The sequence below is a fragment of the Schistocerca cancellata genome, chromosome 5 (genome assembly GCF_023864275.1).
Source record: "Schistocerca cancellata isolate TAMUIC-IGC-003103 chromosome 5, iqSchCanc2.1, whole genome shotgun sequence".
Taxonomy (NCBI): Eukaryota; Metazoa; Arthropoda; class Insecta; order Orthoptera; family Acrididae; genus Schistocerca; species Schistocerca cancellata.
In genome coordinates this window covers 403,637,178-403,709,266 of record NC_064630.1, presented here as the reverse complement: position 1 = coordinate 403,709,266, position 72,089 = coordinate 403,637,178, and positions in this window count along the sequence as shown.

The following is a 72,089-nucleotide window of genomic DNA, read 5'->3' as shown; positions in this document are numbered from 1 at the left end:
CCAGGTTCTTTGACCACAGTCCACATGTTTGTTTGTAAACACAGTGTATTTCACGAGTGAACATCGTAATAGTGAAGCATGCCGCTAAACTTTATAAAACGGAAATATAGACGCGAAAATGATAATAAGTGTGATACTAAGTGGAAAACGGTCACCACAGCGTAACTATAATAAAGACGCTTCAGCTTTATATATTTTCGACAAATGCAGCCTTGCCACTTACACAGTTGTCCCACGTGTATGTGATTAGTCACCAGCAAATAATTTTTTGTATTTATACAGTGAGCTGCAGTATTAAACATGTACATGAATGTATAAATATCTGAAGAAGGGCGCAAGCCCGAAACCGCTCGTGTGACAAATAAATAACCTTTTATTTTGACTGGTAGCGGAAATTTTTCTACACCCTATAAAGGAACAGCCACGGCGGTTCAACAGTATCCACTATGGGTAAAAGTCATTGTAAATTAACTCTTGATAAGACCTGAAACTATTCTTTCTTCTAGAAATGGAATCAGTCTCAACTTCATTTTAAATTTGTTCATTTAGGTTTTATGACACAGTGAGAGAAATAAAAGGACGTCATGGTTCTCATCAGACAGACTCTATGACAGAAACGCTTGTTGAAATCTTAAACTATTTTTTCTTCTAGAAATGGATCCACTCACAACTTTCTTTTAAATTTATACCTTTTCGTTTTTTATACAATAAGAGAAATAAAAGATAGTCATGTTCCTCATCGACCGACTCTATGTCCAAAATGAAACACAGAGGCGCGGCAGTCGGTTTAAAAGTAACGGTACCATAGTAGCTGTGCAGCGCAACAGCTACGTCTCTTCTCACAATGGATCATCACCGACTTGACCTTATATGTGAAGGAGAAAAAGCACACTTGCTGGATACCAGACCCGGCAATCGATCCCACGAGAAAATTTGGTCATCATTCTAGTATTACGCAGTGATCCTCCGACGTATAGTTTTTCAAAATTGAAACTCTCACTGTCCTACTGCAGCCGCCTAATGATCAAGTGAAAAGTGACGTACAGCGGAGTGACAACCAGAGCTTTCCTGTTGTTGAAGGCAACGAAAGAGGAGCGCGAGGTGGACACGTCTGTCATATGTGTTTCGAGATCTGGTTCCAGGACACGTTATTCTACGCGGAAAACAGCTTAAGTAACATTGGTACATAATATGTCCATCTCATGCACATATAAACTGAAAACAGAGACAAACTGGTACACCTGCCTGACATCGTGTGGGGCCCCCATGAGCACGCAGAAGTGCCTCAACACGAGGTGGCATGGACTCGACTAATGTCTGAAGTAGGGCTGTCCATAAATCCGTAAGAGCACGGCGGTGTGGAGATCTCTTTTGAACAGCACGTTGCATGGCATCCCAGATATCCTCAGTTATGTTCATGTCTCGGGAAACTGGGAGCCAGTAGTAGGATTTTAACTAGGAAGTGTGTTCCTGGAGCCACACTGTAGCAGTCCTGGACGTGCGGGGTGCCGCATTGTCTTGTTAGAATTGGCCAAGTCCTTCGAAATGCAGAATGGACATGAATGGATGCAGGTGATCAAACAAGATGCTTACATATGTGTCACCTGTCAAAGTCGCATCAAGACGTATCACTACAACTGCACACCCCCCACACCATTTCATTGCCTCCACCAGCCTGAATAGTCCCCTACTGACATACAGGATCCATGGATTCATGAGGTTGTCTCGCTACAATTTGAAATGAGACTCATCCGAACAGAAGACATGTTTCCAGTCATCAACAGTCCAATGTCGGTCTTGACTGGCCCACGCGTGGCGTAAAGCTCTGTGTCGTGCAGTCATCAAGGGTTCATGAATGGGCCTTTGGCTCCTAAAGCCCATATCGGTGATGTTTCGTTGAATGGCGCGCACGTCGACATTTGTTGATGGCCCAGCTTTCAAATCTGCATCAATTTGCAGAAGGGTTACACTTTTGTCACGTTGACCGATTCGCTTCAGTCGTCGTTGGTTCCGTTCTTGTAGGATCTTTTTCTGGCCGCAGCGATGTCGGATATTTGATGTTTTACTGGATTCCTAATATTCACAGTACACCCGTGAAATGCTCGTACTGGAAAATCCCCATTTCATCGCTACCTCGGAGATGCTGTGTCCCATCGTTCGTGCGACGACTATAATACTACGTTCATACTCACTTAAACCTTGATAACCTACCTTTGTAGCAGCAGTAACCCAACATCTGCGCCAGACTTTGGTTATCTTATATAGGCGTTGCCGACCGCAGTGCCGTATTCTGTCTGAATTGTATATTTGAATACGCATGAGTGTACCAGTTTCTTTGGGGCTTCGGTGTACATTCAGGAACAATTTAATAGCATTCTAAGTCGATATTCTGTAGTCATATGCATACCACGAAATCAGAATCAAGAAACCCAAGATAGAGAATAATTTTTATTGATCTACGTCTAAGTGATTACTCTGCTACTCACAATAAAGTGCCTGGCAGAGGGTTCAATGAACCACATTCATGCTGTCTCTCTACCGGTCCACTGTCGAACGGCACGCGGGAAAAACGAGCACTTAAATTTTTCCGTGCGAGCCCTGATTTCTCTTATTTTATCATGATGACCATTTCTCCCTATGTAGGTGGGTGTCAACAGAATGTTTTCGCAATGGGAGGGGAAAACTGGTGATTGAAATTTCATGAGAAGATCCCGTCGCAACGAAAAACGCCTTTGTTTTAATGATGGCCACTTCAATTCACGTATGATGTCTGTGGAACTATCTCCCCTATTTCGCGATAATACAAAACGAGCTGCCCTTCTTTGTACTTTTTCGATGTCATCCGTCAGTCCCACCTGATGCGGATCCCACAACACACAGCAATACTCCAGAATAGGGCGGACAAAAGAAGTGTAAGCAGTCTCTTTGGTAGACCTGTTGCCCTTCTAAGTGTTCTGCCAATAAATCGCAGTCTTTGGTTTTCTCTGCCCACAATATTATCTATGTGATCGTTCCAGTTTAGGTTATCTGTAATTGTAATCCCAAAGTATTTAGTTGAATTTACAGACCTCAGATTTGTGTGAGTTATCGCGTAATCGAAATTTAGCTGATTTCCTTTAGTACTCATGTGAATAACTTCGCACTTTTCTTTATTCAGGGTCGATTTCCACTTTTCGCACCATACAGATATCTTACCTAAATGACTTTGCAAGTCGTTTTGCCAACTGATGACTTTACAAGACGGTAAATGACAGCATCATCTGAAACAAGCTAAGATTGCTACTCAGATTGTCTCCAATGTTGTTAATATAGATCAGGAAAAAAGAGGGCCTATAACACTTCCTTGGGGAACGTGGGATATTACTTCAGTTTTACTCTATAACTTTCTCTCTATTACTACGAACTGCGACCTTTCTGACAGGAAATCACGAATCTAGTCGCACAACTCAGGCGATACTCCGTAGCTACGCAGTTTGATTAGGAGACGCTTGTGAGGAACGGTGTCAAAAGCCTTCTGGAAATCTAAAAATATGGAATCAATTTGACATCCCCTGTCGATAGCACTTATTACTTCATGAGTATAAAGAGCTAATTGTGTTTCACAAGTATGATATTTTCTGAATCCGTGCTGACTATGTATCAATAAATCGTTTACTTCGAGGTACTTCATAATTTTCGAATACAGTATATGTTCCAAAACCCCTCTGCAAATCGACGTTAGTGATATAGGCCTGTAATTCTGCGGATTACTCCTACTTCCCCTTTTGGGTATTGGTGTGACTTGAGCAATTCTCCAGTCTTTAGGTACGTATCTTTCTGTGAGCGAGTGGTTGTATACAGCTGCTAAATATGGAGCTATTTTATCAGCATACTCTGAGAGGAACCTGACTGGTATACAATCTGGACCAAAGTGATTTAAGCTGCTTTGTTACACCGAGGATATCTACTTCTATGTTTCTCATCTTGGCAGTTGTTCTTGATTGGATTCAGGAATATTTACTTCGTCTTCATTGGTGAAGGAGTTTCGGAGAACCGTGTTTAATAACTCTGATTTAGTGGCACTCTCATCAGTAACTTCATCGTTGTTATCGCACAGTGAAGGTATTGATTGAGTCTTGCCACTGGTGTTCTTTATGCATGACCAGAATCTCCTTGGAGAAATTATTAAAAGCAGCTAGCATTGAAGTACGCACCATATTTCGAACTTCTGTAAGACTTTCCCAATCTTGAGGATTTTGCGTTCTTTTAAATTTGGCATGCTTTTTTCGTTGCTTCTGCAACAATGATCTGACTCGTTTTGTGTACCATGAAGGATCAGTACCATCGCTTATTAATTTATGTGGTATATATCTCTCAATTGCTGTTGATACTCTTTGAAAACATTCCACAACTTTTCTACACTTACATGATTAGATCGGAAGGAGTAAAGACTGTCTCCTAAAAAGGTGATAAGAGCATTTTTATCAGCTTTTTTTAAATAGATATACTTTGCGTTTCTTTTTGATGGTTGTAGGAGTTACGGTATTCAGCCTAGCAGCAACTGCCTTGTGGTCGCTAATCCCTGTATTCGTCACAGTACTCCCTATGTGTCCAGGATTATTTGTTGCTAAAAGGTCAAGTATGCTTTCGCAACCATTTACGCTTCAAGTGGGCTCATGAACTAATTGCTGAAAATAATTTTATGAGAAAGCATTCAGTACAATTTCGGATGATGTTTTATGCCTGCCGCCGGCTTTAAACGTATAACTCTTCCAGCATACCGAGGGTAGATTGAAGTTACCACCGACTATAATTGTATGAGAGGGGTACTTATTTTAAATGATACTCAAGTTTTCTTTGAACTGTTCAGCAACTATGTCTTCTGAGTCGGGGGGTCGGTAAAACGATCCAATTAATAGTTTAGTCCGATTGTCAGGTATACCCTCTACCCATACTGTTTCACATGAACTATCTACTTCAATTTCGCTTCAAGGCAAACTACCTCTGACAGCAATAAATACTCCACCACCAACTGTATTTAATCTATCCTTTCTGAACGCTGTTAGATCGTTAGAGAAAACTTCGGCTGAACTTATTTCCAGCTTTAGCCAGCTCTCTGTACGTACAACTATTTGAGCTTCAGTGCTTTCTATTAGGGCTTGGAGCTCTGGTTCTTTCCCAACACAGCTACGACAATTTACAACTACAATACCAATCGTTTCTACAACTACCTTACTGTGTTTTACCTGCCGACTTTCTGACGGACGTCCCTTCTGTCGTTTCCAGAGACCCTGTAACCTAAAAAACCGCCCAGTCCCTTCCACACAGCCCCTGCTACCCGTGTAGCTGCCTCCTGTGTGTAGTGGACTCCTGACCCATTAATCGGAACCCGGAAACCCACCCCTCGATGGCGCAAGTCAAGGAATCTGCAGCCTACACGGTCACAGAACCGCCTGAGCCTCTGATTCAGGCCCTCCACTCGAGTCTGCATCAAAGGACCACAGTCGGTTCCATCGACGATGCTGCAGATGGTGAGCTCCGCCTTAATCTCGGAAGCAAGCCTGGCAGTCTTTATCATTTCCGCTAGCCGCCCGAAACCAGACAGAATCTGCTCCGATCCAAAGCGACACACATCATTGGTACCGACATGAGGCACCACCTGCAGTTGGCTGCACCCTGTACTCTTCATGGCATCCACAAGCACCCTTTCCACATCCGGAATTACTCTCCCCGGAATGCACACAGAGTGCACACTGGCTTTCCTCCGCTCCTTCGCAGCCATGTTCCTAAGGGGCCCCATTACGCACCTAACGTTGGAGCTCCCAACTACCAGAAAACCCACCCTCTGTGAATTACCAGACCTTGCGGGCCGAGAAGCTTCCTCTGGAACGGGGTGGACGACTGCACCCGGCTCAGAGACATCGTCAGCCACAGATAACGCTTGAAACCTGTTCGTCAAACGAACCGGGGAGGCCCTACGATCGGCCCCACGGAAAGTTTTTTTCTGTCTGCCAGACTTTGGAATGATCTCCCACTCGACCACGGGTGTGGGGTCACCCTCAGTGCAGGCAGTTTCCGGGAAGGTCACAGCAGTGGACCGATCGGAGAACACGTGGGACGTGCTCGACGTCCCTCGTATCCCCGCGTCCGTTCCCCCACAGTGACGCCCCTTGGCAGCAGCCTCAAGCTGAGTGACGGAAGCCAACGCAGCCTGAAGCTGTGAGTGAAGGGTCGCCAGCTCAGCTCGCATCTGTACACAAGCATCACAGTTCCTATCCATTACTGCACTCCTCCTGTTTGAAGCTCGTAAAAATATGTAAGAAGCGAATGGTGTGCTCGCCTTAGTAGTAGCAGGAACTAGTGATGCGTAATCAAGCCAGTCATGTTGAAGAATAGCGCATCTCCTGCAAATGAAGTTCACTTTAACAGTGCTTGCTTTACCATCAAAATAAAATAACGCTCGATAGCGATGTGAATAATTAAACAGCGTTGTGCTACCTTTTTAATGGCGCCTTAATTCCTTCCATTCCTTTAAACTGCATTTGTGAAGGCAACATAAAAATATTCGAAGCAAAGAGATCTCTGGCACTAGCTACAGGTAAAAACCGTGCACTTTGACACAATGAGTCAAGCATTTTAAAATGTCAAAATAGTGTTTCACAAACCTCTTATCCCCACCGCTGTTGTGTAGCTCGCGTTCAGACATTAAGCGGCTGCAGTTCGACGAAGCGAGTGGTAACCGGAGAGCGCGCATGTTTACAAGCTGTAATTTCAGAACGTCATAACTGCGAACAATCAGGACTATGACCAAAATTTTCACTTGAGATCGATTGTTGGGGCTGATATCTAGTAAGTGTATCTTTTCTCCTTAAAATACAACATCACGTTGCTGATGATTCCTTGTCAGTGGCAATGAGTCGTGACGCGCAGTGCGTAGGCTCGTTGCGTTGCTGGGAAACGCTACACAGTGCCGTCGAGTGAAGGCAGACTACCACAACCAGGGTGTATGATGCGCCACTGCTTGCTTCCTAAAGCCTGCCACAAATGCACTTTTGGTCATTCCAGTGGTGGCAGTGTCATCAACCAGAGAGGCTACCGCCGAGGTTCGAAAACTGCGAGCTACTGTGGCCGGCGCAGTTGTCGCACGAGTACCGTCTGCAGCACGTCTATGCGCTAGCTGCGTAATATTTGTAACCCAGGTATCATCACGAGCATTATGCAGATAGCACCAGAAAGCGATGTAGTGATGCAGATTGGCGATCTCCGTAGGGGGTAGATACACTGCTCGCCACCTTTGAAGGTTCGTATTGGCCCCGAGCCTACAGCTGCAGAACCGCAATTTCAAATGTACCTGAAGCAGAAAGGTTCATCCATATCGCAGCACAACCGTTGATACTTCTAGCTGTGATATTGTGGACCTGGTCGTCTTAGTCAAATTGAAATGTCCCCTTTGAACAATTTATACACGACTGTGCTTAACCTGACACACAATAATTTTAGCGCAACGCAATCTGACTATCAAAAAATCCCTGTAAAAGAATGGCCCTGAGTAACATTAAACTATACCTCTCAGAAATCACTTACCTCACAAAAATCTTCGTTACTCGAACTACTGCAATACAGCGAGCGCCACTACTGCCAGCTAAATAAAAGATTCAAACTACGGAAGGCACTAACTACTGATAGGTATAGTTAGCAAATGAAAGATATTAATAGAGAACAAACAATGTATTTACCTTAATATTCGTAATTGACATCCAGTATTACAAATCATCAAAACTCCGCCATCTCTCTCCCCACATCCACCACTGCTGGCGGCTCACCTCCAACTGCCCAACGCTATGCGCTGTTAACATCCAGCTGCTGCTGCGCAACACTACAATGGCAGACAACAATGCAAACTAGCCACAGCACAGCCAGTGATTTTCATATAGAGCGCTACGTAACTTTGCCAATAAGAAAACATAAACAGCAAACTTACATAAAGATAACATAAACAGCCTACTTACATAGCCCCCATGCTCCCCACAAAAAATTTTACAAATGGTGTTGGGCACTGGCCAATACAGATCTGAAAAAATTTTTCACAATTACAGTAAAAAGATATAAAATGCACACACTTATTAATACAATGTTGGTCAAAAGCTAAAATTTTCTCACAGTCCATAAAGATAGTCCTGATCATTCATCATAATAGTAATTACAGTTTTTTTTCACAAAGTCTCATTAGTAAAAAAATTGCACACAGAAGTAGTGGATTTCCATGCAGTCTTGAAGAAGTAGTGGTGTCCTTCCAACGGAAAGACAGTGCTGACTCTTGACATGCTGACAGGTAATGGGCCACAATGGAGCAAACCCACAGCAGAGTCATTCGAAGTTCTGACGAATATTGGTAGGTAGGTCATCACAGAGCAGACCCACTGCAGTCCTGGTAGAGAGTATTGGTGGGCCACCAGAGGTGCAGACCCACTGTAGTCCTTGTAGAGATTGTGGACAGGCCCACTGTAGTCCTGGTAGAGATTGTGGTATTGGTTGGCCATCAAAGATGCAGACCCACTGTAGTCCTTGTAGAGACGGCCAGCAGCCATCTGTTGTGACTGTGCGGGTGCACAATCACCAGTGACAGCCTACTTACAAAATCTGTGCTTGATCTGACGCGAGGTCTTATTGAAAGGCTTAATCAGATGGTCTTCGAGGTCGAGGAAGCAGCAAGGCCACCACTGCTCAGCAGCTGCCACCTTCATTAGTACTCTGTAACACAGAAGTAGACTGATCAGTTTTCTACCAGTGGCTCAGATTTTTCTGCTGCCGTTAGAGATAAGAAAAATTACGAAAGAGCCAGAAAAGACAAAAGAGAGACCATTCTGGCATGCCAAGAAGGGAGACGTAATACTACGAGTGATGGCCCTCCACAAAAACAGTCTCTGCTAAGAAATTGATAACCATGACTCACCACCACAATATGTCGTCCTAAGACCGAGTCACATCCTGCGATTTTAACGCTCTGTCAGGTGACAATGTGTTCACGTTGTATACAATGTCACTGTCATATCACATCACGCTACATTATACTGACCATTGACAGAATGAATATAGTCTAAGCATTAACGAACTACTAACATAGCAAGTAGTTTTTTAGCCAAATATAATGAAGACCGATGCAGGCACGTGGTCGACCAGCGCGGTCGTCATTTGCCTCTGCTGCAAAAGAGAGAGGGTCAATGAACATGCCAACCCTTCACGGAAGTTGCTGAAGATGTCCGATATGATTTCACCTTATGACACAGTTATTTATTCGACATGTATGACCCCACGAATTTCTCTTGGATATGCCTCTTGCACACAGGCTGTCAAGTCGCAGGGAGTGCAGACGTGATGCACTTTCTTTGCGTACCCTTTGCTGTATTGTTACATAGCTTGCCATCATGTTTGCTTGCCTGTGTAGTAGGTCGACACAGCTGTCGGATCACACAGGCTGAGTATTCGTCCTCGAAGAAGCCGGGTTAAGGAAGAACTTCAAGCCGAGTCAAGCTGAGTGCATCTGCAGAAACTGCATACCAATACGTATGAGTCATGGAGGCTATTAGCCTTTTAAGAATGTGTTAACAATGGTTTACCATCTACCTTTCGGGCTTAACTTTTGTACTCGAAATACCTAAAACTTAAAGTTCTACACTGAAGATCCAACGACTCTCGTACACCTGCCTAATATTGAGTACGCTCTGTGAGCACACAAAAGTGAGACAACACGGTGTGGCATGGACTCGACTAATGTCTGTATTAGTGCTGGGGGGAATTGACACGATGAATCCTGCAGGGCTGTCCACAAATCCGTAAGAGTACGAGGGGCAAGGCATCCCACATATGCTCCATAACATTCATATTTCGGGAGATTGGGGGCCAGCGGAACTGTTTAAACTCAGAAGAGTGTTCCTGGAGCTACTCTGTAGCAATTCTGGATGTGTGTGGTGTCGCACGGTTCTTCTGGAATTGGCTATATCCGTCGGAATGCGCAATGGACATGAATGGACGCAGGTGATAAAGACAAGATGTTTACGTACGTGTCACTTGTCAGAGTCGTATCTCGGCGTATCAGGGGTCCCAAATCATTCCAGCTGCACACGCCCCAGATTATTACAGAGCTTACACCAGCTTGAACAGTCACCTGCTGACATGCAGCGTCCATGGATTCATGAGGCTGTCTCCATACCCGTACACGTCCGTCTGATCGACAGAATTTGAAACGCGAGTAGTCTGACCAGGCAACGTTTCCAATCATCAATATTCCCATGGTGTAGACGGACCCAGGCGAGGCTTGAAGCCTTGCGTCGGGTAGTCATCAAGGGTACACGAGTAGGCCTTCGGCTCCGAAAGCCCATATCGATGATGTTTCGTTGAATTGTTCACACGCTGACACTTGGCGCAGCATTGAAACCTGGAGCAATTTGCAGAAGAGTTGCACTTCTGTCACGTTAAACGATTCTCTTCAGTCGTCGTTGGTCACTTTACTGGAGAATCTTTTTCCAGCCTCTGCGATGACGTAGATCTGATGTTTCAGCGGATTCCCGGTATTCACGGCACTACCATGAAATGGAGTTGTGGGAAAAATCCCTACTGCATCGCTACATCGGAGATGCTGTGACCTATCGCTCGTGCATCGATTGTAAAACCACGTCCGGATTCACTTAAATCTTGATAACCTGCCATTGTAGCATGAGTAACCGATATAACAACTGGGCCAGGACATTTGTGGTCTGATATAGGAGTTGCCGGCGGCAGCGCCGTCTGCTGCCTGGTTATATATCTTTGTATTGGAATATGCATGCCTATACCAGTTTCTTTGCTGCTTCAGTGTATAATACTTACAAGTTTCTGGTTAAAATCGTGTGTCCTCATCTTTTGATCTTCTGATCAACAATTCGACAGTTAAGCCCGTACAGCAGAGAGTGGAACAGCCTCCAAGCCTCTTGGTGTCCATTTTCTGTAGCTCCACTCAGCTAAACTCGGCTGTCAGTTACTTTAATCGCCTTCACGAGGGCGAACACTCACCCTGCGTGATGCAGCAGGTGTTTCAACCTACTGTACAGGCAAGCAAACATGATGGCTAGTTATAAAAGGTTTAATAAAATTTGTCATAATTTTGTAAAGTAAAATACGCCGCTATTCTGATGATACTTCCTCGACTATTCATTGTTTTTATTTTATTGTTGTGGTACATGGGTATACCAGCAATTTGAGGTTCAATTTTGTGAAATTAATTAATTTGATTATTAATCTGCGTTCTGAAAGTGACTGCAGGCATAAACAACAAAAGTGCCACGAATAAATTCATTAATTTCGTATACAATAATTGAGGATATAGGATTTGGCATAACTTAGACATAGATGTATGATTGTAATACAGCAAATGTGACCTTTAATTAAATAGATGTGATTCACTTATGTGGAGCATCTGTGGTGGTTACAGCGCAAAAAATATGAACGGGTGGCACATCTGTTGATCATCATAGAATTAAAGACGTACATCTTTAGAATGTTGTCTCTGACACGAACTCCACAAAAAATGGATGCAAATGACAAGATAAAGTGCATTGATTGCACAATACGAATATCCACAGAGAAATTCCTTGAGCTGCATATAATCTAAAGTCTTGAATCGTTCATGTGAATTATGCAAATGAACAATGCACAATCATAGAGAAAGTGCACTGCAAAGGCAAAAAGAAATATAAGCAGCTAGCGTGAAAAGGAACATATTACGTTGACGGTAATATCTTTAGTATGTCGTTCTTAAGCAAAATCAATAAGTATTACAAGAAAGCAAAGTAACTTCTACACATCATAATTACGTAACAATCACTACTGGTGCGTTTTGTATTGAAAGCAAACACTTCTGATGCATAATCTGTCCAATTTTCAGTGTGCTGATGACAGAGAGAAACCAAATAAAACATTGCAATGGCTTCAAAAGATCAGCAATGAAAAATTTTTAGGAACAATGTTCAAAAAAAGAAAATACAATAGTCACAAAGAACATCAAACACATCAGTTCTTACAGAAACAATATAATTAATTTTCTCGTTAGTTATTTATTAAAACATGATGAGATTGCGTTGTTTCATTGAAATCCGATTCTTATAAGTTTTTAGACACTGTGCTTCGAATTTCAAAACTACCAATCAGCTGTCACTACCGGAATCTGATTTCGCCAAATCTCACACCTCTACATTAAATAATAACACTTGTCTTTAAAAGTCACAAACTGCTGCTGAATCTTCACGCCTGCATACAGAAACACAATTTACAATTTTTATAGTCTGATTGTAGTCTGACTGGAACTCGTCCAATCCCCGAAGATCACAAATGCGTCTTGAGAAATCGATATGCTGCCGAAATTAATGTGTATGTGTATGAATGTGTGTGTGTGTGTGTGTGTGTGTGTGTGTGTAACAGTGAGTAAGTGAATAAGCTTATGTGTTAGAGAAGGAAGGAGAATTGGGTTTAACGTCCCGGTGACATCGAGGTCATTATAGATGGGCTTGTATATTTGTGTCTGTGTGAATATGAGAGACAGAGAGATGGAGGAGGCAGGAGAGAGAGAGAGAGAGAGAGAGAGCTGGGAAGAAAGAAGGGAGGGAGATAACAAAGAATATGGAGGAGGCTGTAAAGACAAAATAAAAGATTAAAAAATTTTCGACGTAAACGTAAAATGGAAGTCTATCACATTCCTATTTATGTTAAGAGAGGCAGAAAAGAATATAATGGGTTTATGTTTTTGGAACGAAGAATGGGTTATGAAATATCGAACATAAAATTGAACTATTACATAGAAGGAAAGCGAAAGAGGGATGAGACAAGTACGGAAAGTAATTAAAAGAAAAAGTAAAAGTTGAATGAAATTTTTTTTATTTATTTTGGGAGGATGGAGTAAAAGGGTAAAGGAGCAGAGAGCGTAAGAGAGAGGCAGGGAGAGAGAGAGAGAGAGAGAGAGAGAGAGAGAGAGAGAGAGAGAGAGAGAGAGAGGGTGAGAGGAGAAATTAAAATACTGTTCTTTCTCTTAAGAATGATCCCCAAAAATTATTTTTGTATTTTTTTGTTTTTTGTTTTTACATAAGACACGTCGGTACTTTCTGAAGAAGAAAAAGGTTTAAATTGCAATTGAAACTACCTCTTTAGGACATTGTTTTTTGTTGTTCACAGATAAACAGTTAAACCTGAACGGTAGATCATGAGCCATTATTAAAGTATTATAGTCCTCATGCGTCATACGCGTTGGTACCCAGTTGCTGTCGCCATTTTTCGAACTTTCAGTCAGGTTTATAATCTGTCTCATAGCCTGCAGGAGTTCTGGAATGCCCTCTTCCAGCCAGTCAGGTAAGCCATGGTTCCATATGGAGTGTACGCAGTTATACTTGAGCGTCGGGTAGCCCACATTTCGTTGATCAACGACTTACTTCCCTAGTCTGACGTCACGCGCTAGACTGGTTTTTCTGCTGCTATTGACAAATGATTCGAATTTTCTGCCATTTTGTCTGCAGTGCCCAGATTTTATTTCTTTGGGGTGCCTATTGCACATAGAAGTACAAGTATGTTTTCTTTTCGCTTTCAAGGGAAATGTATCACTTTACGAACCCCCGAGATATTCAACACATGCACAAAGAGCTTCCCTCGCACGTTTGTTAGTTACAAATCCTGTTGCATTAAGAGCGATGAACAAAAAGATGAATTGCTTATGGACATTAGTTACAGGGTTCACCCACTGGTAGAGTCAGTGTCTATTTTCAGTACGAAATAAATGGGAAAATTTGAAATCTTACGCTATTATTATTTGCAGTTCAAAGTTGCGAACTGTAAATTTTAACCCAGAAAGGACAGTGAGGCTATGGGGCCCCTGGTCCCGTAGCCGGGTTATGCTAAAGACACTGGGGTGACAAGAGTCATGGGACTCCTGATATCGTGTCGGACCACCTTTTTCCAGGTGTAGTGCAGCAACTCGATATTACATGGACTCAACAATTCGTTGGAAGACCCCCGGAAATATTGAGACTTGTTACCTCTATAGCCATCCTTAATTGCGAAAGTGTTGCTGGTGCAGGACTTTGTGTACGAACTGACCTCTCGATTACGTCCCATAAATGTTCGATCGGATTCATGCCGGACAATCTGGGTGGTTAAATTAGTCGCTCGAATTGTCCAGAATGCTCTGACAAACGCATTGTCATCCAAAAAAGTCCATCGTTGTTTAGGAACATGAAGTCCGCGAATGGCTGCAAATGGTCTCCAAGTAGCCGAACATAACCATGAGCTGTTCAGTTGGTCCCAGTCAATTTCACGTGAACATAGCGCACACCGTTATGGAGCCACCGCCAGTCTGCCTTATTGACAATCTGCTCCCATGGGTTCGAGGGGTCTGCATCACACTCAAACACTACTACCAGCTCTTACCAACTGAAATCGGGACTCATCTGACCAGACCACAGTTTTCCAGTGGAGAAGGGCCAATTGATTTGGTCACTTGCCCAGGACAACCGCTGCTGGCAATGTGCTGTTAGCAAAGATACGCGCGTCTGTCGTCTGCTCTCATACTTCATTAACGCCAAATTTCTCACGCTCTTCTAACGGATACATTCGACGTACGTCCCACATCGATTTCTGCTGTTATTTCTTGAATTGTTGCTTGTCTGTCAACTCTGATAACTCTGTGCAAACGCCGCTGCTCTCGGTGGTTAAGTGAAGTACCTCGACCACTGTGTTGTCTGTGTGAAAGGCAATGCCTGAAATTTGGTATTCTCATCACACTCTTGACACTGTGGTCCTCGCGATATTGAATTCCCTAACAATTTCCGTAATGGAATGTTCCATGCGTATAGCTCAAACTACCGATACAATTCGGCGTTTAAAGTCGGCTAATTCCCGTCGTGGGGACATGATCATGTCGGAAATTTTTTCACATTAATTACCTGAGCTCCGTCAATGCACTGCCCATTTATACCTTGTGCACACTATACTACCTCCATCCGTTTCTGTGCATATGCTATCCCGTGACTTTTGTCCCCTCGGTGTGTCGTGATGAATGGATAAACAGCCTCTGAGAAACATTGCGTACTTTTGTCAAAACATGGCAGTTTGTAGAAACAAGTTTCACTTCGGCGAGGTAAATTAAAATTCGACACGTATCCTCTGATGAGGCAGCTACGCTAAAAATTACCGTCCATGTGGCCCCGGCTACCGGAGACAACGCGGCCGGTTCGCTCAACCGCAGACGACTTTGTCGCATCAGCGCTTTGTGTGTGCGCCGCGCCGCAGTGGACAGTGCGGCCGCCGTCAGAGACAGCGCCTGCAGCATTTCCAGGAGCTCGCAAAGTTTCCCGGAGGGGCGCACGCACAGCGCCCGCTCAGCAGGCGAGGCACGCCACGCGTTGTCCTCGGCGCTCCCGCCCCCCACCCCCACCCCCGCAGCGCGCTAATTTGTCTTACTTTTCCGAGAAGAGAACCCCTCCGGCCGCCCTCGCTCTTTTTCAGGAGCTCAGACTCGACGGGAATAAAAAGTGGAGCCGGCTGGAGACGGGGCAAAAGGAAAGGACCGGGAGGAAAAGGGGAGGGGCGAGGAGGGGGAGGGGTAGACCTGGGCTGCAGAAGGACGCGCGCGGCGGACGCGCTGTCGCGAATTTGAATTTCACAAGAAAGGCTCATGGTAGTCCTCTCCTCTTCATTAATGACGAGAGCGGAATTACATTGCGCGCCGCGTGTCGCCGTGATTCATAGCCGTAGCCGCTGCCGGAGGAGCTGAGGGGCGTCTAGCAGTCCAGACGCCGTAAATTTGCCGGATTTACCGGCCCGAACGGGATGCGAGGGGCTGTTGCTGTAGGTGGCCATGTGGGAGAGACAGTTTTAGTGCGACTGAAATATTTTTCGCCATAATTAACCATTTCTGAAAGAGATGTCGAGTTGTTAGTTATATCCAAGATGTTTATCTTCTTAGAATGTCGACTTTCAATGCCCGTGTCTACTACAGGTAAAATTTATGAACTGAGATGCCGTGGCCGGGATATAAATCTATTTGACTCGTCCTGAGAAGGTGGCATGGTAAGCCAGGCACGTAGAATTTCAGTTGTTATTTATTACTAGCTGAGTCCCCTACGTTGTCTGAGCACGTGTTTATTCTATTCTTGCATTAGTCTATCTCCACCATCCTCCCACTCTATTCACCTCCGTCATGCTCCCTCTCTGTCCTTCTCCCCCTCGATCTGCCCACCTCCACGTCCCAATACTTCCTGGCCATATGCTCCTGCCTGTCTCTCTGCCATTTTGCTTCTGCCCTCGTTCTGTCCATCTCTTCCTCTCCATTCTCTCTGTCCATCTGCTCCTCCCCTCTCTCCATCTGCTCCTCCTCCATCTGTCCAGCTCACCTCCCACTCTGTTCATCCCCTTCTTATCTTTTGTTATTTATAATCCGTCTCGATTGCAAAAAATTTTTTGCAAACAAGACAGATTATAAATTACATTGTAAAAACAAGTGATTACGGTTATCCCATCAGAAATTTGTTTTTGTAAATGCCCTTCTTATCGCTCTTTGCCCATCTCTTCCTGTCTCTTCTCTCTGTTCATATCCCCCTCCTTTCTTCCTTTCTCTCCCCTTTTGGCAACATCAATGTGTAGCCTTTTTTTATTTAATATAAATAAGGATAAAGTACAGGTAAGAGGAATGGAACTTTATTTCAATTTCTATAATAATGTGTCGCATCACCAACAACTTTAAACTTGTTACAATTCAAAAAATGGTTCAAATGGCTCTGAGCACTATGGGACTTAACATCTATGGTCATCAGTCCCCTAGAACTTAGAACTACTTAAACCTAACTAACCTAAGGACAGCACACAACACCCAGCCATCACGAGGCAGAAAACTTGTTACAATTAAGAGCACCTTTCACACATACTGACACACATTCCAATTCATTTATTTTCCGATCATTCCTGGTGCTAACAACGAACGGCACTGTAGACACATAATAAGATATATCGATGTCTCCGTTGTACACCTCACAAATCTGCAAGGTTCTATGAACAGTAATTTCTCGACTGTTGAAAGACTCAAGCCCTGCTACAGTGTCTATTTTAGGACCACGTACTATGGCTACAGTAACCCAACCATTACCATGTTATGCGGCATCATTGTTCATTAGCAGGGCTTGATTCTTTAAACAGTCGAGAAATTATTGCTCATTTAAAGCGCAGTGCCTGATGCGGTAGTTTTATAGCATGCACAGAGAGTACGTAGTCACAGATAAACTTTTCTCCCTTCATCATTCTGTGATGATTATCAGCGAGAAGAAATTTGGTAAAGGTTTGAAATAATTTATGAAGTTTGTTGGAAGTATCTGAGAGCTCTCATTCTCAAATAGTGGATGACTAACATATGGGTATACTCACGTCGTGGGCTACACTTCTTTATTATCACCACCCTCACCCTTTTCATAGGTAGGAGGTTGTTATTCCCATAGCGGTACAATCCAGACAGTGAGTGATATGTGTACCAAATTTGGTTGAAATCGATCCAGTGGTTTAGGAGGAGATTCACAACAATGTGCACACACACACACACACACACACACACACACATACGTTGTTATAATACGTGTGGATTATTAGGGGAGTGCATTAGGTACTGTCGTTGACTAAATAAATAATGACATTTATTGTCCGGCAACATGCGTTCCACACAAGGAATTAACGATAGCCTATAATATACTAGAAACATAAATTCAGTGCATTTTAGTCATTTGGGGAAAAGGAAACACACTATTGGTAATTGAAATATAGGTGGAGAGGACATCGTATTAACCACAATAACAGAACAAACATTTAAGATGGGGACAGGAAAATGAAAGTAATTGTTATTCGTCTTAGTCAGGTTGAATAGTTTGGAGAAACAACTTTTGTGTGCTACCGAATAATAGTGAAGCATAGAAAGTAGTATATATATTTCACGCACAAGTGATTCGAAACCTGTACTCGTATCCTAATTAAGCCCAAATGAGCTGTGGACACAATGCAATAAAGAAAAGTGGCATAAATTCATTTAATATAAGCGCAGACTGTGCGAAATCAATAAGCAAAGTAACTCCATGGTAATACGAGGAGCGTTCAGTAAGTAATGCAACACATTTTTTTCGGAAAGTGGGTTTAATTCAGGATTCCAATATACCATATTTTCCCTCATTGTTTGGCTACAAAACCATATTTTTGATCATAATCTCCGTTCAATGCGGCTGCCTTACGCCGCCGTAGTGGCTGTGCCTGTATGCCCGATGGTACCATTCTACTAGTCGAAGTCTGAGCCAACGTCTTGCTGCATCAACAAACGACCTATCATCCATATACTGTTTCCTGTAGAGTATATCCTGCACTGGGCCAAAAAGATGGAAGTCTGAAGTTACGATATCGGCGCGGATGACTAAGAGCAGTCCAACGAAATATTGTGAGATCCTCTCGAATGCACATAATTGTGTGTGGCCTTGCTTTGTCACGGAGATGGAGAAGTTCGTTTGCACTTCTGTAGGGACGAACACACTGAAGGTGTTTCTTCAATTTCCGCTTCTTCAGTTTCCTGGCGGTAGCACAATACAAATCATAGCACGCCAGAGAATGGATAGATTTACGAGACGCCTCGCCCATCAACTCCCCGTGCTTTTGTTCCCTGCCAGGTATCCGTAGACACGCTGTAAGCGCCTATAAGTATCTGCGATACACTGGTTTTCCGACAAAAGAAACTCGATGACAGTGTCTGCTTAGAAGGCACGTCCATTACAACCTCCATTTTGAAGGCTACATATAGCGCTGCCACCTGTCGGAAATTCATGGAACTATAGAGGCTGAAGCGAGAATATTCCACGATTTTCCGAAACAAATTCCGCATTTTTTTCAGCCGAAATTGGTCGAGAAAGCAAATGTTACTTTACTTGCTGAGTACCCCTTGTAAATGAAAGCAGTTTAGAAACATTTCCTTGAAGTGACCGACCACGGCCACGTGGTTCGAAGTAAAAAGGAACCGATATTAATTTACGTAATTCAATCAGGGCCAAAGGAGTTGCCGCAGTAGTAACACCGGTTCCCGTCAGATCCCGTCAGATCGCCGCTGTCGGGCTGGTCTAGCACTTGGATGGGTGTATATCTTGAGAATTTCTTCCTCCAGGTTAACGACATCGCTCGACTAGAGTGGTCAGCATGTTCTTCAGACATGAACCCCATCGAACATGCCTGGGATAGATTGAGAAAGTGTTGTTTATGGAAGACGTGACCCACCAACCACTTTGAGGGATCTGTGCCGAATCACCGTTGACGAGTGGGACAATCTGGACCAATAGTGCCTTGATCAACTTGTGGATAGTATGCCACGACGAATACAGGCATGCATCAATGCAAGAGGACTTGCTACTAGGTTTTAGTGGTACCACCACCACCTCTGAAGGTCTCGCTGTATGGTGGTACTACATGCAATGTGCGGTTTTCATTAGCAATAAAAAGGGCGGAAATGATGTTTATGTTGACATCTATTCCAATTTTCTGTACAGGTTCCGGAACTCTCGGAACCTAAGTGACGCAAAACTTTTTTTGATGTGTGCCTGTGTAGGAGACAATTGTGACGGGCCGGGTTCGATTTTCGTGGCTCTATCGGTTCAATCCACCTACCTTGATAGGGTTTCTAATGTCAGTCCCCTTCATTCTAAGTTGCCAAATACTAGCTCAGCCTATGAAAAACGGCGATGTATAAACACCGACTAAATACCCACCAAACAAAGGCCGCGTAACTCAGGCTTGGAGGCAGCATTTCTCAGTTCGTACAGTATCGGTCATTCCTGGTTCTAAGTAATGTGTGTAACAGAATTTAAAGGTGAACTAGTTAGGCTTTATTGGCTCCAGAACAATTGGAAAATGGCTATCAAGACCCTGTTTACTGCTGAAACTATTACTGTTGAAAGCTGATGAGTAATTTTCCTACAAGTTTTGACAGAAAAGGAGCCAGAAATGCGTCAGTCCATCCCGAATAATTTTCACGTTCTATACAGTACTGTACCATCCACCATACTCCCCGTACATGAGTCCTTGTGACTTTGGTTTGATTCCGAAGATGAAGGAACCACTTCGAGGCATTCGCTTCAGAACTGTTCCAGAGATTCGACAGGCAGTAGACCGCTCCATTCGCACCATCAACAGAATAGGCTCTGCTAACAGCATACTACGCCTTCCACATCGCTGAGAGCTGGTTCTAAACAACGCTGGCGACTACTTTGAAGGGCAGTAACAGCTGCAGACACGTAACTCTTTTGTATCGGTTGTGAATAAATAGTTGCCACTAGTTAAGATCCAACCGTCGTAGTACACGGGTGAACGGCCGGATGTCAGTGTCTAATGGGCACACTATTTCGGCAAGTGACCACACTGCCCTCAAGCGCTCAATTAATCGGGTCGTCTGATTATGGCAACATGGTCCCCTGCCGAAATATTGAGTCCGTTGGACAGTGACATCCGGTCGTTCAGCCGTGAACTATTTCCTCATGAAGTACACTGGAGATAATGATCTTTGACTGTTGACGAAGCCGATCACATTTTACCGTTAACTTTTTGTTGCTAACTTCGGCAGAAAAGGCTTCTGTAGATTGGCAAGCTTCTTTGGTCGAAGATTTCTATGTGGAACAACAAAATCGAAGACACCTGCACAATCGGTTTTAATGTGGGCGAGGTGTCTACAACATGGCTCTGAGCACCATGGGACTTAACATCTGAGGTCGTCAGTCCCCTAGAACTTAGAACTACTTAAACCTAACTAACCTAAGGACATCACACACAGCCATGCCCAAGGCCGGATTCGAACCTGCGACCGTAGCAGTCGTGCGGTTCCGGACTGAAGCGCCTAGAACTGCTAGGCCACCGCGGCCGGCAGATGTCTATAGATCACTATATGTTCTACTACTACTAAACTACTATATTCAACTACTATTCAACAGTCAGATTCATATTACAAAAGTAATGAGAAATATGCCTTCAATGTTACTAAACGTTAGTTGTTTCCCCCACTATATGGATCTCATTCGTCTTTTATTGAGAGAAATCTAGTTGTGAGACCTGTTGACACGTACGACTGAGTGGTCAACGGGTGACAATGTCGATTGATGTAAACGCAGTTTCAGGAAGCACGGACTTCAATTCGCAGATATGAAGATAATCGATAATGGAATAGAAAAGCAACAATAATCGATTAGTAGAGGAAAGGCAACAGCACCGGATGAGATACCTATAGGATTCTACAAACATTACGCGAAAGAACTTTCTCCCCTTCCAGCAACAGTTTATAGCAGATTGCTGGAGCAACGAAGGGTGCCTAGCGATTAAAGAAAAACACTGGTCGTCCCCGTATTCAAGGAGGTCAGAAATGAAGATGCGCGTAATTGTAGACGTATATCTTTGACGTCAAAAACTTGTGGAACATGTTTTATCCTGCAGAATCATGACGTTTTTGGAGAATGAAAAACTCTCTACAAAAATGAAAACGAATTCCACAAACAGAGATCCTGTGAAATTCATCTTGCTGTTTCTCCATGAGATCCCTAACGCTGTAGACAACCTCACTAAGGTTGATGCCGTATTCCTTGACCTCAGCAATGCATTTGATGCCGTCCCCCATCTGCCAGTTAGTAAAAAAAAAAAAAAAAGGAAGACGAGGTTATCGGACCAGATTTTCGACTGGATTCTTCCTTGCAGACAGAACTCACCACGTCACTCTTAAAGGAAAAAAATCTACAGATATAAAGGTAATTTTGCGGAGTACCCGGGGAATTGCGATAGGACTGTTGTTGGTGTTGCAACGTGTATAAATGATCTAGCAGAAGGCGTTAGATGCTCTTTGAGACTGTTCGCTGATACGCCAGAACACAGTATCGATTTACAGAATGGCCTGAATAGGACTGATGAACGGTGCAGGCTGTGGCAGTTGATCTTGAACATAAATAAATGTAACACATTGCGCGTACATGGGAAAAGAAAGCCACTGCCGTATAACTACACTGTTGATGAGAAATTGCTGGACACGGTATCTACCGTGAAATATATAGGAATAACTATGAAGAGCGACCGTAAGTAGGACGATCATAAAACAAATGGTAAGGAGGCAGATGTCAGACTGGTTTTCACAGGAAAAATCTTAAGGAAATGTAACTCATCCACGTAGAAAATGTTTTATAAGGCGCTTGTTCGACCTATTCTTGAGTATTGTTTACCATATGGGATCTTTAACAGGTCGGAGTGATAGAAGAGATAGAGAAGATCCAACGAAGAGAGGTGCGTTTGGTCACGGGATCGTTTAGTCGGCACGAGGGCCTTTCCGAAATGCTCTACAAACACCGTTGGCAGGCGCTATAAGAGAGACTTTGTGCATAACGGGGAGAACACTTTGACTGAAGAGTCGTATTGAACATTACTTCCGCCCACACGCATCTCTAGTAATGACCAAGACGAGTAAATTCGAGAAATTACATCTAATACAGAGACTTTCCGACAATTTTTATTCCCATGCGGCATTCGCGAATAGAACAGGTGATTGGTTAGTGGTTTCAGCAATACCCTGCGGCACACACATTAAGGTGGCTTGCGGAGTGTGATGTAGAAGATGGCATCAGTACAGTCTGTCAGTCAACTTATGTGCAAGGGTTCTTAGCAATGGATTAATACTACCATACATTCCACATCGGAAATTAAATGGGGATCATTGTCTGGACTTCCTCCATCATGCTTTACCTACTTCGCTGAAGGATGGGCCATATCAATAAAGGCTACATGTATGGTTCATTCATAAAGGTAGACAAGCTCATTGTCACTCCACGGTGGTGAGACACTGAGGACGGCGGCTCAAATCACCGTCCACCTCTCCGGAACTAGCTTCCCCGTGGTTTCCTCAGTTAAGGGTATTCAGGGGTAATTCCTTTGAAAGAACGCCGTACAATGTCTTCCTTATCTTTTTCCGGTCTGAGCTTATGCTCCTTCTGTAACTATCTCCTCACCATTTGGGACTGTGAGTCCTGATTTCCTTCCTTTCCGTTAGCGAGCATGGTATTTTTTTTATTAATTCTATTTGCGTTCTAATATCTGTTTAAATGGATGTGTGGTAAAAATTTATACTTGTTCACAATGACCTCAAAGGTATTTTATATTTATTTACAGTCTTACAAGGTACAGTTCGAGGCGATAACAATCTAGCCTACAGTGCACGTAGGCAAGGAGTCTCCAGCATTAGTGGTATGTTTTCACTACTTAACGTTCATTACTTTGCAATTAAAGTTGTTCTTCAAGATTGTAAAGGTCATTTTAACATAAAGTCAGTTTTCTGTTTCGTGTTACTTTTACATATCTGAAGATGGCCGTTTAGTAACCGAAACGAGTAATAAATTGTACAGTAATCTATCATTGTGATCAAGAGAACTAAACCATGTTTGTAAAATATTTACAAATACATCAGCTCGCTTATGTCCTTGATATGTTGTATTTAGAGGGATAGTGAATGGTCATTTTACTTAAAAGTTTTAATTTTTTAATATAGAAAGGTCAATTTTTATTTGCTGATTAATTTGGTGTATTGTATTGACTGGAAGTATATTTAATTTAATTTTATTAGTTGCATAAGTCATTTTTAGGATTTCACAAACCACTGTTCAATTAAAGATTAATATCTCAAGAACCATAAGGCTAGGTGTTATGATTTAGATTCTAGTGGAAACTTAGCTGGCATAATAATTGTGTGTGTGTGTGTGTGTGTGTGAAATCTTATGGGACTTAACTGCTAAGGTCATCAGTCCCTAAGGTTACGCACTACTTAACCTAAATTATCCGAAGGACAAACACACTCACCCATGCCCGAGGGAGGACTCGAACCTCCGCCGGGACCAGCCGCACAGTCCACGACTGCAGCGCCTCAGATCGCTCGGCTAATCCCACGCGGCCACATCACAAGTCAGGGGTCGACGGAATCTGAGGTGTTCGTAAAACAAATATGAAAAAAGTTATAGGAAAGGGAATTAGTTCATAAGATATTCGTGTTTAAAAATATATTGCTGAATGTCATTGAAACCTGAAAGAAAACTGCGGAAATTGTACCAGATATACATTTAGCTCTGCAGCAGATGTACTTTTTCGGTATATCTTTTATGCGAGTATTTTTTCCGAAAGCAATTACGCATTGAGTATTCTTTGTTACAGCGTGTGCGCGAACGCAGAGTCGGCGCGCACGAGAGCGCCAAATTTCAGTCGTAAATGTAGCGCCTATTGTGTTATGAATAATTGTCGCGTCAAGCGACGTACAGCGAGGCGATTCCCGCGGCATAAATAGTCAAACAATTGCTATTCGTTAGTTTAAATTCGCGCGCTCGCACAGACGGGAGTGAAATTGCAGATCCGCTATTTGTAAACTTGCCAATGATACGCTGTTTATGTAATAATAACGTATGTGTTGTGAGCTGGCTGGATACGGCGCCCAGCGTTGCGGACGGTGCAGTGCGGGTGGTCTGGGCAGAGCGGAAGGGGTGGATGGTGGATGTGACAGCGCCTGGCCGGGCCGGCAAGGGACACGGGGGGGGGGGGGGGTAGAGGGAGGAATGCACGCTCGTATGTGTTGGTGTGTATGTATATATTTATGCACGCACCACTGCGCCTGTGTGTGTGTGTGTGTGTGTGTGTGTGTGTCCACGTTAGGGGTGGAGAGGTGGGGCGGGGGAGGAGGGGGAGAGGGCAGGGAGAAGGAGAGGGCGCGAAAGCGTGTGACGTTTGCGCTCATCTGCATGCCGGCGGAATAACAAATGAATGCTGCCAAGTGTAAAACGCCGTGCTGGATGAAACTGTCGCAGCGTGAACAGTACGGATTTATGAGTCGAGTGGCGCTGCATGCACTTCGGTGATGTGTCCCCGGAGATAACGGATGCGAGAGACCAGATCGTAGGGAGTAGGAGGAAAAACAAGCGTTGAAAAATAAAAAAAATCAGGGAAAGCTCTTGGTATTGGTGATTTCTGGTCAATCGCCTTTACACGTAGTGTCGTCAAGCGGATATTAATTCTCAACATATAAATATGAAAGTACGTGATAGGATACAACGTTATGCTCCGGTGCTATTATTATTGGCTTCTTCGTGGGCACCAGAAACCAAGTTCCCATCTACAGGTGTACGCCACTGATTCTTATTGACAGAGTGAAGTTATTCCGTTTTTTACTCCTCTTGCCCCATCTCTCTCTTGTGTAAAGCACCATGATCAAAGGAACCTGGCAGTGGTACGGTTTTAGTTTCATGCTTTAGTTTGCCTCCTTCTTATCTAAGCTTTGTGTCTTATCTGACTTCGTGGTAGCCTGCCTGTGGACGTTGCAGATACAGCCTCACTCTTTGATTATTCCCGTGTTTTAATACTACCATAAAATATAGTTTGGGTTTTCATCCATTTATATATTCGTATTTGTATCGACCGTTCTAAAGACACGTCTGGGGTTCACCATTACTAAGAAATTTGTACTAGCCGACCACAGTGGCCGAGCGGTTCTAGGCGCTACAGTCTGGAACCGGGCGACCGCTACGATCGCAGGTTCGAATCCTGCCTCGGGCATGGATGTGTGTGATGTCCTTCGGTTAGTTAGGTTTAAGTAGTTCTAAGTTCTAGGGCACTGTTGACCTCAGAAGTTAAGTCCCATAGTGCTCAGAGCCAATTGAACCATTTGAACCAAATTTGTACAACGACTTCTACAGTTACCTTTTATATCTCTGACTTTTAATACACGTATCGTTTATTCAGTACATCATTAATTCAACCCTATTTTCCGACACTGCTTGTTATTTAATGTTTATAATTTTCATTCTTTCAAATATTTAACTCCTTCAGAAAAGCTTGTTTAGTCATTCATATATGCATATTGAGCATATGCATATGCACATGAATATTGAGCAAGCAATAAAGGAAACAAAAGAAAAGTTCGGAGTAGGTATTAAAATCCATGGAGAAGAAATAAAAACTTTGAGGTTCGCCGATGACATTGTAATTCTGTCAGAGACAGCAAAGGACTTGGAAGAGCAGTTGAACGGAATGGACAGTGTCTTGAAAGGAGGGTATAAGATGATCATCAACAATGCAAAACGAGGATAATTGAATGTATTCGAATTCAGTCGGGTGATGCTGAGGGAATTAGATTAGGAAATGAGTCACTTAAAGAGTAAAGGAGTTTTGCTATTTGGGGAGAAAAATAACTGATGATGGTCGAAGTAGAGATGATATAAAATGTAGACTGGCAATGGCAAGGAAAGCGTTTCTGAAGATGAAAAATTTGTTAACATCGAGTATAGATTTAAATGTCAGGAAGTCGTTTCTGAAAGTATTTGTATGGAGTGTAGCCATGTATGGAAATGAAACGTGGACGATAAATAGACAAGAAGAGAATAGAAGCTTTCGAAATGTGGTGCTACAGAAGAATGCTGAAGATTAGATGGGTAGATCACATAACTAATGAGGAGGTATTGAGTAGAATTGGGGAGAAGAGCAGCTTGTGGCACAACTTGACTAGAAGAAGGGCTCGGTTGGTAGGACATGTTCTGAGACATCGAGGGATCACCAATTTAGTATTGGAGGGCAGCGTGGAGGGTAAAAATCGTAGAGGGAGACCAAGAGATGAATATACTAAGCAGATTCAGAAGGATGTAGGCTGCAGTAGGTACTGGGAAATGAAGAAACTTGCACAGGATAGAGTAGCATGGAGAGCTGCATCAAACCAGTCTCAGGACTGAAGACCACAACAACAACATCATATGCATAGATGCTTTTTAACTGTTTATTGTCACTGGTATTAGTTGAAGCAGATCTAATACTGCCATAAACTCGCGACTCTTACCTGAAAATGTTCATTCCTTACGCCTTTTTTTCTTCAATTGTGAGGCGAAGCTGTGTGAAGAAGCTCGACCGCTGTAGACCCAAACTTCAACTTAGCATTCGATAACATGAAGCTGGAAAACTGTTTCATCAATCCTTTATTTTTCTCTAGTGAGCTCTTGGGGAAAGAAGCAGCAGTCTGTTCGCTGACTGGTCGAGCTCTTTGACACTAGTCTTGCAAATCTCATAACTTGTTAAGTTTGTAAATACAGTTATACAGTTGACACACTTTGTAGTTGACGATATCGATATTTTGCTCTGTCTTATAACTTCCTGTACCAGCAAAGTCAACAGTTATATGACAGTGGCAGAAGAAGACAAAGAAATTACACAGCGCCAATAGCAGTGTAAAAAGCGCAAGCAGCTGGGTAGGAAGGATGACAATTACTTCGGCACAGCACAGAGCAATAGAGATCAAACGCCATGGCAGAAGCAACATCGTTGTCGATGTTTACTCGGTCAGAAACTATACCAGCAGAAGTTCTTATTAAAATATACTTAATAAAATATACTTCAGCTAAAGATAAGACTCTTTATTGGTCTGTAGAAATACAAGATACATAACAAGTATCATAGATTCTATTATCGGTCGCTGTTCATTTGGTACAGTACAGTTGACTTTGCGCCAAGTAGAACGTTAAAACTGAGTACACCGATGCCATTCGAATTATGGCACGCAGGACGCGATACCCAGACAGGTAGGATTCAAGTGTATCTTGAAGCAAATTGCACACAATAAATATCCCCTTGAATATATAGATAAATGTTTGCTTCGAAGCAATTACAGCGATGTAATAAACAACGCAAAGAAATATTAACTTTACCAAAGCTTCAGAGCTTTTGTTGCGCAGAACTGAATTCCAAGGCTAGCGAAGATTCTCAGAGAAAAATTGTTCGGCGAATTGGGTTTGGTGCCGTCATACATGGATCATCACGATTGCCAAAAACACAGCCTCGTTTATCTGTCTGTAACCTCAGGAAGTACTGAGTGGATTTTGATACGGTTTCCTTTTCAACAACCAGTCTGATTCACGAGAAAAGATGCAACATCCTCAGGGTCTGCGTTCAGTAGCACCAGGGTATGATATGTGCATAGTGAGGGGTTGCAGTGTTAATGATTCGTTTGTCACGGTTATCGAGGGTCAGATGGGGAACCGTCTGTGCACCATGTATTTTGACTCTGCAAGCAGTAACTGTGCCGAGATAAGGTGAACAACGTTATTGTAGGATTCAACTATGCCCCACTGTCGAGTACCATGCCCCGCTGTCGAGTACGTTCTCCTGTTGAAAAAATTCAGCCATTTGAAGAGTATCGCACTATGGGCATGTGGGAAAACAGATGGACGTATCAGTGGGTTGCTGCACATGTTGGGCGCAATGTATCTGTGGTGTGTTGCTGCCTCCTACGACGATCTGTGGAACATTCCCACACCCGTACAGCATGTTCTGCACGTCCAAGTAGTACAGGAGCACATCGAAATCGACGCCTTGTGAGAGCAGCGGTGGCCGACCGAACTTCATACAGGGAAGGAATCTGCTTATTATGTGTTACACCTGACGAGTTAGCAAGGACCATTTGGATCCGTCTGCCTGTACGAGAATTAAGATCGCGTTTGACTCTGGTCAGGTTACCGCTGACAACACGATGCCACCACCAAGCACAGCTAGTCCGGTATTGTGAAAGAGTTGACTGGAAGCTGTCACGATGCTGTGTTGCGTTCGGTGATGAGAGTAGGACCGGTCAGCGTGCAAGTGGTGGACACACACACCCGAACGACGTAGACCTGGCAAGCTGCCTACACCGGCAACACACAGGTCCCACGTCAGGCCTCCATAGCATGGGGAGCCACCAGTCACAAATCGCAGTCACATTTGGTGTTTCTACAGGGTAAAGTAACATGTAGCTGCTACATGTCACAGGGTGTTATCCACGTGGTACTACCGTTTCTTTGACAGGAAGGAGATGTGCTTTTCCAGCACGACAATGCACGTCCACATACGGCTGCTGTGATGCAACGTGCTGTTCATGGCGTAGAACAACAGACCTGACCCACCAGATCACCAGGTTGAACACGTGTGCGTTATGGTGGAGCGGGATATTATTCGTTCTCCAGAGCCTGCAAGAAGCATAACCAAATTGTAACAAAAGGTGCAAGATCCGTTGGCAGCGTAAAACAATTAAGCTTCTAAGTCAATGCAGTCAAAAGACACGCCCATTTATGTCACATAATTTGGTAGTCACAAACTCACTCGTCGTTGGCCGAGAATCATGAAATTTAGCAAGATCAATGTTTCACAGTATAACAAAAGGAAAAAAATCGAAAATTGTGAAATTTTAATTCCGTCACACGAAAAAATACACTCCTGGAAATGGAAAAAAGAACACATTGACACCGGTGTGTCAGACCCACCATACTTGCTCCGGACACTGCGAGAGGGCTGTACAAGCAATGATCACACGCACGGCACAGCGGACACACCAGGAACCGCGGTGTTGGCCGTCGAATGGCGCTAGCTGCGCAGCATTTGTGCACCGCCGCCGTCAGTGTCAGCCAGTTTTCCGTGGCATACGGAGCTCCATCGCAGTCTTTAACACTGGTGGCATGCCGCGACAGCGTGGACGTGAACCGTATGTGCAGTTGACGGACTTTGAGCGAGGGCGTATAGTGGGCATGCGGGAGGCCGGGTGGACGTACCGCCGAATTGCTCAACACGTGGGGCGTGAGGTCTCCACAGTATATCGATGTTGGCGCCAGTGGTCGGCGGAAGGTGCACGTGCCCGTCGACCTGGGACCGGACCGCAGCGACGCACGGATGCACGCCAAGACCGTACGCAGTGCCTTAGGGGACCGCACCGCCACTTCCCAGCAAATTAGGGACACTGTTGCTCCTGGGGTATCGGCGAGGACCATTCGCAACCGTCTCCATGAAGCTGGGCTACGGTCCCGCACACCGTTAGGCCGTCTTCCGCTCATGCCCCAACATCGTGCAGCCCGCCTCCAGTGGTGTCGCGACAGGCGTGAATGGAGGGACGAATGGAGACGTGTCGTCTTCAGCGATGAGAGTCGCTTCTGCCTTGGTGCCAATGATGGTCGTATGCGTGTTTGGCGCCGTGGAGGTGAGCGCCACAATCAGGACTGCATACGACCGAGGCACACAGGGCCAACACCCGGCATCATGGTGTGGGGATCGATCTCCTACACTGGCCGTACACCACGGGTGATCGTCGAGGGGACACTGAATAGTGCACGGTACATCCAAACCGTCACCGAACCCATAGTTCTACCATTCCTAGACCGGCAAGGGAACTTGCTGTTCCAACAGGACAATGCACGTCCGCATGTATCCCGTGCCACCCAACGTGCTCTAGAAGGTGTAAGTCAACTACCCTGGCCAGCAAGATCTCCGGATCTGTCCCCCATTGAGCATGTTTGGGACTGGATGAAGCGTCGTCTCACGCGGTCTGCACGTCCAGCACGAACGCTGGTCCAACTGAGGCGCCAGGTGGAAATGGCATGGCAAGCCGTTCCACAGGACTACATCCAGCATCTCTACGATCGTCTCCATGGGAGAATAGCAGCTTGCATTGCTGCGAAAGGTGGATATACACTGTACTAGTGCCGACATTGTGCATGCTTTGTTGCCTGTGGCTATGTGCCTGTGGTTCTGTCAGTGTGATCATGTGATGTATCTGACCCCAGGAATGTGTCAATAAAGTTTCCCCTTCCTGGGACAATGAATTCACGGTGTTCTTATTTCAATTTCCAGGAGTGTATTTCTGTTGTGATATGTTATGTGACCTCAAACTTAAGATTTAAACATTTCGAAGGTCTTGGAATTCCCAGGACCGATAGTCTGTCAGTATCAATGCTTTCACAGGCAAAAATCCTCGAGATTCTCGATTCACGGGATATGTAGGTAATTAGGTTTGTACGAGTCCCACTCGGACCGAAACAGTTTTTTTGTCCTCATACGGATCCACTGTGGGAATGCGTACGTAAGTGCATAAAAGTTTTATTTAATTACTTTGCTTAATGCGATTTAATTTACTTTTATTCTTATTTTGAATCAATGGGGATGAACGTACAATTAATAGGATTTTAAGAAAATTAGAAAAATCAATCTCACCAAATCGTTAAATTGTGTAGGTAACAGTTTTCTGTTCCTGGATAAGGTAAAACTCATAAACACGTAAATTTGTAACAAAGTTATAACTGTGTGTCATAAAGGAAGACTAGGCCAGCCTATGTATGTAACAGACGAATTTAACTCTACTTTCTGAATCTTCGCAACATGTCACATCGTTGTCCCGAAGTGACGGGTAACATTGTGACAACTATTATTCCGCATTGCAAATATCTCATTACACATATAAATTTTATTACTATGAAAATTAGTTGATAATGGATATAAAATGCGGCATATGGGAAAATTTAATGGCACAATACATATTTGCGTAAGATTGTGTTACGAAATTTGCTGTAATCGTCACATAGTTGCCCAGTTTTACGATGTATCTTAGGCGGTATACAATTATTCTAGAAACAATGACAGTTTTGTGCAAGTTTCATCGTTCTAGATGCATTAAAAATATGATAACAGGTAAGAAAGTGTGTATTATTTAATTTTATTTAGTCCGAGAAACTGTGTTTAAAAATAGACGTTCTCCGGGCTGCAAAATTTAAATCTCGTAATTTCTAAAGCCCTTTAATAGTTTATACAATCACTTTCGACGTATTCTAAATTCTGGCAGTCCCCCGTCACCATAGTACGTCCTCTGGCATTGAATTTGTAGCCGTGAATACACTGCCACATCTTTAAACACGGTCAGAATCCTCAAACATTTATGAAACATGAGTACGGTTAACTGCATGAGAGACGCGTCGCAGATAACCGCTAGTTCGACAGTTTCTGCTTGAAGCACGTACGGCTGCGCCGGCTCCTGATGGCCGACTATGACGTTAAGCTGCACGAGCGAGACTGTTCTCCCGTCTGCTCACTGGGGCAGGGCAGGATGCGGCCCGGAATTCTGCTGCCAAACTCCGCCGCCGGCGGTTCGGCGACGGCGGTGCGTCGCGGTGGCGAGCGAGCCACTTAGCGAGCTGCGCCGCGGGGCGAGCAGGGACCAGTTAGCAGGCGCGGAGGCAGTCGGGACGCCAACTCCGCAGCGCTCACCCCCTAAACGAGCCTCGTTATTACGCCTCACTCGCATCGGCTTTAAACATCTCCGTGTCCCAGCAGTCGCTACCGCCAGTTAGCGTTTTCCGCTACCTAAAGGCCGCCAGAACGTACATCGCGTTCCCTGTTTGCTCGTGACCTTGACAGCTGCTCGGCGGTGGGGCTGCGAGAAACTCGTGGCTCCAATGCAGGAGTTCGTGAGTGGAGCGAGTCGTTACCACAGTGAAACGGAAATCGGATTATTGTAATAATGAATGACCTGCAGTGAAAAGAGAAAGTACTAACAAACCGCACCTGGAGTCTATACACTTCTACCACTATCTTCACCTATAAATCCCTCATCTGCTCCATCCTAAACTACGCCAACGTTTATATGAATGTTCTTGAAAGGACAGACTCCACGCAGCTCTCGCAGCTGTGAACACTATACGTAAAATGGAAGGGGGATCATTGCTATCAGCTGCGGCGGAATATTATGCGAAATCAGCGGCGACGAGCGAAAATGTGTGCCGGACCAGGATTCGAACCCGGGATCTTCTGCTTACTAGGCAGGTGCGGTAATCACAGCAACATCTGGGACACAGCGTTATCGCAACTGCACGTACTATCTTGAGATACCTCACGGCCGATAGGATAGGCGATACCCCGGGGGGGGGGGGGGGGGGAGGAGGGGAGGGGGGGGACGTGGATCGGCCGTGAGGCGTTCTGAGATAGTCCGTGCAGAGCAACAACGCTGCGTCCCAGATGGCGCTGTGGTTACCATACCGGCCTAGTAAGCAGAAGATCCTGGGTTCGAATCCCAGTCCGGTACATATTTTCCCTCGACGCCGCTGTTTCCGCAGTACCGAGAGCTGTGATCCCCCTTCCATTTTACATCCGTCAACGTTGCCTGGATTTCTGCCTAGCCTAAATTCTATAAATCCCCTGAAATCTTGGAAAGACATATACTCCACCTCACCTTCCGCATTCACCTACCTTTTCAACTTGCGTCCTGTACCAACTCGTCCACTTTCCACACCACCTCTTCCGAGAATACCTTCCGAATCCGATACATTAATTGCAAAATCCCATCACAGCACCCAGTTTCTCAACCACTAATAACCAATCCAGGTACCCTGCTGAGCCACTACATCGATATTCCACGTTCCATGCACCTCCAAGTCTTATTCATGCTCTCCTGCCGGAGCTTTAACCAACTACCACTCGCCAACGATGAAATACGCCCCGAGATATACCCCGTTTACCAACACTAAACACAAGGCAGCACCTCATACATCTTCCCAATCTCTCCTTCCGTCCTTCATCCACATTGCTGACGTCTAGTCTCTACCTGCGATTCTACTGGTCCTCACATCCATACGCGTTGTCATCCCAAGAGTTTTTTCGTGTGTCACCTACCATTACCATTACCCCACAGCATCATTTACGTTCATTAGTGACTATATTTTAAATGTAATGTAAAATTTTCAAACGAGTTTCAAAAAGTATCTGTATCTTCCATCTATGTGTATTTTACAAAATTCTCGTTCATTGTCACATGTTTTTGTGTAAAAATCATTAGTATCGTCAACCTATGTATTTTTTACGAATTTATCTTTTACAGTCTCCTATCATGTATTTTAACTGTCTTTAATTGTAGTTTATCCGCTGTCAACCCGCCCCCGTTGTGCGGATTTGAAGTGACAATAAAGAAAAAAATTCAAAAGAGCACACCTTACAAGTAAATGTTTAATAAATACATTACTTCCTCGTAATATTTGGATCATCGCATTTTCTTCCCGTTTTACAAACAAAGTATCAGAAAGTAAGCACTCACTTCGTTTTTTGGGAATGTGCATGAAAGCAAAGTATCTGTAAAGCAACCACCACGGGCGGACAAAAAGTAAAGTCCCAGTTTTTCCGAATTAAGAGAATACACTCTTCCTTCTTGAAAGTCTTGAAACAGTCACGAGCAAACTAATTTCTTCTGGTTTGAACGAAAAACTGTACTACAGGCAGGAAACAAGAGGTCTGAATTAAACGTCTTGGAACACTTGGAGCAAAGACGAAGGGTTAGAGTTCACAATGAGCAATTTTATGAGTTAGGTGCAGCCTAGATAAAGACAAACACTGAAATATTACATGTCAGCTGATCCCTGACTGTGTCAGATCCATGTCTTCATGTGGAAGGTTCAGGGATGCGAAGGCTGGATCGGATGTCGGTGACAACGTAGCGAACCCCCCCCACCCCCTCCCCCCCGCAGTAAGCTTCTGATTGAAGAAATGCTTACGCTTTCGGTGCCTGGCCCAGGAAGCCCGCTCGGAGCGGACTGGCCTCACAGGGCCTACGCGCCAGCCTAAAAATAGTTCAAATGGCTCTGAGCACTATGGGGCTTAACATCTGTGGTCATCAGTCCCCTAGAACTTAGAACTACTTAAGTAACCTAAGGACATCACACATATCCATGCCCGAGGCAGGATTCGAACCTGCGACCTTAGCGGTCGCGCGGTGCGCCAGCCTAAGTACAGCGCTTGGCGCTGGACACAAGTGGTCTTGCTTCTTGTCACGTGGGAGGCGTAGGAAAGAGGGAGGGGACAACAGCGACCTCTGTTGGCGCTTCGGTCGCTGTCTAGTGATAGTGCGTTGTGTGACATTCCTTGAGTTTCGTCTGTAAGAATTCTCGTTGCCCGCTCAACTTGGATGTAACGTGTGTTGCCGGAATACTAGGCGTAAGCAGCAGGCGATACAGCAGTCTGTTACACAGGGTGAAAAGTATTTAAACCGACAATCTCTGGGTGGTTGAAGGCGACATCAAAACAAATATATTTCCCCGATGTCATATTTTCCTATGGGGATTATTTAAACCGCTGGAGGCCCTATTACGCCCTTCAGTTGTTAGAGGCCGTATTACGATCTTCAGTTGTTAGAGGGCGTATTGCGGTCTTCAGTTGTAGGTAACTGCTGTCCATCAGTGTAGTAGTGCATTGTCTCTATTTACTAATGGAGCGATACATCTGGAGTGAGTACACTGATATGGTTGGTGTGTACTACGTAGCGCATCACAACGGACGAGCTGCACAGCGGGTTTATCAACAACAATACCCTAATCACTGTATCCCGCGTCATACGACCTTTGCTGCCGTGTACCAACGTCTGCGTGAGACCGGGCCATTTAGCAGGTTACCTGGACAGGTACGCCGTCGCACGGTAAGAACGCTGCAATTTGAGGAAGCTGTCTTGCAGCATGTAGAGCGGGATCCTTCAATCAGCACTCGTGCAATTGCACGTAACACGGGGACGAATCAGACGAATGTAAGAACAGTCCTTCGAGAGCAGTTGTTACGTACATTTCACTTACAGCGTGTCCACAACCTGGAACCAGTTGATTATCCACCCAGAGCACAGTTTTCGCAGTGGTACCTGGAACAGCGTGAAATGCATCTTATTTTCCATCCTCTGTGTTGTTTACCGATGAAGCAACGTTCGGGCGTGATGGAGTCTTCAACATGCACAATTCGCATGTTTGGAGTGAGGATAACCCACATGCCTCAGTTACTAGCGCTCGTCAAGTGCCGTTCTTCGTTAATTTGTCGGTCGGTGTTGTTGGGGACTGTTTAATTGTGCTGCATCCGCTACCTAGGCCATTGAATGGCAGGCGCTATTACAATTTTCTCGCCAGAGAATTGCCAGAATTGCTGGAAGACGTCCCGCTCCCTACAAGACAACACATGTGGTTCCACCATGACGGGACGCTGGCACATTTCAGTCGTCGTGTGTGTCGATTCCTGGAGCGACGGTTCCGAGAAACGTGGATTGGCAGAGGTGATCCTGTACCATGGCCTGCTCGATCCCCAGATATGTCCCCTCTGGACTTGTTGTGTGGGGAGAGATGCGCAACCTTGTTTACGCAACTCCTGTTGCATCAGAAGAGCATCTGGTTGCCTGGATAGTAGCAGCAGCAGGAACAATTCATGGTTCTCCTGGGGTTTTTGCCAGTGTCAGACAGAGTAACCTTTGTTTACGTGTCAGTTTTGAAAATCTACTCTAACTGAAACTGGGTTGTGTTAATGTGTTGTCTCTTGGTCATAAAAAATGGAAAAGTGTTTGTTGGTTTAATTAATTTGGCGCCAGAGAAATCTTCTTCTACCGGTTTAAATACTCCTCATAGGAAAAAATGACATTAGGGAAAAATATTATTTTGATGTCCCCTACAACCTCCCAGAGATTGTCGGTTTAAATACTTTTCACCCTGTACTCATATTCAGTTTATGAAGTTACTTCGTGACAGTTTATTTGGCAGAAATTATATTCTTTGCGATGTATCATATGAGTGACTTTTCACATCGTTTTGTTGCACACTGAACGCAACTCGCAGACTGCAATTATCGGAAATTAAAAACAGAATAAAGAAACACCATCTCATCAAAAGTACCAGACGCCGCTATGTAATGCAGTATTGACCACTAGATGCCACGAAAGGAGGACCCGCCAGTGTAAAAGGAGGCGAGGAGTATTCTGCTGTCAATAGAGAAGCAGTGACAGGAGAACGGGTCGGTGAGAAGTGCTCACTGCCTTTGATCATAGACTAGTCATTGAAGGTCATCTGAATAACAAATCCGTCATAGGCATTTAGACAGTTATAAAGCTGACACAGTCGACTATTGGTGGTGTGACTCTGAAGCATAAGCATGAAGGAACACCCACAACTAAACCAAGACCAGACAGACCTTACGTACTGACGGACTGGGACCATTGACGACTGTGGATGGTGCTTGTAAAAATAGCATTAAAACAGCGGAAGGAATCCCTCGTGAGCTCCTATTGTAACAGCAATCCAGACAGCACAATAACCCTTCGTGCATAGTTACAAATAATAGGGTAAAATGGTCGAGCAGCTCTTGAAAAGGCACACATTTCATAATTCAGTGCTAAGCGGCGCTTGAACTAGTGTGAAGAGCCTCGGCACTGGACGGTGGGTGACTGTAAACGAGTGGTTTATAGTGACGAATCGCATTACTCCTTCGGAGATCTGACGGAAGAGTTGGGTAGGACGAATTCCTGGGCAACGTTAATGGCCATCATGTGTAGTACCGACAGTGAAGTAAGGATGAGGTGGTGCTGTAGTATGAGATCGTTTTTCGTGGTTAAAGTATGGTCCTCTTATTGCGCTTAGGGAAATGCGAAAGCTTATGAACACATTTTACAGAATTATGTAGTTTGTACAGCAGATGGACAGTTCGAAGATGATGAATGTGTAAGCATGACAATGCTTCTTATAAGGCAGCATCTGCGGGGCAATGGCTTTTGGAAAGTGACGTTTCTGAAATGGTGTGGCCTGCCCTGAGTCCTGGCACGAAACCAATGCAACTCTTTTAGGAGGAGTTTAATCGTCGACTTCGCTCCAGACATCCAGCGTCAGACATCATTACCTTCTCTCGTTTCGGTTCTTGAGGAAGAATGGGCTGCTATTCATCCTCAGACATTCAGACACTTGACTGTGTCCCCAACTGGTTTCAAGCGATCATAAAAGTGAAGACTGGACACGTACCCTATCAGTGTCCACTAACGTGTGTATGGGTACTTTTGATCAGACAGTGTATATTTGCTCGTCTGTATTCACTGGGCACGGGGTCTCCAACCAGTACAGCATTCAGGCAGTAGTAGCCGACCGAGACAGATGCAGCAACAGGGAAGTAACCGCTTTTGTAACATTTACGAGTTCCTAACCAGGAGCGAATTTTATTATATCATCTGGGTGCTTTAATAATTTAGTTACTTGGGGTTCTGCGTGTAAATTTAATATCTAATAGCCAGTGTTCTCGCGTTTTCGTTTGCATCAGATAGTAAACCGATTTTGTGACATAGTACAAGTGCCTAATCAGGGGTGAATTATTTAGATTCACGTGAGTCCTTCAGTAGTTACGTTTTTGAATATCTGCGTATTATTAGACACGGTTCCAGCGTTTTCGTCAGGGTCTACAGTAGAGTCGCGCAGCACGTGACGATTGTCCGTTTATCTGCGAAGTTAAGTTTTTTACGGTCTTTAGTATGGTCAGGGACTGCGATTGTTGTGTGCGGATGGAGCCGAGTTGGTGAGACTACGCTCTCAGCTTCAGGCTATGATGGCTTCGGCGAAACAGCTTGAGACTGCAGTGGATGGGCACCACTGTTGCGGGCCGGCCGTGTGGATCCAACGGACGTCCAGCACGTCCGAGTCCTCCGATCGGTCCTCACCGGTGGCCAGGCTGGACCCTCACCTGTGGGCGAGTGGAAGGCCGCCCCGGGGAAGCAGACGGCGAAAGACTTTCCAGGTTGCCGCAAGTAAGGCCTCCCCGAATTGTCTGACAAACAGGCTCCAGGCTCCAGGTGCTGTCTGTGGCTGACACTGTCGCTGAGCCAGATGTTGTCGCCTTTCCTGTTTCAGACGAAACTACTCAGCCTGCAAGATCCCGGAAATCACAGAAGGTGAGATTATTGGTAGTTGAGAGCTCCAACGTTAGGCACGTTATGAGAGCCCTTAGGGACTTGGCTGACAAGAAGGGTAAGAAAACGAATGTGCACTCCGTGTGCATACGGGTGGAGTCATTCCAGATGTGTAAAGGATCCTACCAGATGCTATGAAGAGCACAGGGTGCAGCCAACTGCAGGAGGTTGCTCACATCGGTACCAATGATGTGTGTCACTTCGGATCAGAAGAGATTCTCTTTGGTTACGAGCGGCTAACAGAAGTCGTAAAGGCTGCCAGTCTTGCTTGCAAGATGAAAGCAGAGCTGATTATTTGCAGTATAGTCGACAGGACCGATTTTGGACCCTCTGCAAAGGATTGTTGGGTTTCGGGTTCCGCTGAATATGTCAGGTGTCCGCTGTACGCATGAGGCGGCTAACCGGGAAGCAGGGGCTGTGTGGCGTGGACTGGGCGGTTTTTTAGGTTATAGGGAAAGGGAAAACACAAGAAGGGATTCAGTCACAAAGGGTGCGGGCTGAATACAGGAAGAACGTAGATACAGGAACCATTGGTTGTAAATTGTCGTAGCTGAGTTGGGAAAGTACCAGAGCACCAAGCGCTAATAAGAAAGCACTGATGCTCAAATCGTTATAGGCACTGAAAGCTGGCTAAAGCCGGATATAAGCTCAGCCGAAATTTTTTCGAAGAACCAAACGGTGTTCCGAAAGGGTCTGCTAAACACGGTTGGCGGTGACGTGTTTGTTGCTGTAGTTTAATTTATCGCGAAATTGAAGTTGATACTTCCTGTGAGTTAGTATGGGCAGAGGTCATTGTTGGCAACCGGAATAAAATAATAATTGCATTATTTTACCGACCTCCCAATTCAGGTGATGCAGTTGCTGAAAAATTCAAAGTAAACTTGAGTTTGACTTCAAACAAGTACCCGACTCATACGATAATAGTTGGTGGTGACTTTAATTTACCGTCGATATGTTGGCGAAAATACGTGTTCAATTCCGGAGGTACTCATAAAATATCATCCGAAATTGTGGTATACGCATTCTCTGAAAATTATTTCGAGAATTTTATGAGCCCACGTGAATAGTAAATGGTTGTGAAAACGCACTTGACCTCTTAGCAACAAATAATCCTGAGTTAATAACGAGAGTTAAAACTTATTCAGGGATTAGTGAAAACTGGTTTGTCGTAGCGAGATTGAATGTTGTAATCCCTAAATCCTCGAAAAATAAGCGAAAAATATAAATATTCAAAAAATTAGATAAAAATTCACTTGACGCCTTCCTGGGAGACAATCTCCACTTATTCCAAATTAATAATATAAGTGTAGACCAGATGTGGCTTAAATTCAAAGAAATAGTATCGGCAGCAATTGAGAGATGTATACCAAATAAATTAACAAACGACGGAGCTGATCCTCCTTGGTAAACAAAACGAGTTAGAACACTGTTGCAGAAACAACGAAACAAAAGTGCCAAATTCAAACAGACGCAAAATCCCGAAGATTGGCGATCTTTTACAGAAGCTCGAAATTTAGCGAAGACTTCAATGCGAGATGCTTACAACAGTTTCCACAACGAAACTTTGTCTCGAAACCTGGCAGAAAACAAAAGAGATTCTGGTCGTATGTGAAGTATGATAGCGGCATGAAACAATCAATGCGCCGGCCGCGGTGGCCGTGCGGTTCTAGGCGCTCCAGTCCGGAGCCGCGCTGCTGCTATGGTCGCAGGTTCGAATCCTGCCTCGGGCATGGGTGTGTGTGATGTCCTTAGGTTAGTAAGGTTTAAGTAGTTTTAAGTTCTAGGGGACTGATGACCACAGCAGTTGAGTCCCATAGTGCTCAGAGCCATTTGAACCATTTGAACAATCAATGCCTTCTCTGCGCAATAGCAATGGAGATACTATCGAAGATAGTGCTGCCGAAGCAGAGTTACTAAACACAGGCTTCTCAAATGCCTTCTCGAAAGAAGACGAAGTAAATATTTCAGAATTCGAATCGAGAACAGCTACCAACATGAGTAACGTAGAAGTAAATATCCTCGGAGTAGTGAAGCATCTTAAATTACTTCTGGTCCAGACTGTATACCAATTAGGTTCCTTTCGGAGTATGCTGGTGCATTAGCTCTATACTTAACAGTCATATACAACCGTTCGCTCGACGAAAGATCCGTACCCAATAACTGGAAAGTTGCACAGGTTAACACCAATATTCAAGAAAGGTAGTAGGAGTAATCCACTATATTATAGATCCGTATCGTTAACGTCGATGTGCAGCACGATTTTGGAACATATATTGTGTTTGAACGTTATGAATTACCTCGAAGAAAACGATCTATTGAGACACAGTCAACATAGGTTTAGAAAACATCGTTCCTGTGAAACACAACTAGCTCTTTATTCACATGAAGTGTTGAGTGCTATTGACAAGGAATTTCAGATCGATTACGTATGTCTGGACTTCTGGAAGGCTTTTGACACGGTACCACACAAGCGGCTCGTAGTGAAATTTAGAGCTTATGGAATATCGTCTCAGTTATATGACTGGATTTGTGATATCCTGTCAGAGAGGTCACAGTTCGTAGTAATTCACGGAAAGTCAACGAGCAAAACAGAAGTGATTTCTGGCGTTCCCCAAGGGAGTGTTATAGGTCCTTTGGGAGACAATCTGAGCAGCCGTCTTCGGTTGTTTGCAGATGGCGCTGTCGTTTATCGATTAATAAAGTCTTCAGAAGATCAAAACAAACTGCAAAATGATTTAGAAAAGATATCTGAATGGTGTGAAAAGTGGCAGTTGGCCCTAAATAACGAAAAGTGTGAGGTTATCAACATGAGTGCTAAAAAGAACTCGTTAAACTTCGCTTATACTATAAATCAGTCTAATCTAAGAGCCGTAAATTCAGATAAATACCTAGGTATTACAATTACGAACTGAAATTGGAAGGAACACACAGAAAATGTTGTGGAGAAGGCTAACCAAAGAATGCGTTTCATTGACAGGACACTTAGAAAATGTAACAGACCTACTAAGGAGACCGCCTACACTACGCTTGTCCGTCCTCTTTCAGAATAGTGTTGCGCGATGTAGCATCCTTACCAGATAGGACTGACGGAGTACACCGAAAAAGTTCAAAGAAAGGCAGCACGGTTTGTATTATCGCGAAATATGCGAGAGAGTGTCACAGAAATGATACAGAATTTGGGCTGGACATCATTAAAAGAAAGGCGCGTTTCGTTGCGACGGAATCTTCTCACGAAATTCCAATCACCAACTTTCTCATCAGAATGTAAAAATATTTTGTTGACACCGACCTACATAGGGAGGAACGATCACTACGATAAAATAAGGGAAATCAGAGCTCGTACGGAAAGATACAGATGTTCATTCTTTCTGCGCGCTATACGAGATTGGAATAACAGAGAATTGTGAAGGTGGTTCGATGAACCCTCTTCCAGGCAATAAAATTTGATGTCCAGAGTATCCATGTAGATGTAGATATAGATTGTCAGTAGCGTGTCTGCCAAAAAGGCGTATACAGCGAGACGAAGCCATAGTTACGCCGCACGACCTGTGACGCTACACTATTTTACGTCGCTATTCGCGTGGGCAAAATGAGAGCTTTGCTGAATATCTCTCCGACCGCCGAGTATTTAGGGACTCCACGGCACGACGACACCAATGAGAAGCGGCGACTCAACTAGAGTTCAACTGAAGAGTCAGCGGACCTACTTGTAGCATCCAGCTAACTACACTGAAGCGCCGAAGAAACTGGTATAGGCATGCATATTCAGATACAGATATACTTAAACAGGCAGAATACTGCACTGCGGTCGGCAACCCCTATATAAGACAACAACTCTCTGGCACAGTTGTTAGATCGGTTACTGCTGCTACAACGGCAAGTTATCAAGATTTAAGTGAGTTTGAACGTGGTTTTATAGTCGGCGCACAAGCGATGAGACAGCGAGGTACCGATGAAGTGGTGTACCCTGAATATCGGGAATCTGGTAAAACATCAACTCTCGAACATCTCTGCGGCCGGAAAAAGATCCTGCAAGAACTGGACCAACGACGACTGAAGAGAATCAACGCGACAGAAGTGCAAGCTTTCCGCACTAAAGCTATCTCACATTTCAAGTGGTTGTTAGGGTGAACGAAGGAAAATGTGATAACACAGGTATGGGCACTTCGTTTTTCCGGCATTAAATGACAAAAATCCTGATACAAGTAAAGGACTAGTAGGAAATTATATAGGCTATATAGGCTTCGTGGAACGTCCTCCTTCGTCATCATAGCCCTGTGACAAACAGTACTCGACTGTCAAACGAGATTCAAGCGCAATACGAACACTTTGTGAAGTCGGCGGTTCGTTGCGCCTGATGTCTACCGCTGGCTGCTGTCTCATTTAACCTCGTGGCTGAGGTTATTTGACACTGGAACGACCAGCGATCGGGCGAATCTGAAGCCTGACAATGAGATGATCGGCTCTCCCGCTACCGCCAGCGGATCACTACATCTCCTGCGTAACGTATGCCGTAAGCGAAGCTGCACAATCCGTTTCCAAAACGGGTGCGAGAACTTGCAGCGGCCCCTCCGCTCTTTATCTTCTTTTTTAAAAAAAAAATCTTATTGTAGAAAACGGTACGGGATATGGAGATATGAATGGATGGCGTTTAATGATTAAAGAAGTAATTACTATCAGATTATGTTTTCAGCAGCAAATTTTGTTTGCTTAATAAACCCAACAAATTTCAAATTCACAGAATAGCTTGTGACAGTAATGTGAAGAATTCGGCTGTAAACAACGGTAAGGGTTAGTTGCTTATTTTGAGCTATTGCGGAGGAAAGTTACAAAAAATCTCATAAGTAACGCTTTTCAGGTACATGTAACGTGAGTTTTTATTCATATATGTCATCGTTTTCAAATATATCTACAATAACGACGTATTTTTAAAGCGGGAATTTCCACCCAAAATGTTTATTCTTAAAAATTTGTCGGTGGGTACTTAGCATTGTTTCCTTGCAAAATAAGCGCATTTAACATGATTTAGCATTGACTTACCACTGTTTAATAATTAGCTCCTGGGCGAATTACCGAAGCTTTACAGCGAAACGTCACGAAAATACGAGAGTAAAAAATGAGAACTGTTTCAGCTTTTGAGACGAAGATTTGCGTTAACAACTTCAAACGCTAAAATATGATTACGGACAATGTAAAATTAATTTTAGAAAGCACCTTATTACAGCATGTAAAGAATATTAAGCATAGCCCTTAACATTTCCGCCATAACCTTGTTCCGTAAATTCTCGAAAACTGTGGGGAGGAACACAACACTGTTTATTTGCTTAAATAAATATTCAAATTTACCTGATGAGCTACAACTTCTGAACTGTATTTGTACTTGAGAACATTCAGGATCTTTACCTGAGGCGTAGTAAATACGACATATCAGGCACATGTAATGTGAGTTTTTATTCATATATGTCCTAAGGCTCGCACAGATTGTTTCTGGAAAGCGTTTTCCTGGCACAAACACCGCGTTACACTCCGGTGATGGAAGTCATTGGATACTTCGTGACATCGTGTGGGACCTCCTTTTACCCGGTGTAGTGCAGCAGCTCGACGTGGCATTGACCCAAGAAGTCGTTGGAAGTCCCCTGCAGTGGTATTGAGCCATGCTGCCTCCATAGCCCTCCATAATTGCAGAAGAATTGCAGTGAAGGATTTGGTGCTCGAACTGACATTAGATTCTGTCCCATAAATATTCGATAAGAACCACGTCGGGCGATTTCGGTGGCTAGATCATTCGGTCGAATTGTCCAGGATGTTCTTCAAACCTGTCGCAAACGATTGCGGCCCTGTCAGGTGGCATATTGTCACCCACAAAAATTCCATCGTCATTTGGGAACATGAAGTCCATGAATGGTCTCCAAGTAGCCATACATAACCATTTTCATCCAAAGATCTGCTCAGTTGGACCAGAAGACATAATTCATGCTACGTAAACACAGCCGACTCCATTATTGAGCCACCACCAGCTTGAATAGTGCCTTGTTGACAAACTGTATCTATGTCTCCATGGGGTCTTCCCCCCCCCCCCCTACTCGAAATCTCCCATCATCTCTTACTATCTGAAATCGGGAGTCATCAGACAAGTCCACGGTTTTTGAGTTATTTAGGATCAAACCGATATGGTCATGAGCCAGGAGAGGCTCTGCAGGCGATGTCGTTTTGTTAGCAAAGGCAGTCACATCGTCGTCTCCTGCCATAGCCCATTAACGCCAAATTTCACCGGACTGTTCTAACGGGTACATTCATCGTACGTACCACGTTGATTTCTGTGGTTATTTCACTCAGTGCTGCTTGTCTGTTAGCCCTGACAACTCGACACAAACGCCGTTGCCTTGGTCGTTAAGAGGAGGTAATGCCTGAAATTTGGTATTCTCCGCATACTCTTGTCACAGTGGAACTCGGAATATTGAATTCCATATCGATTTCCGAAATTGAATGTCCACGGGTCCACCACCAACAACCATTCCATGTTAAAAGTTTGTCAACTCCTGTCGTACGACCCTAACCACGTCGGAAATCTTTTCATGTGAGTAAACTGATTACAAATGACAGCTCCGGCAATGAACATGTGTACGCGATGCAACCCCAACTACCGCCATCTGCATATGTGCTTATCGCAGTCTATGATTTTTCTCATCTCAGTGTAATACTACAGGGTAGCCATGTTTATTACTGTTTAGTTGCATTTCCGTCCTATTACGTAAGACATCGAATGCATCTTTATTCAAGTCAACTAAGTGTGTTGTAAATATATTTACTGTTCAAAACATGCCGCATCATGGCATTGAGAGCGCATAATACGCTAGGGAAGTATGTAGGAGAAGTAGAGGCGAAATGGGGAATCATTCTAGCGATGATTCGAGACGCAAATGGGAAACCCACTAACATGACCGATTTTGTCAAGAGCAGATTCTTATGAACCGGCTCCTAGGATAGAGCTTCTCGGAAACAGCCCTCCGTTAAATTCAGGATGCATCAAAACGCAAACGAAAATTCTTGGGTGAAGGGTTTCCTATAAAATGTTACGATCCACAAGTAGTTAGAAAAACTTAACGGTTCCTCCAATGTGTATCTGACTCTCTGCATAGATAATTTTATAGTGTTTGGAGTTCTATGAGAACTGCCGAATTCAGCGTGATGTGTCGGGTCAAAATTTTGTAATACTCCATTTATTTTGAAACACATTTTAAAATCTCAAAATATTTTGTAAGTTGCCTTTACGTTAAGAGAACTGTCACCACAGCTGTCGACATGAAAACAACTCGATTTCAAAATTGAAGTAAAAAACAAATTCTATGAGTGGTATGTAAATGACGTTTGCGGCATCACTTAAAGTAACTCAAAGAGTTTTGTATAAACAAGTAATACACTTCTGCATGGGCTTTTTCCGCAGCCTGTTAAATGTCTAAACAATGCTGTATGCCAACTCATATGCGCACAAGCATTTCTGGTGCGATGGAATCTATTGCGTGCACAGTTGTTCAACGTGATTTCAAGTTTACGTAGAAGTGAGATATACAATGTGTCTTTCTTGTAAGTCCACAATAAAACGTTCAGAGGGGCGTTGACCAAAGATAGTATTGGACAATTAGTTGGTACAATATTTCCTGTCCATCCCTGTGTCCAGGGCGTGAAGGACTTGTAAACAACAGTGCGGTGGTGCACCATCCTGCTGGACGATCACATTTAATTGATAGGGAAGATGCTGAGGGACAGTAAATATCTCAGGCATGTCCAGCTAAATTGTTTCTGTTACTAATGCTCGATAAAAGAAAATAGTCCAACAATGTTGTCTTTCATTCCATGTAGGCTTTCACGGCCGGCGTCTTTATCAGTAAAATCTTCCGGGCTAAGTTGCCGTGGTCGATCTGTAGAACTTCTTCTTCCTGACGTTTCGTTCTCAACTACGGAGAACATCTTCCGAGGTGAGTCGACGACTGGCTGTTAGGAGCTGGGGCCGCCGCTTATATAGAGATCGTAGGGGGCGCCACCACACGTCACGTGGCGTCGATGTGCAGCTATCTCTGGCTATCGTTTGTTCTCTCGATTGCAGGCAATCGATTGTCACGTGATTGATGCAACGTCGACCGCCATATCTTATCCAATTTTAATCCTTCTTCTTTACGATTAAAATTGTATTGATGTTTGTGGATTTCAATTGCCTCTCTATACATACGTGTATAATAGTGCGACGTCCTCGCTAGCACGCTTGTTTCACCAAATTTTATTTCGTGATCTCCATCCTTAAAAACATGTTCCGCTACTGCCGATTTGTCGATATGTCCCAAGCGACAGTTTCTTTTGTGCTCCGTCAGCCGTGTATTGACGCTTCTTTTTGTAGTTCCTATGTAAACCCTGCCACAACTGCACGGAATTTTATATACCCCTGGGGTGGCTAGGGGGTGACGAGCATCTTTTGTTGATCTTAGGCATTCACTAATTTTCTTAGTAGGTCTAAAATGGTCTCTACCTGAAACTTGGCTAGTACTTTTCCAATGCGATCCGTGATATTATGGATGAACGGAAGAAATACTTTTCCAGCTGATGGTTGTTGCTGTCTCCTATTTTTAGGCATTTTTCTACTTGGGTGAAGTGCTCCGTTAATCTCGTTTTTCGTATAACCATTTTTCGCAAAGGCCATTCGTAAATGATTTAGTTCTTCTTTCAAGTAGCCTGGTTCACAAATATTATTGACCCTATCCACTAGTGTTTTTATGACACCCCTCTTTTGCCTAGGGTGGTGGTTTGAGTTCTTATGGAGGTAGCGATCAGTATGTGTACCTTCCCTGTAGACCTTATGGCCTAAGGTCCCATCTGCTCGTTTGATAACTGATACATCCAAGAAGTTAAGTTGTCCATTCTTCTCCTTCTCCATAGTAAATTTAATCTTTGGGTTGATGCTATTTAAGTGTACCAGAAAATCATTCAAGTCTTCTTCCTCATGATTCCATATTACAAAGGTATCATCCACATACCGATACCACTTCGAGGGGCTTTTTTTGGCCGACTGCAGTGCTTGATGTTCAAAATATTCCATGAATAAATTCGCAATTGCGGGACTTAGGGGGCTTCCCATGGCTACCCCATCGGTCTGTTCATAAAATTCACCATTGTACTGAAAATAGGTCGAGGATAGACAGTGTTGGAACAAGGCTACTATATCAATAGGGAACATATCGGCTATATGGGAGAGAGCTTCATCAACTGGAACCATCGTGAACAAAGACACTATATCAAAACTGACAAGTATGTCATTAGGACCGACAGTAATGTCCCTCAATTTCTCAATGAAGTGTAGAGAGTTTTTAATATGACTCTCAGTTTTGCCTATGTAAGGTTGTAACAAAGAGGCAAGGTGTCTGGCTAGTTCTTGGGTAGGAGCTCCAATTGCGCTGACTATTGGTCTCAAAGGAACATCAGGTTTATGTATCTTTGGTAATCCATATAATCTCGGAGGATAAGCCTCCGTTTTACAAAGATACTTTTTAACTTCTGTAGGAATAAAAGACTGTTTTATCAGACGATTGGTGGCATTCATCACATTCGTTGTGGGATCCTTTTTCAACTTCTTGTATGTGCTGGGTTCCAGGAGATCACTGATCTTCTTGTGATAATCCTCAGTATTCATTAAAACAGTAACATTTCCCTTGTCAGCGGCAACCATAATAACATTCTTGTCTGCATTGATCTCCCGCAATGCTTTCCTTTCCCCTTGAGACAGATTGCTGCTGGGTGGCTTAGCTTTGCGTAATATCCTGGAGGTTTCCATTCTAATTTCATCAGCAGAATATGATGGTAACTGACGAATTCCTGCCTCTATATTAGCAATAATGTCCTCCACAGGAATCTTGGATGGAGTTATTGCAAAATTCCCTCCTTTAGACAGAACAGAAAGTTCTTCCTTAGACAATTCTTTTTCCGATAAATTAATAACCGTTTGGGAATTGTTTGGAATCGGTGTTGCCTGTCGACCCTCTTGTAGACGATCAAACTTCTCCTTCTGCCTATTGGAAGACACTTCTGCACTAATCTCCATGGATCTAAATGTTAAACTGTCCACTTTGTTCCAATGACTAAAATGCATAGTATTGCTAATAAGTAAATGAAGATTTAGCAGTTGGCCATCACATACCGCCAGTCCTCGTCGTGTCTGATGTATCCGCTCACGTAGTAATGCCAGTTCCATACGAGAGTAAATACGGTTAGCTTGTGCCGAATGAAACATTCTTCTCACTTTTAAAAACTTCGGAACTATACCGGTATCACGACAGCGTAGCAGAAAAGTGAGTGAGCAAAGTTGTTGACCTTTCTTCTTGCGTAGGTTCTCCAGTCGTCGTACCCTACTTGACATTTCCTCCCCGTAGAGGCGTCGAATCATTCCATGTAGGCTTTCACGGCCGGCGTCTTTATCAGTAAACTCTTCCGGGCTAAGTTGCCGTGGTCGATCTGTAAAACTTCTTCTCCCTGACGTTTCGTTCTCAACTACGGAGAACATCTTCCGAGGTGAGTCGACGACTGGCTGCTAGGAGCTGGGGCCGCCGCTATATAGAGATCGTAGGGGGCGCCACCACATGTCACGTGGCGTCGATGTGCAGCTATCTCTGGCTATCGTCTGTTCTCTCGATTGCAGGCAATCGATTGCCACGTGATTGATGCAACGTCGACCGCCATATCTTATCCAATTTTAATCCTTCTTCTTTACGATTAAAATTGTATTGATGTTTGTGGATTTCAATTGCCTCTCTATACATACGTGACATACGTGTGACATTACTGTCGGTCCTAATGACATACTTGTCAGTTTTGATATAGTGTCTTTGTTCACGATGGTTCCAATTGATGAAGCTCTCTCCCATATAGCCGATATGTTCCCTATTGATATAGTAGCCTTGTTCCAACACTGTCTATCTTCAACCTATTTTCAGTACAATGGTGAATTTTATGAACAGATCGATGGGGTAGCCATGGGAAGCCCCCTAAGTCCCGCAATTGCGAATTTATTCATGGAATATTTTGAACATCAAGCACTGCAGTCGGCCAAAAAAAGCCCCTCGAAGTGGTATCGGTATGTGGATGATACCTTTGTAATATGGAATCATGAGGAAGAAGACTTGAATGATTTTCTGGTACACTTAAATAGCATCAACCCAAAGATTAAATTTACTATGGAGAAGGAGAAGAATGGACAACTTAACTTCTTGGATGTATCAGTTATCAAACGAGCAGATGGGACCTTAGGCCATAAGGTCTACAGGAAAGGTACACATACTGATCGCTACCTCCATAAGAACTCAAACCACCACCCTAGGCAAAAGAGGGGGGTCATAAAAACACTAGTGGATAGGGCCAATAATATTTGTGAACCAGGCTACTTGAAAGAAGAACTAAATCATTTACGAATGGCCTTTGCGAAAAATGGTTATACGAAAAACGAGATTAACCGAGCACTTCACCCAAGTAGAAAAATGCCTAAAAATAGGAGACAGCAACAACCATCAGCTGGAAAAGTATTTCTTCCGTTCATCCATAATATCACGGATCGCATTGGAAAAGTACTAGCCAAGTTTCAGGTAGAGACCATTTTTAGACCTAATAAGAAAATTAGTGAATGTCTAAGATCAACAAAAGATGCTCGTCACCCCCTAGCCACCCCAGGGGTATATAAAATTCCGTGCAGTTGTGGCAGGGTTTACATAGGAACTACAAAAAGAAGCGTCAATACACGGCTGACGGAGCACAAAAGAAACTGTCGCTTGGGACATATCGACAAATCGGCAGTAGCGGAACATGTTTTTAAGGATGGAGATCACGAAATAAAATTTGGTGAAACAAGCGTGCTAGCGAGGACGTCGCACTATTATACACGTATGTATAGAGAGGCAATTGAAATCCACAAACATCAATACAATTTTAATCGTAAAGAAGAAGGATTAAAATTGGATAAGATATGGCGGTCGACGTTGCATCAATCACGTGACAATCGATTGCCTGCAATCGAGAGAACAAACGATAGCCAGAGATAGCTGCACATCGACGCCACGTGACGTGTGGTGGCGCCCCCTACGATCTCTATATAAGCGGCGGCCCCAGCTCCTAACAGCCAGTCGTCGACTCACCTCGGAAGATGTTCTCCGTAGTTGAGAACGAAACGTCAGGAAGAAGAAGTTCTACAGATCGACCACGGCAACTTAGCCCGGAAGATTTTACTGATAATGTTGTCTTTCATCAATACATTCCTCACGTTCACTTTTTGCTGTCTCTGAATGTTTCCGAAAACTGTGGGAATATTCCGACCCGAGATGCGAATATTGTGCCGACTGATCTGCCCACAAGACTCGAATGTTGCTCGTCAGAGCTAAAGCAAACGACATTTCCTGAATAGATAAGGTTTCGCCTCTTCATATCACGCATATCAATAACATATTAGTGGCGAAAAAGGAAGGCATTTCGATTTAATGTTTACACATTTTGACGTTTGTTAACTTGTAAGCGAGTCGTTTATGCAGTACCTTGAAAACTGGTGAGCGAGGGATGTTTGGCTGTCTTGATGCTCGGCGAACTGACTTTGATCGGCTTCTTCGGAAGATCTCTCTGCTTCCTCTACCATTTCATCAGATGTTCGTTTTCTGCCAGAACCTGACCTCCTCTTCACTGTCTCATAGGCTAGGAACCTGTGATACCAGGATTTGATGTTGTTGACGTCCGTAGGTTCTCTTTGGAATTCACGTCGGCACTTTCTTTGATCAGCAGTGGATGTTTTCGTTTCCACATACCGCACGTCACTTTGGTCTGTCTCTTTTGGGATTGTCATTTTGGGAAAATTATTTAGCGCCTAAACAAGACAAAATAAATTGTTTAGAAAGAACTGTACATACAACTTTTTGAGTAGCTTTATATGGTGCTGGAAACTGCAAGTATTTATGACTCACAATTTTTTATACTTACATTTGGAGTTCAGTGAGATTTCATGTAGACTTCCGTGTACTTTTTACAGTTACACACGTAGCCTCTGTGGCAATTAAAACATTTGTGTGTTCTAATGAGGCTATTGGAAATTTATTTTTGTGTATGAAGTAAAGTGTCTATGATACCACGCCGTGGTTGATGCCACCTTAATGGCTTCTGAAAGGTGTCGATACAGTTCCGCACTTGCACTTAATGGACAGAAAGAGAGCGTACGGAATATCAGACCAGCTTTGTGACTGGATTGAAGCAATTGTTTCAGACATAATACAACATGTCCTTCTCAGCGGAGACAAATTTTCAGACGTAAATGTTGCTTCGGGCGCACGTCAGGTGACTGTTACACAGTTACTGCGAGGGTTGCTCAGAAAGAAATGCACCAGATTTTTTCCTCAGCCGAAAACAATGGTACGAATGCGAAACGTTACGCATGTATTACTTGAAGTCTCCTGAGTGAGCGCCCCAAGTTTCCGTCACTTCCGACAGATAGCGTAAATGCAGAACAGTTTCAAAATGGTGTCTGTAGGTGATGTACATTACAAGCAACGTGCCGTCATTGAATTTCTCACTGCAGAGAAAGAAACTGGGGAGAATATTCACAAACGCTTGTGCAAAGTGTACGGAGCATCTGCTGTCGAAAGAAGTACAGTTAGTCTCTAGGTACGGAGGGTGAGGTTATCAGAAGGCGGTTTGGCGTAGTTCCACGATTTGCAGCGGTTGGAGAGACCATCCATGGCTGCCACACCTGACATGTTGCAGCTGGGTGATGTTGTCATTCGCGAGGACAGACGCATTACGATTCGGCAGCTAGAAGACATTTTGAGGACTATGAGGAGGAGATTCACACAGTGAAGCAGTGGCGCCGCCACCAAGACAAGGATTAGTACCGACTGGGCATACACGCCCCTGTTTCGCGCTGCAGAAAGGCCATAGAACGGGATGGAGGTTACGTGGAAAAATAGGGTGCGTAGATCAAATACCATTCTCTCGTGTGTGTAATTATCATTAAATTCAATAAACAATTCTTGAAGGAAGAAATGCGGCTCTTTACTTTCTGGGTAACCCTTTTACTTTTCACATTGTATGTAATTGGCTTAGTGGATAATGTCGGAAGTATCACAAGACATTTTGCAGATGATGATGGAAATTGTAGCGAAATGCATGACAGATTACCCACAAAATAAATAAATGGAAATTACTGCGGGTAAATATGTGGAATCACTCATTATTTTATGAGTAACCAACATCAGAACAATAACAGGAAGCAGTAATACCTACGAAATACAAAGGAGTATGTGAAGTGCGTGGTTTCAAGCGGAACTACGACGTAAAACTAATGGCAAGTAAGGCAGACACGAGACAGATTTATTGGAAGAATCCTCTCAGAAAGTGTAGTCCCCTCACAGAGGAGACAGCTTACAAAACCCTCGTTCGACGGATTCTTAAATATTGCACGTCAGCCTAGAACCCGTGCCATATAGGACTGATACAAGGTACGGAGTATTTCCGAAGAAGGACAGCATGTTTGTTACAGGTTTAATTATTAAGCACTAGAGCGTCATTGACATGATCAGCTGTTTCCACTGGCAAATACTCCAGAAGAGGTGTTGCAGTACCGTTTGATCGGCCTAGGAGAGTCAACGAGTGTAATGCTTCCTCCTTCGAATATCGCGAGAAAAAATCCATGATCGTAAATTTAGAAAGGTTCGAGCTAACACAGATCCATACCAACATTCGTTCTTCCCACGAACCACGCGCGGTGGGGACATGAAAGTGGGGAAGAGAAAGTGGTACACGAAGTGTTCCCCGCCACACGCCTTAAGATGTCTTGCGGTGTATAAATGCGGACGTAAAAACGGTAGGGGGCCCTGTGGTACACGACGAATGTGACTTCGTTTATTTGATTAGGATGTAAATAGCTTTTACATTTGCAAACTTTGGTACTGTTTGTGACAGGTGGGGCGGCTCTGGGAATGACCTGTGGTTGAGGGGAGCTAGAGGGGAGTGAAGGACACCGAAGCCCCTCAGGGGGCCGTTCCGGCGAGAATAAATAGCGAGTGGCCAGGAGGAGCTAGGGGAGCCAGTCCCGTGTCGGGCAATCATTTTTGACAGAACAAATCCGAGAGCGGGGTTGTAGCGCCCTGGGAAGGCGTCCGGCTGATGGATCACATCCGGAGACGGCCGCTGCGCAGCGACACCTGTCGGCTTGCGTCTAGTGTGGCCAGCGCGCTGCAGTGTGGTGCCACCAGCCGTTGTGAGCGGGGATCAGACAATATTTACAGGGTACTCAGTACCGCGCAGCAATATTGACCATTTACGTGCAGTATTGATCGTTTGTGCAGTATATTAAAAAGACTTAAAAGTGTGATGCTTGCTCAATACATTGCGCAGTATAAACTGCCAAAGTAACTGGTACAAGTATCTAATATCGTGCAGGGCCCGCGCCAGCATAGAGCAGTGCCGCAGCACGATGTGGCATGAACTCGACTAATGTCTGAAGTAGTGCTGGAGGGACCTGACACGATGAATGATGCAAAATGGTTCTAATGGCTCTGAACACTATGGGACTTAACTTCTGAGGTGATCAGTTCCCCAGCACTTAGAACTACTTAAACATAACTAACCTAAGGACATCACCCATCCATGCCCGTGGCAGGATTCAAACCTGCGACCGTAGCGGTCGCGCGGCTCCAGACTGTAGCGACAAGAACCGCTCAGCCACTCCGGCCAGCTTGAATGATGCAGGGCTGTTCATAAATCCGTAAGAGTACGAGGGGGTGGAGATCTCTTGTTCCAGGACACACTCTGTAGCAATTCTGGACGTGTGGGGTGCCACATTGTCCTGCTGGAACTTCCCAAGTCCGTCGGAATGCACAATGGACATGAATGGATGTAGGCAATCAGTTAAGATGCTTACGTACGTGTCATCTCTCAGAGTCTATCTAGACGTATGAGGGTTCCCATAACACTCGAACTGCACGCGGCCCACGTTATTACAGAGACTCCACCACGTTGAACAGTTCCCTGCTGACATGCTGGATGCATGGATTCATGAGGTTGTCTCCATACTCGCACACGTCCATCGGCTCGATACAATTTGAAAAGAGACTGTCCGAGCAGGCAACATTTTTCCAGTCATCAACAGTCCAATATCGGTGGTGACGGGCCCAGGTGAGGTGCAAAGCTTTGTGTCGTACATTCATCAAGGGTACACGAGTGTGCCTTCGGATCCGAAAGCCCATATCGATGATGTTTCGTTCAAGGTTCGCGCGCTGACACTTGTTGATGGTCCAGCATTGAAATCTGCAGCAATTTGCGGAAAGGTTGCACTTCTATGACAGTGATTCTCTTCAGTCGTCGTTGGTCCCATTTTTTGCAGGATCTTTTTCCGACCGGAGCGATGTTGGAGATTTGATGTTTTACGTGGTTCCTGATGTTCACGGTACACTCGTGAAATGGTCATACGGGAAAATCCCCACTTCATCGCTCGTGTGTCTACTGTAACACTAGCTGTGTAACTCAATTAAATCTTGATAACTTGCTACTGTCGCAGGAGTAACCGATGTTCAAATGGTTCAAATGGCTCTGAGCACTATGGGACTTGACATCTATGGTCATCAGTCCCCTAGAACTTAGAACTACTTAAACCTAACTAACCTAAGGACATCACACAACACCCAGTCATCACGAGGCAGAGAAAATCCCTGACCCCGCCGGGAATCGAATCGGGGAACCCGGGCGCGGGAAGCTAACCGATGTAACAACTGCGTTAGACACTTGTTGTCTTATATAGGCGTTGCCGACCACAGCGCCGGTTTCTGCCTGTTTTCATAACTCCGTATTTGAATACGCATGCCTATACCAGTTTCTTTGGCGCTTCACTGTATTACACGGTGTATGGCTTGCGTTGCTCAATTAACGGCAGTGGTGCATTGTTGGCAGTAATTGTCGCATGGCTGCGAAACTTGGTAGATATTCTAATACGTTAGTGCGAAACTGATTTATGGTGGAAAAAAAAAGTTCCAGTTTCGGGCATGTGGTGCAGACCTGGCGCTGTGAATGCAAGAAAGAATATGTAATTTATTAGGAGCGAGACGTGGGCAGCATAGGCTAAACGATTGAGAGAGGCATAATGCTGCTGATTTTATTATTATCCGCCGCTTACGCAATTTGTTCAGTATTATCACCGAAGATGTCGACGAGATGCTGCGCAGCGCCAAATTTGCACCTGGTGGCCAAAATTGGAACCAGTTTTTTTTCCGCGTAAACCGGTTCCGCATTAACGCATGGCATTAACAGTGAATGAGTGGAAAAGATAGATTTGGAGTAATGAATGACGTTGTACCCTATGGCTATCCGATGGAAAAGTTCGAATATGGCGATTGTCTGGAGAAAATTATTCGCCATTGCGTGTAGTGCTGAAGGTGAAGTACAGATGAGGTGGTGTTAAGGTATGAGGACGCTTTTCGTGGTTTGGATGTCTTGCTCTTGTTTTCGCTTTAGAAGACTCTAAATGCAGAGGAATCGGCATGACAACGCACCCTGTCATAACCGAACGTCTGTGATGCAGTGGTTTGTGGGCAATAACATTCCTGAAATAAACTGGACCGCCCAGATTTCCGACCTGAACCGAATAGGAGGAGTTAGAATGTCGCCTTCGCTCCTGACCCTAGTGTCCATCAGTCTCTGGTTTCGGGTCTTGAGAAAAAAAGTGGGTTGTCTTTCCTCCACAGACACCTCTCAGGGAAGTTCGAGGCGTCATAGAAGCGAAGTGTGGGTACACGTTACGTTATTGTTAGTGCGATTTCGGTATTACGAAAATCATATTGTACGGTTGATTCGTTCTCGTTTGGATGAAATGAAAATCGGTTCTCCACGGAATCGAAGCCGTACCAATCAATTCTGTTAGCCATTCTGTTAACCAAAACGTCTTAGCAGTTTTGCCAACTGAAGTTTTACGCTTTTTAGTTATGTGATTCTTGGAACTTGACGCGTAGGAGCGAAGGTGGATGCTAGCGTATTTCCTTTCAACTGCCTACTGAAAAATTCAGCCAAATAAGCGGACACATAATACACTCTAAGACAAAAAAAAAAAAAAAAAAAACGAAGTACGGCGCACCATGAAAGAATTATCCGAATGAGACGGAAATCGGTAGTCCACCTCTGGCCCTTATCCGAGCACTTACTTTACTTGGCATTGATATGCACAGGCTGGATACATTTCATCAAGTAGTGTACATTACACTGTGGCCAGACGTCAAAATGATAATGTGGAAGGAGCATTGTCAATAGAAATTGCCTGCCATCGCTAAAATGTTGTGCTATGTAGGGGCACCGACGTATAGACGTCTAGTGCGTGACAGCATTTGTAAGAGTAGTGAAGTGTGTGCTGTTTCGCCTCCCCCCTCAACCCGATCACTGAAACTGCGTAAACACGAAGGCGCTACTATCCTGTCCTGGCTTCCGGCAGGGTACTACGTGTGCTAATTTCGATTGAAGTTAATTCGTACTTGATACTTCAGAGTGTCAACAGCTAAGGGCCAAGAGTCAGCAAAGCGTAGTTTTTACTCGAGCACCGATTGCTCGCTGCGTTGCCTCTTTTGTAGGTACACGCAGTGGCATGTCATGCGCAGCAGGCTGCACACGCACTACACTGACCCACACTACCGTAATCTGTCTGTCACAAAGCAAATTTATTCGAACTTACACTGCGATGTTCTCTCTTCTTCATTCACTTTCAGCTAATTATTCATATTGTATACGGACTGGAGAGTAAACTGGGTATTAAAATGAAATTATACGCTTGTGGAGACCTTTTCAAGTCTCATACGTGTATGATATATATGTGTAGAATGAAGCGGCGAATGAAAATCTGTACCAGTGCTAGAATTCGAACCCGGATTTACTGATGACCATGCAGATGCATGAACCACTATTCAACAATGGCACAGCGATTTTGCACAACTTCACGAACTACCCCAGCACGCCATCGTCCTCCAACTAAATTCCCATTCACGCCTCAGCCCACCTGGTATTCCCCCTAAACTCGAACAGTACCTCAGCATCGAACGAAACAGTGGACCTAATCCAGTCATAGGTGCTTTAATCAAATGAAGCTATATGGGTCCAGAGACCTTTTCAAGACTCAAACGTCTGGGATGTGTATATAAATATACTTAGATGTCAGCATTTGATAGAGGACTCGTAGCTGGGGTCAAAGAAGCCTATTGGAATAATCGGCGAATCGCTCGACATTTGGATAGGGGCGAAGCCACTATTCAGTGGCTGAACCATTGCCAAAAAGAGCATCAAGAAGATATCGGAGGCAACAGAAAGTGAGGATCGAGCAATAGTTAGAGAGGCACTTAGAACCCAAGTTTCATCATTATCATCGATCCGACGCGCGAATGGTGCTTCAGTGAACACAAGGGCCATTAATGGGTGACTAACAAGAAGGGGATGTGCTCACGGCGGCCCTCGCACTGACTGCCACTGACCTCTGTAAACCAACAACCCCGTTTGTGTTGGATTTGTGTTGGACCCTTTTCGCTTTGAATCTCATTGACGAGTAGAACTGTTTTCAGAGATGAGTCTCGCTTCTAATTGAGCCCCGATGAGCAGCGAAGACGTGTCAGAAGACGTCCAAGACGCTAGAGACCCTATTGTCCTCCATACAGCCCACAAGCAGGACTGATGCTCTGGGGTGCTAGCACGATCCCCTTGGTTGTCATTCACTGTACCCTTACAGAGCAATGAAACGCCGACGAAATTCAGGGCCTCGTTTTGTTGCTCTTCATGGCAAACCATCCTGGACTTACATTTCAGCAAGCTAATGCCCCCTCGCACACAGCGAGTGTTTATATTACTTGTTTTCATTCTTGTCAAAACCTACATTAACCATCAAGGTCACTGGTTCTCTCTCCAACTGAGAATGTTATGAGCATTATGAGCAGGACCAGCTTGGGCTTTTCACGTTCTAACTGGTCTTTTGGACATAATTTGGCATAATATCCCTCAGAAGGACATGCAGCAAAGTCATGTATCAGTGCCAAGCCTAATAACTGCTTGCATGAGGGTCAGGGGTCGACCAACGTGATTTTGACTTGCACAATGTATGACGCTCTTTCTCTTGAAGAAATCATCCAATTTCTCTGAAATTGTAGTTATTTCTTGGTTCCTACATGTGCATCACATCTACCGATTTCCGTCTCATTTTGATAATTTTTTCGTAGTGCATCATATGATATTATTTTTTTGTCTCAGAGTGTATTTTGAATAGGCTTATTCGGATGAATTTTTCAGAAGACAGCAGATAGGAATAAAGCTAGCATTCACCTTCGCTCCTCCGCGTCAAGTTCGCATAGGTACTTAATGAAAATGCGTAACACTTCAGTTGGAGAAACTGCTAAGAATGGGTTTTAAAGAATGGGTAACGGAATTTTGTCACAATGACACGACTTAGGTTCCATGGAGAATTTCTTGTACATTTCGTTCCATACAAACCAGCACGAATCAAAAGTGGAATATGATTTTCCTAATATCATAATCATTCTAAGAATGTTACTCCCACTTATAATCACAAACAGCAGCGAGGAAAGGGTATATTAAAAATATACTTGAGCAGCAACAGACCTCGAACGTCCATGGTAGAAGATAGGTTTAAAGTTTTGGCATCACTCACTGTTTTAACATAACTAAGTTCTGAAGATATAAGTAACTCTATTTGCATGAAGGTGAAGAGAAAACCGATTAGTGAGTAAGATAATTTATAAAGTTAATTTAAGACTGATTATTTAGGCAGTACTGTATTTGAAATAAATACAGGTAACATTAATTTAGCAGATACTTTCCCTTTGTTATCTTACATTTACCTAAAAACATGTTCTGACAAATTTGCAATGTTATTTTCAAAATTTAAATACTGATTTTAGCATGCACGTGTATCTAAATTTGTTGTTCTTAAAATAGTAATTATATACTCATGTGCCAAACTTAAGGACGATAGTAACTTTCGCAGAATGTAGTGTAACATTAGTGACACTTGTCCCTAAGCGATATTGTTTCATTCTGCCACATTACACGTTTATTTAGTTCGGAGGACTGGACATGTGTGACTGGGAAGAAAGGACTGCATTTTTCTCGCTGAGAATGTGCGCTCCTGGTGTGGTCTCATCTTCCCTTAGTCAGCAGAAGGTGGTGAGTAAGTCTCTTTACAAGGAGCGAGTATCCCCGGGTAGTTGATCACGAAAGTGAGGCCACCTGCACTGGGAAGCTTCTGCTGCATTCCCCTGTTTTTCGGTGAACTAAGCGATACTTTTGTTCGACACACTGGAAACAGCGTCGAGTCGGAGTGCCCCATGTCGACCTTTTTCCCCCCACTAAATCTGACTTCGTGAGCTGTCCAGATGAGGAAATTTTGCTGCGTTTTGTCCCCATAATTTGATGCCCCCAACAGCGTTAACGATAATTTGTGTAATTTCTGTTGATGTTTTAGAAAACATTAATCTCTTCCAATTTTTTTTTGTAAATTGTGTGTGTTATGGTATAAAGAGCAAATAAAAATCTGTTATGCTGCCATATTTCAAGATCGCTTAATTCTTTTACAACTTTTCCACAGTTAGACTACCTACAAAAAATAATAATAGCAAATATAACTTGTTTAGAACCTATGTTGTTGTTCTCACTGTGGTGATGTTTTCACCGGGTACGGCGGCCAAACACAACCAACTGTATTTCAGAGTTAAATAGGGACAGTGCCAAGTTTCATGGTTACCCTTAAATTGAAGATGCAGTCGGTCGGCGCCACGACCTTTATTCAGTAAAAACTCCGTAATCTCTCGTACGAAAATGTACAACAGTTTTTCTGTAAGTGTGAACATGTTTTCAGAAACATGTGCAGAAAATACAGGTTTCAATGAAAATTTAAAGACACTCTTGTGTTATTTAAAGTAAAATCCATCACGTCCCTGTTAGGCAACCTCACTAAGCAAGAACTATTAGCTAATGAGCTGACCGACCGCAGCAGGGACAAAGGAGGAACTATCAGTAACTAGCTGAACTTGCTGAAGCTATTCCAGCCTCATGGGATTGTAGCGTAAAGTTAGTTTCTCGACGCAGCTCTCACAGAATAGGTTTAGCGTGGGCGACTGGCGCTCGTCTGTGCGTTGTTGTGCGGAGTTGGCCGTTCGCAATTATTTTTTACGAACTGCGGAACCAGTGAAGGGAAGTTGCTCTGTGATGTTATCACTCGCTTATTCGGCTGAGTGCGCGCTCTCTGTTTCAGCGTGGGTCAGTGGATTTTAACAAGCAGTAGCAGAGACCTCAGCACACAGGATGAACCGTTGGAAACTGTGTGTACAACATAGAGCGGAGCAACATTAATCGCATAATTAAACAGTCTGGGGTAGTTAAGAGAGGCCACCTCAAATAAAGGCAGAACGAGCAAATAGACCGATGAGCCAAAAACTTTCTGACCACCTGCTTCATTAGTAGGGCGTTTGTCTACCTTTGGAAATCAACAAACCAACGATTCAGCGTATTATGGACTCGACAACGCCTTGGTAGAATTCCGGAGGTTTATGACACAGTATGTCCATGCACAGGTCACGCAATTCCCGTAAACTACGAGCTAGTCGTTTGTGGGAGCAAAGCAGACGCCAAGTAGCGTCCTAGATATGCTCCATTGCGTTCAGATCAGGCATATTTGGTGAACAAGAAATCATCGTTGAGTTTACTACCATGCTCACTCATACAACTGTATCAGTATTCTGTCCAATCCCTTAGGAATGAAATAACTAGCACTTGTACGGTAGCCAATGTGAACTGACTCCAGGAAAGATGTGAAAGAATCAAAAAAGAACCTAAGGTAAAATTAAAAGCAAAACTGATAACATTAAGGGTGCAGTGGGAATTCCACTGTTAAAAGCAGAAGAGGGTGTGGATGGGTGGGAAGAGTACATTGTCTGTGAGGCGGGGGGGGGGGGGGGGGGGAAGGAAGACTAGTCTGATGACGTGATAAAAGAAGAAATTGGAGTTCGCAATGGATGACAGGGGATCCAGTATTAGTGTCAGAATTTAATAATTTAAAGGAGATTTGGAAGACTTGAGATCAACTAAGGCACAAAGGGCAGATAACATTCCATCGGAATTCCTGAAATCATCGGAGGAAGTGCAACCGAAGGACTATCCAAGTTGGTGTGTATAAACTGTGAGAGTGGCGACCATCAGACTTTTGGAAAAACAGCATCCACACAATTCCGAAGATAGCAAGGACAGATAAGTGCGAACACAGTCAGCTTAAAACTCACACATCCAAGCTGCTGACAAGAATAGCACACAGAAGAATGGAAAAGAAAATTGACGATCTGTTAATTGAAGATCACTTTGGCTTAAGGGAAAGATAAAAGCACCAGGCAGGCAGGAACAAGATACAAGAAAAATAAACACGGGCTCATACGGTTAGTTGACCAATAAAAAGCGTTCAACAATGTAAAATGGCGCAAAATGTTCGGAATTGTGGGAAAAACAAGAACAAGACCCAAGAAAGATAAAGGCAGGCTCATAGGATTAGTCGACCTATAAAAAGCGTTCAACAATGTAAAATGACGCATCATGTTAGAAATTGTGAGAAAAAGAGGAGTGACCGATAGGGAAAGACGGGTAATGTATAATATGTATAAGATTCAAGAGCGAAGAATAAGACTGGATGATGAAGAATGAAATGGTTGGATTAAAGGTGTGTAAAACAAGGATGCAGTCTTCCGCCCCTATTTTTCAATCTATACCTAAAAAAAGCAATACGGGAATAAAATAAAAGTTCAAGAACGGGATTTAAAATCAGGATGAAGGGATATAAGCGATAATATTCGCGGATGACGTTGTTATTCACAATGAATATGAAGAAGAGTTATACGATCTGTTTGAGGGAACGAGCGGTCTAATGAGTACAGAATAAGGGCTGGCCGGCCGCGGTGGTCTCGCGGTTCTAGGCGCTCAGTCATAACCGCGCGACTGCTACGGTCGTAGGTTCGAATCCTGCCTCGGGCATGGATGTGTGTGATGTCCTTAGGTTAGTTAGGTTTAAGTAGTTCTAAGTTCTAGGGGAGTGATGACCACAGATGTTAAGTCTCATAGTGCTCAGAGCCATTTGAACCATTTGAATAAGGGCTGATAGTAAACCGGAAAAATACAAAGGTAATGAGTTGCACCAGAAAAGAGAATTGCGAAGAACTTAACATCCAAATTGGTGAGCACGAAGCAGACAAAATTATTTGTTATTCAGTTAATTAAGCTATTCTGTTACCTTGGAACCAAGTTACCCATGACGGACGAAACAGGAGCACATAAAAGAAGGACTAGCACGGGAAAACAGGGCATTCCTGGCTAAGAGAAGTCTGCTGTTATGAAACAAAGTTTCTGAGAATGTACCTTTGGGGCATATCCTGCATGGTAGAGAATCATAGACAGTGGAAAAACACGAACAGAAGACAAAGTAAAAGCCTGATAAGTAGTACTCCAGAAAAATGTTGAAAATTAGGTGGACTGATAAGATAAAGAATGAGGAAGTTTTTCGTAGAATCGGTGAAGAAATGAGGACATGGAAAACACTGACGAGAAGAAGGGACAGCATCACAGGTCACGCGTTAAGATATCAGGGAACAACCGCTACGGTACTAAAGGGAGCTGTAGAGGGCAAAAACTGCAGGGGAAGACGGAGCACGGAATACAGCCAACAAATAACTGAGGATATAGATTGTAAGCGTTACTCTGAGACGTAGAGGATATTGTTACGTTTGTGCTGTTTGACTCTTTGATCATATTTCGCCATCATAAGATAGCTACGTACAGACAAGTATTTTTACCCTCTGTTTTCTTTACTGTCTTATCAACTTTCAATGTCCCTCATATCTCTCCTCGACCTAAACGCTCATATCTGAATAACATGGCAGAAACACCCGTTCCCATCAGAGAAAAATCCTCTCTGTCCCACTCCATCGTTCAGCCACTTTCTCTAAGTTCATTTCAGTAGCAGGAACGGTACTGTGAACCAACCTCCCGCATTTTATTAGAGTAGTGAATAACATCTCCAGTTACAGAAGAAGGTTAATGAGATGTCTCATAATACAACATTCAGGGTTAGCATTGTCACTGTATGCGTTCGTTACACTTGTATTATGGGGGTACATAGCTTAGAACCGTTTTTGTTTTGCATGTTGGTATTTCCGTTTCTATGGGTTAATTTATAGAATTTATTTTGACGTTCACTGTTGCTATTCGATTTTACACATTGCCATCTTGTCATGTTACTTAAAAAGTCTCCGAAACATGCACGTGTCTCAGTATCTGTTGTATAAGGTCAGACCTTCGTTAGCAATCTGCAGTGTGACGCTGTGTAAAGCGCTTTTAGGAAGTCTAGAAATAAGGAATTTCCCTGCTGCCCTTCATCCATTATTTGCAGTGGAACGCACGAAAAAAGCACAAGCTTTGCTTTGCACAATCGATATCTGCTAAACCTATGCTGATTTGTGGAAAAAATGTTAAGGAATGTAAAGTTGTCTGTTTCACAAAAGTAAGTTTAGTATCCGATTATTATTAGGTTGGTGCGTAATTTCGTAGCGATTTTGTTTGGCATGTTAGTATTCAGGTTGATATGGGTTCATTTGCAGATTGTCATTTTTTATTTGCAGTTTACTGTTGCTATTCGAGTTTACATGCTGTCATTTTGTCATTTTGAGAAAGCGAGAGGAGCTATGGAGCTAGAAAATGGAGTGCCCAGTGGAGAAATCGGAACACATCCGACCTATTCTTTTGTTTGATTTCAGTAGAGGAGTGACAGCTGTGGAGGTAGCCAGAAACATTTGTGCTAAGTTTGTGCCGTGTTTGTGCACATTAGTGATTCTCCACGTTCAGGAAGATCTTCGGAGTTTGGTGAAGATCGTTTACATCCACTAATACACAATGATCCACTTTAGTGTTCTCGAGAACTGGCAAATATAGTGAACTGTCATCATTTAAACATCGTACGACATTTGCATGCAGAGGAGAAAGATCACTTATCGGATGTATGGATACAGGCAAAAATCACAAAAGTTTGCGGGTGGCCTTAAGTACATCTTTGCTTACTCGTCATCAATTGACTCGTAAACAACACCGATCATCCCTATCCTGTATCGTTTCGGTGGCGAGAAACGGTGTCTTTGTGTCAACATAAGGAAAAGGAAGGAATGGTTGAGGCCAAACGAAGGAGCCGCCTCCCCTACAAAGACCTACCCACATTCACAAAAGACAATGCTATACCTGTGGTGGAATAGCGACAGTATAGTGTACTCAGAATTGCTTCCCCGAGGTGTAACCATCACTGCTGACTTTTATTGTCAACAAATGAGACGTCTTGCAGACGCAGTCCAAGAACAACGACCAGGAAGACTGCGTGGAATGATGCTTCTTCACGATAATGCTAGACTGACAAAAAACACCATACAGGATTTGGATTGGGAAGTTATTTCGCAACCATCTCATTTATCTGGGTTTGCGCCCTCAGATGTTCACCTTCCCCACTCTTTATCGAACAAACGTCAAGGAACTTCGAAACTTCCTGGCAGATTAAAACTGTGTGCCCGACCGAGACTCGAACTCGGGACCTTTGCCTTTCGCGGGCAAGTGCTCTACCAACTGAGCTACCGAAGCACGACTCACGCCCGGTACTCACAGCTTTACTTCTGCCAGTACCTCGTCTCCTATCTTCCAAACTTTACAGAAGCTGTGAGTACCGGGCGTGAGTCGTGCTTCGGTAGCTCAGTTGGTAGAGCACTTGACCGCGAAAGGCAAAGGTCCCGAGTTGGAGTCTCGGTCGGGCACACAGTTTTAATCTGCCAGGAAGTTTCATATCAGCGCACACTCCGCTGCAGAGTGAAAATCTCATTCTGGAAACATCCCCCAGGCTGTGGCTAAGCCATGTCTCCGCAATATCCTTTCTTTCAGGAGTGCTAGTTCTGCTTGGTTCGCAGGAGAGCTTCTGTAAAGTTTGGAAGGTAGGAGACGAGGTACTGGCAGAAGTAAAGCTGTGAGTACCGGGCGTGAGTCGTGCTTCGGTAGCTCAGTTGGTAGAGCACTTGCCCGCGAAAGGCAAAGGTCCCGAGTTGGAGTCTCGGTCGGGCACACAGTTTTAATGTGCCAGGAAGTTTCATATCAGCGCACACTCCGCTGCAGAGTAAAAATCTCATTCTGGAAACATCCCCCAGGCTGTGGCTAAGCCATGTCTCCGCAATATCCTTTCTTTCAGGAGTGCTAGTTCTGCTTGGTTCGCAGGAGAGCTTCTGTAAAGTTTGGAAGGTAGGAGACGAGGTACTGGAAGAAGTAAAGCTGTGAGTACCGGGCGTGAGTCGTGCTTCGGTAGCTCAGTTGGTAGAGCACTTGCCCGCGAAAGGCAAAGGTCCCGAGTTCGAGTCTCGGTCGGGCACACAGTTTTAATCTGCCAGGAAGTTTCATATCAGCGCACACTCCGCTGCAGAGTGAAAATCTCATTCTGTCAAGGAACTTCCTTTCCGGATGAAAAATCACCCAGAGTATGGCTCGACGAATTCTTCCCATCAAAAATACGTGATTTCTACAGTCATGGAATCAAAAAGTTACCCCAGCGTTGGAGATTGTTATAAATAGTGAACGACAATGTATTATTGATGACTGAAGTCTATGTTATGTGTGCCAGTTGCGTTTAAGTTACGGAAAAACTCTACGAAGTTATGCACCAACCCAATATATGCTTCTTCCCAACCTGATCTTCCTCTTTTCCCCGTATTATTAGCTGGGGTGTAGCTTCCTTAAATTTCCTTTCCCCACAGCTAGCTATATGAGAAAAATCTGTCTTTTACACTTATAAATCCTTTTTATATCTCCCATTATCAATTCTGTTGCTATTGTCATTATTATTATTATTCACATGCAGCTTTACTGTATGGTTAAATGATGTTGGCGTCCTCTTGGGTAAAATATTCCGGAGGTAAAATAGTCCCCCACTCGGATCTCCGGACGGGGAGTACTCAAGAGGACGTCGTTATCAGGAAAAAGAAAACAGGCGTTCTACAGACCGGAGCGTGAAATGTCAGATCCCTTAATCTGGCAGGTAGTTTAGAAAATTTAAAAAGGGAAATGGATAGGTTAAAGTTAGATATAGTGGGAATTAGTGACGTTCGGAGGGAGGAGGAACAAAACATTTGGTCAGGTGAATACAGGGTTATAAATACAAAATCAAATAGGGGTAATGCAGGAGTAAGTTTAATTATGAAAAAATAGGAGTGTGAGTAAGCTACTACAAACAGCATAGTGAACGCATTATTGTGGCCAAGATAGACACTAAGCCTACGTCTACTACAGTAGTACAAGTTTATATGCCAACTAGCTCTACAGTTGAGGAAGAAATTGATGACATGTGTGATGAGATGAAAGAAATAATTCAGATAGTGAAGGGAGACGAAAATTTAATAGTCATGGGTGACTGGAATTCGGTAGTAGGAAAAGGGAGAGAAGGAAACGTAATAGGTGAATATGGATTGGGGGGGAAGCAATGAAAGAGGAAGCCGCCTGCTAGAATTTTGCACAGAGCATAACTTAATCATACCTAACACATGGTTCAAGAATCATGAAAGAAGGTTGTATACATGGAAGAACCCTGGAGATACTAGAAGGTATCAGATCGACTATATAATGGTAAGACAGAGATTTAGGAACCAGGTTTTAAATTGTAATATATTTCCAGGGTCAGATGTGGACTCTGACCAGAATCTATTGGTTATGAACTGTAGATTAAAACTGAAGAAACTGCAAAAGGGTGGGAATTTTAAGAGTTGGGACCTGGATAAACTGAATAAACCAGAGGTTGTACAGAGTTTCAGGGAGAGCATAAGGGAACAATTGACAGGAATGGGGGAAAGAAATAAAGTAGAAGAAGAATGGGTAGCTTTGAGGGATGAATTAGTGAAGGTAGCAGAGGATCAAGCAGGTAAAAAAGACGAGGGCTTAGGAGAAATCCTTGGGTAACAGAAGAAATATTGAATTTAATTGATGAAAGGAGAAAATATTAAAATGCAGTAAATGAAGCAGGCAAAAAGGAATATAAACGTCTCAAAAATGAGATCGACAGGAAGTGCAAAATGGCTAAGCGGGGATGGCTAGAGGGCAAATGTAAGGATGTAGAGGATTATCTCACTAGGGGTAAAATAGATACTGCCTACAGGAAAATTAAAGAGACATTTTGAGAAAAGAGAACCACTTGTATGAATATCAAGAGCTCAGATGGAAAACCAGTTCTGAGCAAAGAAGGGAAAGCAGAAAGGTGGAAGGAGTATATAGGGGTCTATACAAGGGCGATCTACTTGAGGACAATATTATGGAAAAGGAAGAGGATGTAGATGAAGATGAAATGGGAGCTACGATACTGCGTGAAGAGTTTGACAGAGCACTGAAAGACCTGAGTCGAAACAAGGTCCCAGGAGGAGACAACATTCCATTAGAACTACTGACAGCCTTGGGAGAGCCAGTCCTGACAAAACTGTACCATCTGGTGAGCAAGATATGTGAAACAGGCGAAATGCCCTCAGACTTCAAGAAGAACATAATAATTCCAATCTCAAAGAAAGCAGGTGTTGACATACGTGAAAATTACCGAACTATCAGTATAATAAGTCACGGCTGCAAAATAATAATGTGAATTTCATACAGGCGAATGGAAAAACTGGTAGAAGCCGACCTCGGGGAAGATCAGTTTGGATTCCGTAGAAATATTGGAACATGTAAGGCAATACTGACCCTACGACTTATCTTAGAAGATAGATTAAGGAAAAAGGCAAACCCACGTTTCTAGCATTTGTAGACATAGAGAAAGCTTTTGAGAATGTTGACTGGAACACTCTCCTTCAAATTCCGAAGGTGGCAGGGGTAAAATACAGAGAGCGAAAGGCTATTTACAATTTGTACAGGAACCAGATAGCAGTGATAAGAGTCGAGGGACATGAAAGGGAAGCAGTGGTTGGGAAGGGAGTGAGACAGGGCTGTAGTCTATCTCCGATGTTATTCAATCTGTATATTGAACAAGCAGTGAAGGAAAAAGTAGAAAAATTCGGAGTAGGTATTAAAATCCATGGAGAAGAAATAAAAACTTTGAGGTTCACTGATGGCATTGTAATTCTCTCAGAGACATCAAAGAACTTGGAAGATCAGTTGAACGGAATGGACAGTGTCTTGAAAGTGGGATATAAGATAAACATCAACAAAAGCAAAACGAGGATAATGGAATGTAGTCGAATTAAGTCGGGTGGTGCCGAGGGAATTAGATTAGGAAATGAGACACTTAAAGTAGTACAGGAGTTTGGCTATTTGGGGAGCAAAATAACTGATGATGTTCGAAGTGGGAGGATATAAAATGTAGGAAAGCGTTTCTGAAGAAGGAAATTTGTTAACATCGAGTATAGATTTAAGTGTCAGGAAGTCGTTTCTAAAAGTATTTGTATGGAGTGTAGCCATGTATGGAAGTGAAACATGGACAATAAATAGTGTAGACATGTATGGAAGTGAAACATGGACAATAAATATTTTAGACAAAAAGAGAATAGAAGCTTTCGAAATGTGGTGCTACGGAAGAATGCTGTAGATTACATGGGTAGATCATATAACTAATGATAAGGTATTGAACAGTATTGGGGAGAAGAGGAGTTTGTGGCATAACTTGACTAGAAGAAGGGATCGGTTGGTTGGACATGTTCTGAGGCATCAAGGGATCACCAATTTAGTATTGAAGGGCAGCGTGGAGGGTAAAAATCGTAGAGAGAGACCAAGAGATGAATACACTAAGCAGATTCGGAAGGATGTAATTCGCAGTAGGTACTGGGAGATGAAAAAGCTTGCACAGGATAGAGTAGCCTGGAGAGCTGCATGAAACCAGTCTCAGGACTGAAGACCACAACAACAAACAACATTGTTATTCACTACTAGTGACAGCAGCCGCAATTGTACAGGTACTTCCAGCATTAACCTTATTAATTCATAGTGAGTACTATCTACTCACATTGCCACTTCAGACACTCAAAGTATTGGAACACTAACTCTCACATTAAAATTGTTTTTTCATAGGGAGCTTTGATGTAAAAAAGATAGTTTACGGATGAAACCCTAGCCCAAAGTAAGAAACAGTCTGAAGGCCCTTATCAGATGAGGTTAAATAAATAAAATAAACTTCTAGGCGCTGTAGTCCGGAACCGCGCGACTGCTGCGGTCGCAGGTTCGAATCCTGCCTCGGGCATGGATGTGTGTGATGTCCTTAGGTTAGTTAGGTTTAATTAGTTCTAAGTTCTAGGGGACTGATGACCTCAGATGTTAAGTCCCATAGTGCTCAGAGCCATTTGAACCAAATAAAATAAACAGATAAGTGGAGAAGAAGAGAAATGCACGGCGGGCCGCATCAAACCAGTCAGCAGACTGCTGAGTAAAAAAAAAAAAAAAAAAAGCCGGATGTCATGGAGCAACTACCACAAGTAATTTTCATGGAAAATCGAGTGAATGTCTCATGTATCGTAATACTGCTCCTACCACCCATACACCTATCTGACGGCGTGTCTACAGACGACAATCGACCTCTTGTAACAGGAAACATGATTCATCCTTCCGGACGACACCTTATTACTGATCCACAGTCCAATTTCGACGGTCCTGTGCCCATAACAGTCTAACTGTCTGTATTGTTGGGTCTACATACTGGCACATAGGAGACGTCCACTGACGAGGTTCATTTTGAACTCAGTGCGCTTGACAGTATGCTCCAAACCACATGTGGCTACACCAGCGCCGTACTTCATCATCAGATTTGCACAGATAATTGCCTATCCTACTGTATTGAGCCGGTGGGTCTCCGACTTCCACGAATTGTGATGTGGCGTGGACGTCAAACATTTGATCGTCTACTGTCATGTCTCTATTTCGGTTATATACGGGGTGTCCCAAAATAACGTGCACACTTTTTGAAATTGACTACCTCTTTAGTTAAGGGAGATAGAAATGCAGTTTTTGTGGGTAATTATTCAGAAGGCAATGAAAAACATAATAACACTTTCTTTTGTTCCAGGCTTGTAAAAGTGGTGTTTCTGTTGGCTCAACGGAAATGCGTGCTAAAGTGTTAATGGAAAACAGGGAATGTGAGTGAGGTGCGATGATGTTGGAGGGCTGTATTTGGAACACCATCACCACCAAGGAAACAATTGCAAGAATCTGAGATAAGTTTTATCTCAGAGGATGATTTGAAGAAGGGACATTGCGGAAAGAAGAGATATTCAGAAGACAATGAAAGGGTTGATGCAGTGATCCAGTCATACACATAATCGTAAATAAATCTGCAAGGCAATGCTCTTGAGAGTTTGGGGCCTGCAAATGCAGTGTTCATAGAATTCAGTGGACTCAGAAGTTGGAGCCTTACATTCCAAGACTTTTCCATGCTCTTAATGAGGATGAGCCCAACAGATGAAGTGATTTTTGTGAGTGGTTCGTTAACAGATGCGAAGAAGAGCAACATCTCCACGATCTAATTCTTTCGTCAGATGAAGTGACCTTTAAACTTAACTGAACAATTAACTGCCATAATTGCGTGTATTGGGCCAGAGAGAATTATGTTACGGCTTTTGCACCACTTGTTAGCAGCAGACACAGTGGCTGCACCAAAGACTGAGATGGTGTGGAGTTTTACAATTATTTATTGAGCTTTCTTTACAATTTCTCCCTCATCGTCGCTGCGCAGCCCTGCGGATCCTTCCACATGGCTGCTGCTGTGAAGATGAAATCGTCGCCGTGAGGTCAGCTGCCGACACCTGCTGCACCGGAGGCTGGGAAGCCGTCAGTCGCGATGTCCGTGAGGTCACATGGATGGACCACATGCCGTGGGGCTGGGTCGCCATGAAGTCCGGGCATCAGTCTCCGCGCGGCGCCTGTGATCAAGACCGCGCTGCGGCCGGTCCTGCTGGAAGTTCTCGCTGTAGTTAGTCAGCCACTGTGCCGACCGAACTCGGGCCGACCTCCAGAGATGAAGTTGACATCTGGCGGCTAACGGATGACTCCTGCGAGCTGGAACAGACTTCCGGAATCGTCAGCTATGAAGATTGAACATTCGGACACGGACCACGTCGGTCCTCAGATCCGAACTGCTTCCTAATGGCTTCTGTCTGTTGCTGCCTGCGCTCCACTATTTATATCCGGCAGGAGGACATTATTTACCCTCAGTGGTAGCTTTTTGTTATTACTCCCGCAGTATATTGCAGCGTAACTTAGCGTGCTGGTCTCACTTCCCCTTACTCAGCACTCTACAGGTTTCGCTCAGCGCTCGGTCTGTGTTCATCCTTGCATCACTCTGTTGGTAGACTGCTGCTGTCAGCAAGGCTATCTGTGCCTGCCTACATCACAACGCCTCGGTCGCTGGCGTGCCTCTGTTTTGCCATTCTCCACTGTGTGAAGCAACGCTTACTACATGTGG